Consider the following 67,634-nt stretch of genomic DNA (forward strand, 5'->3'; position numbering starts at 1 on the left):
CTCCCTTCCTGAGTTCTGTTACCCATATCAGACAATATCCAGGATACTCGGATGTAGTACAGTGGTAGCAAGGGTACAGTCACAGGAAAAGACTACAAGAGAAACAAAACTAGACAAACCACTCAGTCAAACAAACAGACAAGGAAAAAGAGAAAAAAAGTAGTCTGAGTTCACATAGTATATACAACAGTGGTATAACTCTTGTTTCCATAACGTGGAGTTCATTTCACTTGGCATCATCTTATGTGATCATATGGGTGTAGCTATTGGGGTATTTTGATCTTCTATCCATTTATGACATAGAGGAATTGAAGTCTCTTAACTGTAATGCTGGGTTTGTCTATTTCTCTTTGCAGTAATGTCGTTGGTTAATATACTCTGATATTCTGTTGCTTTTGCATATATATTGAGTCGTTTGGTCTTTGTTATATAATAACTTTATCCCTGACATTTTCCCTATTGAAATATTCTCAATCGAATTAATATACAATTATTAGAGCTACTTCTACTTACTTTAGGACAATTTTAGCATCGTGTATCTTTCTCCATGCAATTAATTTTTACTTCCATGACTACATACATGTCTTCATATTTAAAGTGATTTTCTTGTAGACAGTATAGTAAAGTTCTATTTTTATCTACTTTGACAATTTCTGTCTTTTAATTAGTACATATAGATTATTGAAGTTCAAAATAATTACAGATCTAGTTGGACTGATAATTACATTATTATTGCTTTTTATTTATTGTTCCTATTTTTGTCTTCCACTTTTTCCCCATGCTTTGTGCACTGTCCCAATGGGCCATGGTACAACTTCAGAGGACAGTTTATATGAGGCTCCTTTTTATGGACAATCAATCCTGCTTGTCTTAACAATCTAGGACCCTTGTTAGCCTATTAATTCTGCTAATATCTGTCCCCTGTGTTCCCTTTTTTTTTTTTTTTGCCTTTTGTGGTTTGAACCGAGAATTTTATAATGTTCTATTATCTTTGTTTTCTTAGAATATCTGTTGGGTTACCTTGTAAAAAACAAACCATTATTTTGAGTGGCTACCCTACTATTTACATACATATTTACAATTACTTTAAGTCCACTTAAAAAAAAAAGCACTACACCATTCCATCAGTAGTGTGGGGATACAGAATTTTAGTTGGATTTTTTTCTATTATTTTTTAAAATATTTCATTCCACTTTCTTCCTACTTGTACGACTTTTGTAAAGAAGATAAGAGTTTATGCTTATTTTTGCTTCTACATAGGCAGTATTTAATTCCTTCAACTTCTTTTGGGATATTTTTCCCTTTATCTTTGATTTTTTATCTCTGATTTTTTTTTTTTTTTTTTTTTTTTGGCCAGTCCTGGGCCTTGGACTCAGGGCCTGAGCACTGTCCCTGGCTTCTTCCCGCTCAAGGCTAGCACTCTGCCACTTGAGCCACAGCGCCGCTTCTGGCCGTTTTCTGTATATGTGGTGCTGGGGAATCGAACCTAGGGCCTCGTGTATCCGAGGCAGGCACTCTTGCCACTAGGCTATATCCCCAGCCCTATCTCTGATTTTTTTAATAATTTAAAAGTCATATGTCTAGCTATTTGGTATATGTCTAAGTTTTGGATATCTATCTAGTTATTGTCCTGAGACCTCTAAAGCCACGCATAGATGAGAGGAGATCGAGTCCAGATGCTTTTCTTTGCCTCTCTTCTCTGTCTCTGCCTGTCTGTCTATCTGTCTGTCTCTGTCTATCTCTGTCTCTCACGTTGGAGTTTGAACTCAGAACCTTACACTTGCTAAGCAGGTGTTCTACCTCTGAGCTAAGCTCCCAGCCCCCAATCCTGCTCTTGAGGCAGCCTTCAGGGTGAGAGCACAGCCTCTCCATGCAACAGTGCTTATTGCACCTCCAGAGATCTGCAGTGAAATAATGGGCAACTCCGCTGTACTTCCAATTTCCTCACCTGAATGATTCTGGATGGCCACTGGAAAAAGGTGAGGAAATTGAGACTAAAATATCTCCCCACATGACAGAATTTGCAGTATATAAAGGTGAAATAATCAGTTTAGGGTCACCCAACCAGTAGGTTGGTAAATCTGGAATGATATAAAAGAACGTATCTGATAGAGTGATTCTTTCTATCTCCTTTACATGGGATAAGTTTGCTTTGCTCTAGGGTAAAAAAGAGGCTAAAATATTGGTGCTGAGAAACGGAAAGACAGGGAATCCTATGACACCATGTGTCCATGGATCCATTCCTTCCCAAGGCCAGCTGTACCTCTCTTCTCTCCACAGTTAGGACCAGCAAGCTTCCCCTCTGCCCATTTTATTTTTCTTGAAGTGGTTTGAGAACAGTTGTTGAAAGTTGCAGCCACAGTGTTTTGGCTTTTTAGAAAAAGTGTTCTGCAAATACTAAGACCTGATAGACTAATAAATATACTGACATAAAAAGGTCTGTGGCTCATGCCTATAACCTTAGCTACTTGGGAAGTTGCGACCTGGAGAGTGGAGGTTTGAAGGTAGCCTACAAAGAAAAACTTGCAAGATTCTATCTCCAACTAATTAACAAGAAACTAGGGTGAAGGCATGACTCAAACGGTAGAGTGTTGGCCATGAATAAAAAAAAACCAAACAAGAGAGGGAAACCTTGAATTTAAACCCTGGAATGGCAACAGACACACACAGTGAGCAAGAGAGAGAAAGAAAGTCAAAATATCCATTAAAATGAAAAAAGAGGGCTGGAAATGTGGCTTAGTGGTAAAGCGCTTACCTAGCATGCATGAAGCCCTGGGTCTGATTCCTCAGTATCACATAAACAGAAAAGCCCAGAAGTAGTGCTGTGGCTCAAAAGGTAAAGGGCTAGCCTCGAGCAAAAAGAAGCCAGGGACAGTGCTCACTAAGTCCCTTAGCTATAGAAAGTTCCTAAAGTTTCCACAACCTCTCAAAATAATGGCAACTGCTGAGATCAAGCCTTCAGTACATGAGCCATTTTTTTTGGTGAGATGGGGCAGGGCAAGAAGGGGGGTGTTTGAGTTTATATTCAACTCATAACTAAGAACTAAATTCCCAGAATATAATCAATTGATGAGTGTATAAAACAAGAAAAAAAAATCCAGATAGCAGTCATGAGTGTGGGAGTCCTCAGTATGGGAGTGGTTAGATGAGAGGGTGAGGATTGTACACAGGGTTTCTATGTAGAATGGATGTGTGGAATCAACAACCTAACATGCAGAGGGGACTTTACAGGTGCTCAGAATTTACATGGGCTCAGCATTGCCACTTCTGGTTATAGAAGGAACAGAGAAGCTCCACAAACCAGTCAGTAAAAAGAACAGTATTAAAGGAGAAGGGCTTCTGGAGAGGGAGCAAAAAAGGGCTCAGAGAGTCAGGCAGGGCTAGTTAAAAATTAACCCAGAAGCAAACTGCTCACCAGTTGAAACAGAATAGACTCTAAGGAGACACACAAACACACACACACACACACACAGACACACACACACACACACACATACATATATATGTATGTATAGGTATATGTTTGTATATGTATAGATAGATATAGATACACACATATGCAGAGAGAGAGAGATATATACGTGTATATTGTAAGTAGGACAGCAACTTCCAGAAATCAACAACAGAAAATTTCAATGTTTTGGTAATAATGCACATTTCAAAACTTTGCAAAACCAATGGCATATAACCAGCAATTAGAGATCCTTTTAGAGCTAATGTACCAGACAGAACAAGAGGTGAAAATGGACTGAATCAGAGGCAGTCTGAGGTTCTATTTTCAGAAACCAGGAGCCTTCGACACAGCACGCAGGCCAAACCCACATCAGTCTCAGTGGTCACGGCTGCACACCGAGATAACAAATCACTATCTTCCCATCTGAGGAACTAAGCTAAATATTGCATCACAACAGAATTCTTCTGCAAAGCAAACTTGCACCAGCAGGCACCTTGCCTCTGAGTTGGGACTCTCTTTCCAGCCTCCCTATTGATCTGCAGCCTCAAGCACCTGTCTTCCCCGGCCTCAGGAAGTGCACTTGCCATAGTAATCACCTTCAGATATGCTTAGCTATTTAGGAACTCAAGCTTCAGTCTGCCTGATAGGATTTCTAAAAGTAGCTTTCTTTTCCTTCTCAACTTCAAAGCATTTCAAGCTAGGTTATCAATTGATTCATATATACATAACTAGTGTTTGGTACTGGGCCAGATGTTGAACAAACCAAGGCAATAAGATATTACAGAATCAGATATGAGTGTGATGTTGCCTTTATCACACTATCACCATGGTCTCATTATCTTACTTCATACCCCCAACTTTAAAATATTTCTAAAGACGGATACTTTGGGGAGTTGTATGAGGAATTCCAAATAATGAATAAACATTACACAACATCGTTGAACACTAACTGCTGTTATTAAAGATTATTGGAAGAAAAGTCACTTGAGAACACTGAAGTACAACCAGTGTCATGATATAAGAAAGCATGGGGTATTATAGGAGAGAAGGTTAATAAATCAATATAGGGGAAAGGTGTAAAATAAAGTTCCAGGATTTTGAAGACTGGGTAGAAGGTACTTGAGTGAAGAAGATAAGCAGAGCAATGCTACATAAGAGAAAGTGCCTGGAGATGTGTAGAACCAGCATACATGACCTTTGAAGAAGGTCTTCATGGCTGGAAGTAAAAATGGTGAATGGTTCTGGATGAATTTAACAGTAAAGTCTAGATCATGAAAAATCTGTGTGTTCACTTAACAAGGTAAACTTGAGTCTTAATATGTAGAAAATATGAAAGAATTGGAAGTACATGAAAGGTATTGTAAGATTTATGTGTGGTGGTGGACAGGAGAAGTATAAATTGAATAGCCTCATATAAATGATATTCTAATATGTGTTTTCTACTTGCTTTTTCACTCCATGTCAACACAATGCACCTATGCCTTGCTCATGTGTCTGTATATGCTATTCCATTGCATCGCTACTCTACTATACTCATGGTTTCACATTGTTAACCATGAAATTCTGGGCAATTTTCAGTTTGTATGTAGATCTGCATCTCTCTCCTGTTGGCTTTGTGAAAAAGTTTCTCTAGTATATTCATTTAGCATTTTAGTGCTGTTGTAACAAATTTCTACAAATTTAGTTGATTAGTGACTCAAAGCAACGCTAATTTAATTTTCTCTTTTACATATAGATCAAAAGTCACAAACCTGAGTCAGATTTTATTGGGCTAAACTCAAGGTGTAAGGCTAGGATTCTTTCTAGAGACTCTTTTTCAACTATGATAGATTTTCTATTTATTTAATGGTAGTGGAGTTTGAAGTTAGGGCCTTACACTTGCTAGGCAGATACTCTACCACTTAAGACATTTCCCCACCCAGATACCAGTAGCTCACACCTGTAACCTTAGCTACCCAGGAGGCTGAGATATGAAGATTAAGGTCCAAAGCCAGCTCGGGTGGGCAGGAAAGTTTTTGAGACTCTTGCCTCCAATTAATCACTAGAAAACTTTGAGCTGTGGCTCAAAGTGGTAGAGTGCTAGCCTTGGGCAAAAGAGTTCACAGACAGCACTCAGGCCCTGAGTTCAAGGCCCATGACTGACCAAAAGAAAAGAAGACATTTCCCAGCCTCTTTTGCTTCAGTTATTTTTTCAGATAAGAACTCACATTTTTATCTAGGCAGATCTGGACTGCAATCTTTCTATGTACACTCTCTGTGTAGCTGAGGTAAAAGGACCACATCACCATACTTATGAGTGGAGATGGGGTTCTTTCTTTTTGCCTGGGTTGGCCTTGAACTAGAATCCTCCCAAATCTTGACCTTCAGAATAGCTGGAATTACAGGACTCTTCCACTTGTCTGGCCTGCCCCTGTTTTATTATATTTTAATTTGTTTTTCATATACATAAACATAAAAATTATACATAGTAGCAGGATACACATAAGGATTCAATACATTGTATAATGCTAATTCAATTAATCATTTCTATTTCCTCAAACAAGTAGCACTTCTCTGTGGGGAAAAACAAAATCAAATCATTTCTTGGAGCTTTCTGAAGTATAAAAAGTATTACTGGTATTTCTAGTCACCGGACCATGAAAGAGCAGATCCAAACTTCCTGCTACTATCCAACTTTAACTCTTACTCATTGATCGGCTAGTACCCATCCCTTCACATACTCCTCAGTCTCTGGTAACCACCATTCCAGTCTCTCAACTTCTGTGACATCAACTTGTGTTGATTTTGCTTATGGGTGGTGTCATACAGTACTTGTCTTTTTATGTCTGGCTTATTTCATGTAATGCAATTAAATTGGATATATTATGGGTTTTTCTCCTCAATATTTAAAATTTTCATTACAATTTAATGTATTAATCAGATACATTTCAGTTTTAGGTATTTGAAAGATATTTTTATTACTTTACTGTAGAAGTCCTCTCTACATAGCTTGTATTGTATTTTTACTATTTCAAGCTGCTTATACTTTAAGTTATAAACTTCTTGTCCCTGGGTTCTTCCTTACCCCAGAACATCTGGGACATCAAGTAAACCGGTCTCACTCTGTATCTGCTGGGTAGTATGTCTTTCTCCTGTCACTGAGCTATCTCCAGTTATGGACAGACAAACTTCTACTGCAAACGTTATGATTTTTAAATTATAGAGTTTTTTCTAACTCTCAGAGACCTGCCCCTCCTTCCATATCACTAGACTGCTGCTGTGTTTTGGAGAATGTCCAAAAGTTTGACCTTTGCGTTGGGGATAAGGCTATACAAACTTTTGCTTCTTAATACCATCTGCCCGGGAATAAACATCTCCAGATGGGAAGAAATAAAGAAGGAAGGAAAACAATTTTTGGAAATTCTGTGTTCACATACTCCTACTATCAAGAATATGAGGGGAAGCATCCGATACTGCACTGGTGAGTTCTCTGTCACTGGAAATAGTGCTGACAGATAATTGTTTGTTATACTTTCAATGTGTAAATTCTGGCTTATCAGCCACCTACATTTCTCATTGGTTTATGGCAAACAGTTATATATCACTCCTTTTTCTTCCTTTCTTTTCTCTTACTTTCTTCCCTTTTTTTTTTTTTTTTTTTTTTTTTTGCTAGTACTGAGGAGTGAACTAAAGTCCTCACACACACTTGCTAGACTTTCTCTACTACTAAGCGATGCCTCCGGTTACTAAGCCATACCTCCAGTCTCTTTCTATAAGGGTGATTTTTTTTTTTAGATAAGGTCTCAAGTTCTGTCTGGGTATCCACCTGACTGAAGTCCACCAATTTAGGCATCCCCCCTTACCTGAGATGACAGGTGCACACCACCACATCCAGTTTCTTTTCCACTGAGATGGCATTTAACAAACTTCATTGCTTGGGCTGCCCTGAAACTATAATCTTCTCAACCTCATCCTCCCAAATAGCTGAGATTACAGGTGTAAGGAGCTGGCAATTATGTTATCATTCCAATCCTTATAGCTTAGGCATCTAACTTATCTTGTAAATTTTCTAGACGAAATCATTTCAACAATGTTCATGTTCTTCATGTGATAAAACAGATTCCACACAGTTAAGAAAGAACACTAGAATTAGTCCTGAGATTACAGATGTCTACCATGTCCTACTGAAAGCCATTTTATAATGGCAAAGGATGCAGTTCACAATAGCATTATAACTAATATGAATATTCCTGAACAAAATAATGTGACATTGATCAAGGTGCCTTGTACTCATAATTTGCCATGTTCAATTGAAACCCCTCTTACAACTATTTAAGGATAATTTTAAAAGATAAAAAGATAATTTTTTAAAGATTTAAAGGATGAAAGTCACTCTTAAATAAAATAAAATATTTGAAGCAAACTTCAAACTAAAAAAAAAGAAACATTAGAAGGCTTTGTAAGTTTTTTGTGACCTTTACCAAGTCAAGAAGAGAGCTGGAGGCATGATTCAATGGTATTGCTTTAGCCAACAAGAGTGAAACTCTGAGTTTAAATTGCTAATACTGCCAAACAAACAAACAATAAAGAAAAGAAAAAATAGATGTAGGGAATATGAATAACACAATTAAAATATTGAAGATATAAATAATATACTTTATTTATTGAATCCAAGAGCTTATAAAGAATAATACTAATAATTTATGTACCCATGTAAATTTTACAAAAAGAAATCCTCCCTTGTGTAACTACTATAAGCCAATAAAATAAAGAAGAAAAAAATACTTTAGCATGTTATTTTTCTGTTCAAAACTGTCCATTTTATTAAGAGTGAAAGCCAAAGTCCTTGCAATTACCTACAACCCCAACATTACCTGCCCTCCATACAGGGGTTACTCTCAGTCCTCCTACTCAAACTCCAGTCTCTCTAATCCAGCCACACTGGCAACCTTGCTGTTCCCCCACTGGTTACTAGAGTCTGGAGAGAGAAGAAGGTGTAGAGGGATGAAGTTTGATCAATGGCTGCTATGTAACTATTAGGGAGGAATAATAAATACCAGTGGAATACTCAGATATGAAGGGCCAACTGTAGACTCACCATGCAAAGGACAACCAACAAGTGAGCTGTACTGACGATTCAAATTCCACAAATGATATTGTTGTTCACTTTACTGCATTTGAAGAGAATTCAAACCATTTGGAAAACACTTTGTATTTAAATGCAAAATGGATTCTAGTCTCAGTGAATTAGAAATAGGTTTCCTCTGACATGCATAGAAAAAACAGCATATGTATTGTGCAGGATTGTCCCAGGCAGTGGGAGGAGCCTAGCATTGTTGCCCACCAGTAGCATCCCTCCCAATTACTAGGAAAAGCAAAACCACTCTGGTAAATTTCCAAAACAGCTCCTAGGAGCATTTCTACATCTAGAGTCCTCTTTTCTGTTGTCCCTGTGGTTGACTGTGTTGGCAAGCTCCTCCTCACCACTTCCTCCTTCCTTAGTTCTCCTGTCACTCAACCTTGCAAGATTTGCTTTTTGCCTTTCACCAAGATCTATCTGCAGATAATAATAGTAGCTAAAATGATTTGAGAGCTTATCATGTGCCACACACTATTCTAAGCACTTCCTGTCTATTTTAATCTGCCCTGCCACATCACAACTATTATACATAATTATTATATTTTAAAGAGGCAAAGAGATTTGGGAAGATTAAATAACCTACCCAAGGTCACAGAGCTAACTCAAAAGTGACAACACCAGGATCCCAGGTCACTAAAATCTGTTTTTGCTTTCTCCTTGCTTTAGATTTTTCATATTATCTCTGGTCTTCTCAAAATCTGTTGAATCTCCGACTCTATGCCACTGCCCATTGTTTTCCCTTGTACTCTTGCAATGCACAGGTGCTTTATTCTTTATTCTTCATTTTCTTTATATACTGTAGACTTCTTCACCAGCTATTTCAAGAAAATTCTACACAGCAATCACTTCTTCTTTCACTGTCTGACCTCAGCCCTCCTTCTCCTGGCTATCTTTTCACAGTTGCTAAGAAAAGGGCTGGAGAAAGCAGTGGCTCCAACTTCCACGGGTGCATCTTCAGCTTTCTTTCCGCCGAAATCCCCTGGTGGCTTTATGGTTCTAATGGAATGAATCAACTAAGTAAAAAGTGCTTTGCAAGACATGCCGTCGGTAGAGCATTCTACAAATGTAAGATGTAATTATGCATCCTCCCTTGGCAGGCCAAGGGCTTCCAGAGTTGTTCAGTGAGCAACAGAGCAGGTGTTGCAAGCAGAGAAGGCTACGTGTGAGTTTCAGAGTGAAGGAAGAACAACCCTCAATCCTATGAACTCAATACGGCGAATCTTTTATCATTACCAACCAAAGTCCAGCTTAAAACTACAGCAGGGTGACTAGGAGCCGGTAAGACAGGAGAGAAGGGCTCTTAACCTGACAATCGCCAACTTGAAAACATCTTTTTAGGGATGAATGGTCCGCTTCACCCTCCAGCTCCCTGCAAGTTTCAAGTTTGTGCAAACATCCTCTCTCAGGTTGCCGAGGTTCCAGAGCAGGTCCCTTCCCTTCCCGTCCCTACTTCAGAAGTTCCTGAGGCCCCTCCCCCATCCGCCCTCCGGGTACCTGACACCCGACCTCCCCACCCCCGCCAGGATCGCGGTGGACTACAACTCCCGGCATCCCACGCGACGCCCGTCGTTGTCTGGGGGCTCCGCGCGTGGTGGGCGCCCCTCCCTGCGCTGCGCGGGGCACACCTCCCGGCGCGGCCATGCGGGAGGTAAGTGATGGGCGAGGGTGAGTGGCTAGGGTCTGCAAACGCGCCTGCCCCATCCGTCTTTCCGGGATGAGAGGAGGTGATGAACCCCACCGTAAGGGGGGGGCGGGGGGAAAGAAAATAACCACATGCCCCGCCTCCCCCCCCCCCCCGTCGACTCTGCGGTGTCCGCTGCTCGCGGCACCCCCGAGCGTGGACGGTCACCCGGGGCGGAACGCGTCCAGCCCCGCACGGAGCCCGGCCAACAGGGGCCACGGGGCAGAGCGCGCGGGACCGGCGGAGGGGCGCGCCACACCCCCACATGCCCTCTTCCTATCTCGGCTTCCCTAGGAGCCCCAGAGCCAAAGACCGAACCGACAGTGTCTCCAAGAAAGTCTTAGCTCCAACTTTTCCCTTCTTCGTGTCCGGTGCCCAGACCTCTAGGTGGGCGCTCTGGTCCAGAAGACTAAGTAGCGGTCTCTGCCTGGCTTCACAGCCCCTGGCCCCTTCCAGGAGGAGGGGGCACCGCTCGTCCGCCCCTCCCCCCTTCCCCCCTCCCCACGCCTTGGCCCTGCCCTGAGTGACTTGGAGCTAGAGGTGCCTGGTGGCTCACCTCAGGGGACTGAGGCGCAGGCTTGGCCGGCTGGTGTGGTTCCTTTGCATCCTGTCTGGGAGGAGTGTGGTCGTCAATAAAATCAACCAGTCAAGTCACCATTTTCCTCGCTCTTCCTGACCTGTCTCCTTTCCCCCATCACTGCACTTCCAAGTCACCCCTCACCAAAAAAAAAAAAAAAAAAAAAAAAAAAAAAAGGTTTTCCCCAGAACTCTGAAGGCAAGTTCTCCAAAGTTACCCTAACACTCCCATCCTATAAGGTGCTGGATCAGAAAACTCTTGGTTGGCTCCCTGCCCCCCTTCTATCACACACAAACTTCCAACTACAGTTCTACAATATTTTGATAGCTCACCACATCCAATTACCACGCAGCACTCTCCACGTAGTACACTCGGCATATACCTATCATTTTACTACTAAAAAGGGTAGGCATCTCTTTGTTGGATAGTGAGAGGAGGGAGTGGGTGAGTACTGGCATATACTACATATTTAGAGTCATAAATGTCAGTTTATTACTTCACTAGCTGGTAAGTGAAACCTCTTGTATTTTAGAATGTCTTCATGGGTTCAACTTATAAGATATGGGACCGATTTCCTATAACACTTTCTGAAACCCCCATTCTTGTGTAAAAGGAAGACTTTTGATCACAGCAGGGAAGACAGAAGAGGATATCCCTTTCAATAATCTAGGAAGAATTGTCTGGAGAAACTTCACAGAATCCCTCCTCCTGTGAGTGGTCTGAAGAAGAGGGGCGTGACTACATTCCTTTTCCTTTGGAGAGTGGTCAGCTGGACATGCTTTTGTTCTGAGCAGTGCGGTCAGGGAACTCTGCTCCTGCTGCTTCCTTGTCTACAAGACTCACAGTCCAGGCCCCTTCCATGTGGATTGGAGAATAGATTAGGAATTTCACACCAAGTCCCAAGCATTGTAGATGGATGTGTTGATGAAAGATCTTTTTATCTTTATAAAAGTCTCTCGTGTGCGCGCGCTAGTACTGCGTGTTGAACTCGGGACCTGGGCATTCTCCCTTTGCCTCTTCCCTCCAAGCTTGAGCTCTGCCCCATGAGCCACAGCACAACTTCTGGCTTTTTGCAAAGAGAGTCTCACAGTCTTTCCTGCCCATGCTGGATTTGAACTGTGATCCTCAGATCCCAGCCTCCTCAGTAGACAGGATCATAGGCATGAGCCACCAGTGCCCAGCAAAAAGTCTCATCAGTTTTGCTCAACAGTGGTGATGGATCCACATGCCAGACCCATGCTCACAACATGGTTCTCAACATTTGAATGCTTGGAGTTGGTGCTTAAGTTATGATTGCCATGGCACAGGGGTTGTAAAAATATTTGAGACGTTTCTTAGCCATGGCCTTTTTGGAAGTTGAAGATTTCTGTCACTCTTGGAATAGTAAGGGGAAAAATTGACTTAGGAATCTTGACTTTTGAATTAAGGTCCCAAATTTAGATCAGAGTTACCGATCACTTAGTAGCCTCAAGGATTATTAAGGAAAAGGGGAGGGGGTTATCTTTCTCCTCCATTCTTCCTAGTCTATACATTGCGACAGAACTGTTTCTAGGAACTTGTATTCTGCTTCCAAGTTTGAGTGCTGCTGTGACTCTCTTGACCTAAACATGTCCAAATATGTCAAAATATTAAATGAGACAAACATATGTTTTCTGGGTATTTGCAAAACTTTTATAAGAAGCGAATGATCTCTAGAAATGATTCCCAACAAAGCCAGGGAACTGTGACATTGACCAAGGTAATTTAAGTAGAAGGTATCACTTAGTCTTTGTATTTCACTACATAAATTTCTGAACTGGGGCTCAGGATAATATTGGGAAACACTGAGTTTTGAGGTTTGCAAGTATGTTCTTATGTAAATGTGACTCATCTAGTACCAGGTGTTCTGCATGTTATAAATTTTGGTCGTATTCATTGGATTATGCTTTTTATGCAAATGGGATAAACAAAATTAAACATCACAGAACTGTTCACCTTTGTAGAATAAGGCTTTGTGTGTTTCAGCCTAACTTTCTGTTTTATGGGGTAGGATGAGATAAAAAGTGTGGATGTTTTTAGAAGAATTGGTTATATATTTTACATCCTCTTTTAAAGATGCTATTTCTGGTATAATGAACTAGTGAAATTTATTACTGGGCACTGCTTTTCTTATTCATACAAAAAGATTGCCTAAAAGGCAGCTCTCAGAACTTTGTCCATGACTTTGTCAGGGAAAAGTAACACAGGTCTATATAACTTCTAAATGTTCACTGGGTAAAACCCAGAAACAACCCTGAGTTCTCTCTTACTCTTCCCACAGTGGAGAAAAGAAATAGTTTGAAATGTGACATTCATGCTCAGAGCAACAATAAAGATGCCAGCAACATGAAGGGGAAGAAGGAAATAAACTATTAAGACAGCTTGGTTTTCTTTGTACTAGACAGGTGCAGGGAGAATTCTGTGATGTTTGCACTTGGGGTTCGTTCACTTCCACTAATTGTGGTGAAGGTAGTTAGCCCAACTGAACAGGCACACTGTAGCTTTAAAAAGTCAGCCATGAACCAGAAGGCAGTTGGTGCAGCTTGTGTGTGATTCCTAACGTCATGTTGGCTGAGAGCCAGCCTGGTTTTATTTCACTGTGTCAAATTGTACCTCCTATTGAATTCCTTTGCCAGCCTACTTTGTGAAAGAAAACATTGGGGTTTCTTTGGCTGTTCTTGATAAACGTATAAAAATGATATATTGTAGTTGCTTATAGGTAGGTTTTCTTTTTACTTTTCCACAGAAAAAAGAAATATAATAGTAATAATAAGACAATGTAGTGTGATTTTGCAGAGTATCATTGTGAGTGTTTTGTTTTGGTTTGGTTTGTGAGATGCTTAGAAAATGGTGAATATGTAAACTGTTTCCAACTGAAGTGCAGTCATTCTTTTAGCACTATCTTCCTGTCTACTCTGGAAGGAACCGGGCTGTGAATGTATGCTAATATTTCTATGTATATTAAGTGTTGGGTTTCTTTAGAAATGATCTCAGTGGCTTAGTGACTGGAAGTTTGTGTGTACGTGTGTGTGTGTGTGTGTGTGTGTGTGTTTTGCAGGAGTGAGATTATCCCACACTTAGAGTATTATTTGTTAATTACTTTCTAACAGTGATAAAATCTGTGACTATACTGAACGATGCACTTGCCATGTCAGAGTAATCCTCCCCGGAGAAGGAGTGCTGAACTAGAAAGTGATTCCAGAGGAAATGTATTTAATTTATGGCTTCTGCTGAATAAGAGCAGGCATGTTTCGGGACTAGTTTTTTATTTTCTTTTTCCCTTCCTTTTTTCCTTCTGGAGGCAGTTTTGTGTGTGTGTGTGTGTGTGTGTGTGTGTGTGTGTGTGTGTATGTGTGTGTGTTTATCTTGTTAATTATATGTTAATTGTGGAGGTTTTTTATTTTTTCACAGTTCTTATCCTACAAACAAAAAGAGTAATAAGTGCTACTATATCTCCCTCAATAGTTTGATGATTTTATGTAAATCCAAAGAGCTGTCTAACACACACACACACACACACACGTACACACATGTACCACCTTTCCATGCTGAAGGCTACCTGGTGTTTTTGTGAGCTTCATACTTTACCACCCTCTGGTTATCTCCCTGATTGGTTTTGTTGAGAATTTGTGAGGTAGAGGAGCACTTGCAACAAAAGCTTTAAGTACTCTTCGGCATTGCAATGCAAGCTCGAAGCAGGAGGGGTGTGCACACACACACACACACACACACACACTCACACACTCAAAGAAAAGAAAACCACAGCCTGTGCTGGGAGGGAAAGGGAATTTTTTTTCTACTTTGACTCATTTATGAGTTGCAATGTCTTAAGTAGAGCTTGGCACCTAGAGGCAGCTGTGCCAGGTCACATAGCACTTGTTTTTGAAGACAGATTTTGTTTCATTTGCAAATGTTTATTGTGGAAACCAGGAGTGCCAGGAGGATGAAAGCACCCCAACCCATCCTCCAGCTCCTTAGGTTTAATCACATCTCTCCAATTGCTGAAGAAACTGGAGTTTTAAGCAAACATTCGTGGACTGGTGTAAAGCTGTAGAAAGGGATCATTATGTTTCCGATTCAGAATATATATTCTCCTCTCACTTTCTAACAATTAAAAACAAGCTTTTCTCCCTTATTGATTAGTTGCTGAAGTAAAGGAACCCTGCAGCCTTCCCATGCTATCTGTTGACATGGAAAACAAGGAAAATGGCTCTCTCGGTGTAAAAAAGTAAGTGAAGCTGTGGAACAAAAGGTCTCTGTTTTCATCCTTCTACCTTACCTGCCACAATACACAGGTCTGGGTTGTTTTGGTTTATCTCTACCAGTTCTCTTCCCTCCAACTCCAGTCGCCTTCTTCTATATTCTGTTTCTAAGATAGTGCTCACTCAGACATCAAAATGTTCCTCAAAGGTTAGTGTGGCAAGCAGGGGATCAAAGAGGGTTGTGGATTCCAGCCCTGAGTTTTCTGAATTGAGACAAAAACTGAGCTCACATAGACTCTGCCTTCCAAGTCCATATGCTACTAGCCAGGGAAAGCTTAGGAAATATAGCTGGAGGGGTTTATTTTGTGTTTTATATTTCAGAATCACCTCTGTCTTTCCGAACTGGGAGCTATTGTTGGGGGAGGGGGAGAAGGGACAAGTTTAAATCAGAATACTAAGTTTCACTAACTTCTCTGCACTGATTTTCTAAAATAACTGTTTCTTGAGTGTATGACAAATTCCTGATTATATTTGTTGCATAAGGGCTGTGTACTTGATTCTTCTAAATAGGGAAATTCATTATGTCTGTAGGTAATATAACGTTTTAAAACATAAACATAACAAAAGACTAACTGGCATGGTATCTGTGAGTATGGGGGGGGGTGAAAGTAAATGCTCATTTAGGAGTTCTATTGATGCTGTACCCATTTTGATTACAAGGAAAAGTTAGTTCCAACAATGTTACCTATTTCATGTCTTTCTGTGTCATTTAGTTTAAAATTATTGTTAACTTGCACTTTGGGAGGAAATAAATAAAATCTCCCTAGAAGCTATGATATCCAAACGAAGCAGGAACATCTTCATGTTTATAAATAGAAAGTAAGTACACTGTGCATCATAGAAAAGTTACATTGAAAGTTAATGAAATCTGCTTTTAAAAAGCCTCAGTAATTTTTACATCAAGGTCATACATCCATGCTTATTCCCATTCTGAAACTTCAGGCTAGGTAGATATAAGACAAATGAAAGAAAATGATGTTTCCTCATGATATGAGCAGGTACTACTTGTAGTCCTTGCAGCCATGATGGAAATGCTTCGTATTTGTGCCGTACAGAACAGTAGTTACTTACTCCATGTGGCTGTTAAAATATTTGAAATGTGGTCAGTGCAACTGATGAACTGAGCTTAAAAATGAACTTAGTTGAAATATAATGTACATATAGCAAGTGACATATATTTAAGGGATAAATTAGTAATAGTAAGTTTTGTCAGGAGCTAGAGACTGATGCCTGGCTATTTGAGAGGTGGCAACCTTTGGAGAATCATGGTTCCTAGCCAGTTATGGGGGAAAACTTTGAGACATTATCATCTCAGCTAGTATAGTGACATGTGCCTATTATCCAAGTGACAAGGAAGGTTGAAAACAGGAGAATCACAATTCCAGGCCAGTTGTGGCCAAAAAGTTTTTAAGACTCTATTTCAACAGAAAAAAGTCCAGCATGGTGGCATATGACTAGTATCTAGCTCTGGTGATAAGTATAAATAAAAGAATCATGTTCTAGGCTAATCTGGACAAAAGACCAAGACCTTATCCCAAAATAGCCAGTGTAAAAGGGACTAGTGACATGGCTTAACTAAAAACAACACTTGCTCCGTTCTGCCATTTGAGCAACAGCTCCTCTTGGGGCCTTTTTGTTGTACATTGAAGAGTCTCATGGACTTTTCCTGCCTGATCTGGCTTCAGCCATAATCGTCAGATCTCAGCCTCCAGAGTAAGTAGGATTACAGGTATGAGCCATTGGCTCCCAGCTTGCATATCTGACAATTCTTTTATTGAATTCTAGACTTCACCTTGCTGGGCACTGGATGTTTGTTTAAATTCCTAGAAATATGACTGGTTTTTGTCCTGGAATGCCATTAAGTCCTTTGGAAACAGTTTTATCTTCAAATCTTTTAAGTTTTGTTAAGCCACACCAAAGCTACATTAATTGAGGTAAGACCCTCCTTCATACTCTAATCAGTGGTTGTAAATTATGAGGTTTTCCTCACTAGCAGACATGCCAAGGAGGACTTTTTTTCCTCCTTGAATGATCTCCAGTAATTGTGCCCTGTATTCCCTTGGATTGTTCTTTTTCCAGCTACGTTTCTCATAGGTAGATGCTGACTGGACTCTGCTAGATAATTGAGGGAAACCCTCTGCAGTTCTTCAGACTTCTTTGATGAATCATGTTCTTTCCAGGAGTGCCCTTTCCAGATAGTAAGCAGAAAGATCTACCTTTCTTGTTTCTCATCTCTCAGGGGTCAGTATCTTTTCCTACCTATGGTCTATATTTTCTATGCCATTTAAAAGAAAAAAAAATATTGCCTGCCTTTTTCAGTTTTCTTAGGCAAAATGGTTATGGCCCTTTACTCCATCTTTTCTGAAAACTGACGTTTCCTTTACTCTGTGTACTCTGTATGGTCACAGGTGTCAGACAGGGCAGATGGAGATGGTGAGGATATATAAACTTATCTAGCAAAGAAATCACACTCTCAACACAGACTTGGAGATGATGAGAAGTAAACATAACATTGCAATGGCTTGTGCTTTTGTGTTTGAGTCAAGTCTTGGGCTCATAACACTGGCCAGATCTCTAAACACATAAAACATGAAGGCTTAAGGCTATGCAGTTTATCAGGCTGTCCTGTGTATTGCACATTATTTAGCAAGATCCTTGGTCTCTACTGACTGCCAGTGGTATTGCTTTCCAGCAGTGATTACCAAAAATTTTTCTAGCTTTGTCAAGTGTTTTTGAAGGACAAAATAATCTCCATTTGAGAACTATTACTCTAGATAACCTCCATACTAAGAATGGACAACAGGGTGGCTCGTAGGAACTTTTGCTTAAATATCTTTAAAAAGTATCATTTAAAAATATTTCAACTGAGATTTTTCTGTTTCATTTTATATTTCAGAGATGAGAAGAAAGAGGGAAAGGAATAATAAAGTAAATGTGATAACATACCAACAATTTGAGAATCTGGGTGAAGGACATATGAAAGTTTTGTACTATACTTAACTCTTGTATTAGTCTGGAATTGTTTTTGTTTAACCCTATAAGAATAAAGACAACCAATTTTCCATGCACTGCAAGCTCATGCCTGTAATCCTACCTACTCAGGAGACTGAGATTTGAGGATCATGGTTTGAAGCTAGTCTGGGCAGGAAAGTCTATGAAACTCTTATCTATAATTAAGCACCAAAAAGCCAGAAGTGGAGGTGTGGCTCAAGTTATAGAGCACTCAAGGACAGTACTCAAGCCCTGAGATCAAGCCCCAGAACCAGCACAAATAGACAATTAGTTAGGTCAAAGAGAAAATGAATTGTTCTTTAGGAAAGAAACAATACCCCTACCCCAGGGGCAAACAATCATGTCATTATAATGATTAGCACTTTCAACTTTGAATCAAGTCTTCCTGTTCAGAAGGGTTAGAATTAATCTTGCTTTTGTTTCTTAGCTGAAATATAGTGAATAATTTATTTAATTTATGTAAGTGTCTTCTCTTAATTATAAAATAGTAATGGAGAGTTGTGAGGATCAAAAGAAATCTGCCGTAAATTACATAATGAACAGTACTGATAGTCTATTTCCCAATTCAGAAAACATCAGAGTACCTAGTATGTATCAAGCTTTCTGGTCATTGTCTTTCCAGCCACTCTTAATCATTGTAACATATTTTGTACGCTTAAAAAAACTAGTTAACTAGAGCTCAGCTATTCAAAACTCACATAGGAAAATTAAAATTTTCCCAGCTTTTCTAACGCCAACATACCTCTTTTTTTTTTTTACCTTCAGTACAATTTCTGTTATAAATATGCTTTACTCCATCCCCTACACAGAAATGGGTCTGGTTTTAGACAGTCTTGGGAAACACTTATACAAAGGCTAGATCTTGGTTATTGCTGCAAGATGAGGAAAAATAATGATTACAATTTCTAATTTCAGGCTTCTGATTTGGCAAAAGCATTCACCTAAATGTCTGAACATTACCTTGGAAATTTTAAACTAACATAGTGTAAGATTTTTTTTTTCCTTTCTACTCAAGTCTCCAAGTTTGATCCAAAAAGTCTTTAGATTTCTAGAGTGAATACTTGTTAGGATCTCTTATTAATTCTGTAGGAGTCAAAATAGTGTTGACATGACAGTCAAGGCTTAAACTCATTTAAAGGCAAGATTAAGCCAATTAATATATGATGAAATGTTCATTATTGTTAATAACCAAGAAAATGAAAATCAAGATCCTACTAACAATCCCACTCAGAGTATTTTTTAAAATATGAAAATACCAATCATTAGACATTATACAGAGATAGTAGTCTCATGGACTTTGCTGCCCAGGCTGGCTTTGAATCACAGTCCTCAGATTTCAGCCTCCTGAGTAACTACATTACAGGATATACTGGGAATGTAAATTGGTAAGGTATCTTTGGAAATCAGTTTTGTGTTATTTTTTAATGTCAAATGAGATATATTGTAACTCAGCAAATCTATTTTTGGATATGTAGCAATAATGTCCAACAGAAATAAAATCTAAGCCACACAGTTTAATTTGTGTAAATTAAGACTTATATAATGTTATATAAATTAAATGAAAATAATATAAATAATGTATATAATTAATATAACCAACATATGAATATGATTATATTCATGGAATTGTATATACAATATTATTGCAACAAATCAGAATAAAATTACGTTTCTTCAACATTTTATTTAAGTTAATCAAAACTTTTATTTTAACATGTGATCACCATAATGCTATGAAATACTTGGTATACATTGTATATCCTTTTGTATGCTTATATCTCAAGCTGAGCAAGAACCTTTTATTAGAAACATCTGTATTTAGATTTCATAAAATTTGCATTCGAAAAACAATCAAATATTCATTTAATTCTAAGCATAAAAGTTTTTTTGTAACTGAAGTATTAACAAGTATTTTCTTGTAATATTTTTACTTAAAATCAAAGTTTATCTTGATCTGACTTTGGAGTAAAAGCATATTGGCTTCAAAACATAAGTTCTGTAAATTTACTAATACACATATCAATTCAACATTCTTAACATTGAATTCAAAGAGGTTTATATAAATTAATAAGTAACCATGAGTTTATCAGTGTCAGTAAGTCATTCAAAGTTTATTCATGTTAGAAAAATTTGCAAAATTATTTATTGTATTACATGCTGAAAGGTTGCGCTTTCAATATAAAATCCTTGTTCCTTGTAGTTATGTCACAAATGTGCTTTTCTTTGTCTTGGAGCTTCAAATTGAGTTCATTTATATGCAGTATGATAGCAATAAGTGAACATAAATTGTAATATTTGTCTCTAATTCTTGAGTATTTGGCAGGTGTTACTCTTATTTAATAAAATCTTGAGTTGTAACAGTAGTGTAAATATATTTATATTTACTTTTTTTTGGTACCAGTCCTGGGGCTTGAATTCATATGATCTGGGACACTGCTCCTAAGCTCAAGACTAGAGCTTTACCACTTGAGCCACAGCTCCACATCCAGCTATTTTTGGTAGTAGGTTGGGGACAGAAATCTCATGAATTTTCCTGCCAGGGCTGGCTTTAAACTGCAGTTTTCAGATCTCACCCTCCTGAGATTACAAGCAGAAGCCACCAGCACTTAGCAGTACTGTACATATCTCTCATGATTTAACCAATAAGCCCTGGCAAAAAAAGATTATTAAATTCATCATCTTCTATTTCTTTTAACATTTCCAATAACTGGCATTTATAAATACATGCTGAATGATTTAAACAATGCTATCTATGACACTTTTCAAGAATCTGTTTAAGAAAACTGGACATAAATATCAGACAGTACAATGAAATAATAAGGGAAACTTTGCCTCTTGTTTTTTTTTTGTTTTGTTTTTGCTTTGCTTTTGTTTTTACTTAATATGACTAAAACACCATTGCCTGGGATAGAATTTTTTTTTATATCTAGCTGAAGTTCTTTGATAAGGCAATTGATTTAAAAATATCTAAAACATGAATTCAGTTTCTCAGGTTATAATTTCCATTTCTTCATAAGGTTGGAAGGCTTTTGAGTAAAGCATACTTGAATTATTAATTGGGCAGCATCTTTTATGTTGCACTTTCATCTAAAGCTAAAGAAAAGTATATGTGATTTTTCAGGTTTTAATCAACTTATCTTAGGCTCTCTTAGAACCTGCTGTTCTTCATGCAGTGATCTGATAAATCAGTTGTAAAGTCTTTCACTTTTTGTGAAGTACCTTTTTCTCATAGTTTTTTTTTAAACTTCTCTACCTGAAATAATCATATGTCCATTGAAAAACTATTTCCTTTTGTGTGCAAGAATCCAAATCATATATGCTTGAACAAAGTGACCGACTCTGATTCTGTTTTAAATCTCTTTAAATCTCTTTTCTTTGGAGTTTTTTACTTCATCAATTCATTTTTTGCTTTTAATGCCATCCAATCATATGTACTTTATTATCTTAACCATTTTATATACATAAAACAACAATTTATAGCTTCTTCCACTTCCCATTTTTCTTTATTCTTCTGATACTTATTTATTCACCTCTCAGTTCTGCCTCTTTTCATTTTCTTTCAATTTGTCTGTTTATTGAATTTAATTACTGGTAGTACTGGGGTTTGAACTTAGGGCCTCAAACTTGCTAGACAGGTACTCTATTACTTTAGCCAAACCTACAACTCTGTGTGTGTGTGTGTGTGTGTGTGTGTGTGTGCATGTGCACATGCATGCGTATGTGCATGTGCACTTTAGTTATTTTTGAAATAGAGACTCCTATTTTTCACTTAAGACTGACATGATCCTTCTGTCTATTCTTTGCTGTAACAAATCACAGGAATGAACTACCACACTCAACTTGTTGGTTAGGATGGGGCCTCACACATATACATAAACATATACATATATAGAGATATAGATATATGTATTATGTATGTATTTTGTCTAGCTTGACCTCAAACTATGATCATCCATTCTCTACCTCTTAAGTAAATGGAAGTACATCCAGAGTGGCTTGGGTTATAGGAGTAAACCATTGCATTTGGCCTGCCTTTGTTTATTTTAACTAAAGATATGTATACAGTATTAAAACCACAATACAGATGCCAGTTTAACTCCAATAAAGATGTAGAAATGAATCTTTGGAATTCATACTGTCTAAATATACTCACCACAAACGTTATCTAGATGCATAAGAATATGTCATTTGAACTGAGTGAGTACATGGATATAAACTAAATAGGCAATGTGTATATCTGTATTAGTAGGGAGGACACATGAATCTTATGTGTGAACTTCAGCTCAACAATGCCCTAAGGACTGAACAGTACAATATAGTCATAGGAAAACAGTGAGATTGTATTTAATTGAGACATATTTTGCACTACTTCAAGTTTTCAAATTGATAAGAGAACTACACACATTAAAATTTGGTCCCTCAGTCAAATATCAAATGCTCAGTAGCCACATATGGACTGCCATATTGGAAAGAACAAGTGCATACCCAAGGGTAACTCTTGTACAATGAACCAGGAAGAAAGTTAAAAGGAAATGAGAGTAAGAATGAGTAGAGAGCGCATAGGCATAGGCCTGAGCCTCAGACACATGCACTTGTCAGGATTCTAGTGTTTATTTTGCCTGATGGCTTCATGGATACTTATTGTGTTAGTGAAAAAAAATTCAGTAGTCACAGTACTATAGAAAAATTGCTAAGTAAATAAAAAGGAGCCATTTTAGTAGTCTAGAATATACCCTAGAATATCCTAGAATATACCTAGAAAGATAGTTTGTTATTTTATCCATTTCCATGCATACATGTGCTCACACAAGGATATACATATATATTCATGTATAGTCAAGAATATGTGCAGGTGAGCACGTATAGAATGTGTGCAAACATTCAAACCATACTCACCTGGTAGAAGCAATATTTTGCATTGAACTCAAGGCTTTACGCTTGTCTACCAAGTTCTACAATTTGAGTCAAGTCTCATGCTTTTGCCCTAGGCAATCTTTGGACTGTAATCCTCCTACCTCTACCTCCTAAATATCCAGGATAAGGTCAAGTACCATCACACTAATTTATTTTGAGATAAACTCACTAACCTTTGCCTAGGCTAGTATTGAACTATGTTATTTCTGTTTTTGTTTACTGAATAGATGAGGTTACAGTCTTTAATCACGACACCAAACTTGTTTCTGAGATAGGGTCTTCCTAAATTCTACCAAGGCTGGCCTCAAACTATGATTCTCCTATCCTTGCTTTTCAAGTAACTGAAATTGCAAACATTCATTACCATGCCTTTCTTTGTAAGTTTTCACTGAACAAATGGAACCATACTATTCTGTTTTTATGGATTTCATATAAGACTTTAGGTAGGTATTCCACCACTCGAGCTTCATCTTCAGCCTGATATCAAGACTTAAATTAATCATAAACCTTAGGACATGACTTGCTCTTATCATTGACATATGATTAGCCATGTTAGATTAATCTAGAATTTTTACTAAATTCTAAAACGCCTAATGCTGTGCATTTTACATGTATGTAATTATCCATATATCACAAATACTCAATGTCATTTTTCTCCATTTGTGTCAGCTTAGTCCTTTTTTTAATCAGTTAGTCTTTCCCCACCTCTTATGTTTTATCCTAGGGCAAGAAGAAGAACCAGTATCCTTATAACACATATATAAGATATCCTTCCAATAGGAGGTGATTTTTTCCCCCCTCCCACCTCCATCATGCCCTTCTCTACCTCAGGGGAGAAACTTTGAGGCAGTAGAAGATCTTTGGTAGTAAAATTTATCAAGGTCTTTCCAGTAAGCTTTTCTGCATTAGTGCCACGTCCTCTCTTAGGCACATGTATCTCACCATGCTTCCATCTTTCTCTTCACTGCAGTTTATTATGAAGCAAAGGCAGTGCTTTACATTTGGGAAATATTTCCCTCAAAGTTAGTAATTTGGTAACTTTTTCTTGGCAGTGAAAGCTGTAAAGTTTCACTCACTTTAAAATAACACTAACTTTAAGAAATTATTATCTTTAAGTAGTTATACAGAGTTGCCATTCCAAAGTAATTTGTGAATACAGTCCATCTTGATCAATATTATCTCTTTCAACAGTCTCACCTACCTCTTTCAACACACCCCTTCCTTCATTTTTCTTAATTTTTAAATTATGTATTGAATTTTTTTGTATTGAATTTTTTATCGTTTAACAAAGCAGTTTGCGTACACAATGTATCTTGATCTGTGTCAATACTTCAATATCTTCACCCCCCCTTGACTCATCCCTTCCTTTACATTTCTCAGTTCTGTGGTATATACAATAAATTCTTGTCTGCATTCTCCTCCCTTCCCCCTTCATTCTTCTATCTTTCTCCCCTTGGCTCCCTCTCCTTCCCCCTCCCCCCCCAACACAAGTACCCGTTTCCTGGCACTTATTTTGTTAGGCTTTGACTTAGTCTTTTTTTTTTCTCAAATTTTTATTATCAATCTGATGTACAGAGAGGTTACAGTTTCATACATTAGGCACTGGATACATTTCTTGTACTGTTTGTTACCTCGTCCCTCATTCCCCTTTCCCTCCTCCCCCTTTCCCTTTCCCCCCCATGAGGTGTTCAGTTCACTTACAGCAAACAGTTTTCCAAGTATTGCTTTTGTAGTTGTTTGTCTTTTTTTACCCTGTGTCTCTCGATTTTGGTATTCCCTTTCAATTTCCTAGTTCTAATACTAGTATAGACGGTTTCCAATATACTCAGATAAGATTACAGAGATAGTGTAGTATCACCTTCCTGTGGGTGACTTAGTCTTTTTAAAAAAAATTGCACTACTTGAACTGTCCATATAGCCTATTATATTTTGGTTGATTCATTTGTAAGCACTTACCACCTGGTGTGTTTACTTACAGACTTATAGACACATTCTAACTACCACAAATGAGGAAAAATATGCAATCTATGTTTCTCTGGGTCTGAATTACTTCACTTAATAAAAGTTTTTCAAGTCTTTCCATTTCTTTATGAATGGTACAATATTACTCCTTGATGGATAAGTAGAATTCCGTTGTGTATTTGTATCACATTTTCTTGATCCCTTCATCCATTGAGGAACATCTAGACTGATTCCCTATCTTGGCATCAAACTCAAAAGTTTCTGAATGACAGAGGACATGGCTAACAAGTTAAATAGAAAGACCACAGAATGGGAAAAGATTTTTACTAGCTATACATCAGACAAGGACCTAATGACCAAAATATACTTAGAGCTCAAAAAATTTAACCTTCAAAGAAAAAAACCCTAATTAATAAATAGGCTAATGACTTAAGGAGAGACTTCTCAGAAGAAGTAAAAATGACCAATAGCCATATGAAGGAATCATCAACATCTCTGGCAATAATGGAAACGCAAATCAAAAAAAACACCTAGATTCCATCTCACCCCAGATAAAATGGCCATTATCAAGAAAACTAACAATAACAAATGCTGGCATGGATGTGGCCAAAAGTAACTATAACACTGCTTTTGAAATAGCCATTAGTCACAGCTGACTGTACCTGGTAATATAAGGATTAAGTAAAAGAAATTATGAAGTTTTCCCATTTCAATTTTAAGACCAGGAGGTAAATGACAGAAATAAAACATTGGGGTACATTTTGAAATTATTTTTGTTATTGCTAGAATTTAAAAACTCTAACTTCATTTTGTCATCATCAATTCACACTTAACAATGTAATAGTTTCTGTTACCTCATTAAAGCAGTTTGTGCTTCTACTGTAGACTCAACCAATCAGCCCTTTATCTCTAAGGAAAGCTATCACATCCAAGGTTGAATAAATTACCTCACAGAGAATTTGGTTGTTTGCCTAAATGCCTGCTCTGAACCCTCAGGGAAAGAGAAATGAGAAATGGATAGAAGTAATTGTGGTAAACACTATCTTCAGCTTTTGTTTACTTACTCCTAAACCTTTTTCTCCTTTAGCATCACATAAATAATCATCAGTTCTTAGTTGCATGTTCTTTGAAAGCAGTGAGAGGCTCTTATCTAGCATGACAAATAGTGGAAGAGTTTAAGAAGAGTTAGCATTAATTCTTTCTTTCTTAAAATACTGGTAAAATTCTCCAGTGAGACCATCTTGCTCCAGGGTATTTCCTTGTTAGATTTTGTTGTGTTTTGTCAGTACCAGGGTTTAAAATCAGAACCTTACTTTCTGTCAGCTAGGGCTCTAGCACTTGAGCCATGTCTCTAGACCAGCTTTTTGCTGATTAATTTGTAGATGGACTCTTATGGGCTTTTTGTCTCTCTTGGCCTTGAACCACAGTCCTCTAGATTGCAGTCTCTTGAGCAGCTAGAATTATAGGTGTGAGCCACTGGCACCTGGTTTATTGAGGGTCAGGGGTCATAAATGACTCAAATTTTCTTGCTAGTCATAGATCTATTCATATTTTATATTCATGAATCAATCTTGGTGTAGGTTCTATGATTCTAGTAATTGGTCTTTTTTTTCTACATTATCAAGTTGGTTAGCCTATAATTGTTTATAGTAATTTCTCCTGATACTTTTTAGTATCAATTGTAATATCTTTTTCATTTCTGGTTTTTACTAATTTGAGTCTTTTTTCTTATTTTCTTAGTGTAGCCATAGGTTTGCCAATTATATCTTCATGAAATCCAGCTCTTAGTTTTATTTACTATATCATATTGTTTTCTCTATTATATATTCCATTTTTATCTTTTGTATTATCTTATTTTTCCTCCCATTTATTAACTTTGGATTGTTTGTGTTCTTTGTCTGATTCCTTGCTGTATAAGATTGTACTGTTTTGAGATCTTTTGAAATACATTTATGATTATAAACTTCCATCTTTTTGCTGTATCCCCTAAGTGTTGGTGTTCCATTTTGTATTTTCACTAGTCTTTAAACATTTTAACTTGTCTTTTAATTACTTCTCTGATCCTTTAGGTATCCACAATGTATTCTTTAATTTCTACATGATGTGAACTTTCCACTACTAATTGCTATTTTCTGCTAATAATTTATTTTTTCTAGTGTGTAAAAAGTTACTTGGTTGTGATGTCAGTTTCTTAAATTTACTATGACTTTTTTCATGACATGTGATCTGTCCTGGAAAATGTTCCATGTTTGCTTAAGTAAAATGTTTATTTTAATGTTATATTCAGATGCTGAATAAAAAATAACTTAATGTCCCCATGAAAGTAGTATCCTTATTTACACTAGTTCAAAGAATTTTAAATATATTAGAAGTAAGAAAAACGGCTGCTTGTATGATCTTTTATTTTCAGAAAGACAGGATGGGGTATTGGGGAGAAGTATCCAGGAACAGAGTATAGGATGTGACCTCACTTAACTCTATCAGCCTGAGGGAAGATAGCTATTGCAAAGGACAGAAATAACAATTATCGCTGATCCTTCATTTACTCTTGCTGCTTATTCAGGTCTGCAAAACTTCTCATCTACATACCCCAAACTTCCTATCTCACATGTCTGTGTTGACTTCCTATTCCTCCTCCGTCTTACTTATGCACCCTTTTCCTTAACTGATTTTTTTAAGTAAAGCAGAGAATATGTATAACTCTCTTTATCTCCAAGAAAATTTGATATTCTTTAGTAGGCCAAGAGTTTCCAATGCTTATCAAGAATCTGGTTCATAGTAGACTGGTCAAAATTGATTAATGATTGCCATAAAATTTTAATTGGAAGCCAGCTGCTGGTAGCTTTTGGTTGTAATCCTAACTACTGAGGAAACTGAGATCTGAGGGTCAAGGGTCAAAGTAAGCAATGGCAGAAAAATTAGTCCGTATCTCTAATTAACTAGCAATAAAGCTAGGCTTGAAGTGTGGCTTAAATGGTAGAATGCCCCTGTTAAGAAAATGAATTCAAGTGCCAGTACTGGTGCACACATGCACATGCTCATGCGCACACACACACACATACACCACACCACACACACACACACACACACACACACACACACACACACACACTGGAGATACTTGAAAGGGAACACTTAGGTGATACCTTTTTAAAAATTAGCAGAACTCTAGTCCTAGAAGTTGGATGGAGAAGGTTTGAGTGGTATAAACAAAACTTTGGACATGGCCAAGTCGAGGAAGTTACCCAGTTGAATTTCACTACAAGCATGTATTTAAAAAGTTATGTTCCAATTAAGTATTCTAAATGCTCAGGTCAAGAATTTGAAATATGCAGGAGGCTTGATGAATTATTTGTATTTCTAATGCTTTTATTGCTTGAGTATGCTGAAGCCAAATGGAGTCAGCTCTTACCTGAATATTTTAAAATGAACAACAACAACAACAACAATAAGTCCTATCAAGAATCCTTAAATCATCTTTCTTGGGCCTGCCTTTTAGCCAGATCCCTACATGTTGGCATGAAGGGTAAGAGAGAGGCAACTGGAGATAAAACTTATTTAGATGCTTCATTCTTAGGTATATCATAGCCAAAGAGATCAATACCAGTTTATTAGAGTCCAAATTAAATTACTTTTAGCCAAAGCCTGTTTTAAAACATGGACAAGAAGGAGTATAATTTAATTTTAATATACATTATAAATATTAAGAAAGTACAAAAATAGAGTGCATTTCTGAGTATGAAAGTAACATTCAGAATTAGCTTTAGAAAAGGAGTAATATGACAACTACATTACCATAAAATGTTAATCAGTATCTAAAGGTATTTTTTCTCTTAACTTTGAAGTAAAAAGTCAATCAGTGAAAATAATGAAGTTGTGAAGTCACATGGATTGATTTATTGAGTTCCCTTCTTCTAGTCAGCCTTTTGGTACTGAGACAATACCTAAGAAAAACAATTTAAATTAGGGTTAATTTTGCCCAAGTTTTCAGAATTCTTGGTCTGTAGGGTGCTGGCTCCATTACTATGAGCCTGGTGTGAGGCAGTAGTATATCACAGTGGCAGGACCATGCAAGGGAGTTAAGCAAATCAACTTATGGTGGCTAGGAAACAGAGACAGGCGTGAGCCAGGGCCGTGTTTCTTTCTAGGACATACTTCCACTGGTCTACTTACTCCAGCTTGGCCTTACCTCCTCATTTCTACCACTTCCCAGTAATGGCCATTAAATTATCTATTTGTCAGTGGATTAATCCATTGAGGAAGTCAAAGCCCTCATGAACCAATCACCTCTCAATTGTGCTACCAGTTTGGTTGGGGGAGGCGATGTCTATCAAGCTTAAAATGAGCTCTGTCATTAAATGCATAACGAATAGCTTCTAATTTATTTGGGAAGGCTTTCCGACTCTACATATGTGAGAGCAACCAGTTTTACTTTGGTTTTCTTCAGGAAACCATTCCAACAGTTTCATAGTCTTTATTCTCTACTATTATAGAATAAAGGCTCAATAATACTTCAGAATTATGAAAGTGATGATGTAATAGTATCAACTGAATAAGAATTGAAAAAGCCCCATCCTAATATCACAGTGCAGCATACTTCATTATTATAAATTGATTCACTGTTCTTTAAGAAGAGAGGTAGCTAATTGACATCAACCACGAACCATAAGGAAAGTGAATTCAAATACTTGGCATCAACCATGAACCATAAGGAAAGTGAATTCAAATACTTTCCAGGCATTAAAAACTGTATCCATTGGGACTTTGCTCACTACTAGAAACAAACCAATTAGAAAACCTAAAAGATTTGTTAAAGTATTGTACTTCTGGACAAACATTCTTCAAGCCTACTTTGAACAGAAAAGAGGAAATGATGCTTTCAAGAGGATCACTAATGTCAGTTTGTGGTTATTTATTTTTAGTAGAATAATGAAAAATTCCAGCACATGGATGACTGATTTATGTTACTTTAAAAACAAACAAATAATATTTGACAATGATAGAATGAAAAGGAGGGGTATTTCTACAACATATGCTGCTGGTTAAATAGTAGGAAGTGTGTGTGTTGTGTGTGTGTGTGTGTGTATACATGTAAATGTGTACATGGACATTTAATCCTTAAAAATGTGCAGTCTAAATTTAAAAAACACTTTTGGCTCTAACACTTTTAAGTATTATTAAGAAATGAGCAATCACATATGCCATTAATCAGCAGCAGCTTTTTTTTTAACAAAACCAAAAGTAGGTTTGTTTTTTCTTAATCAAGTGTTTAGCTTCCTGTTATGAGAAAATTATTGTGCTATGAAACAGCCAGACCCTGGATTTGGAGATGCTTGAAGAACTTCAACAAGCATAGAAAAAAAAAAGCATTTCTATTAAAAGTAACATGGATTTTTCAGCTTTCACTAAATTAAATTCTAGGTCCAAGCTTAATTCTAGGCCCAGTTTCTTCCTCCTGTCCTCTCAAGATTTCAAATGCTATCTACATATCTCTGTATGCCAGATGTGTACCTCCAGCTCACTCCCAAGCCTTGAGCTCAAGACTGGGATTACACATTGTTTCCACTTGGCTGTAGCTGGAACCATCATTGTAGAATACCTCTTGACACCAGGAATTAAAAAAACAAAAAAAGAAAATGTATCTCTGGCCTACACTGCCCACTGTACTACCCAGTAAACGAGTTTAATGACATTGGGATGATGCTACAATGGGGATTTGAATGAAATACTAGAACTCTTAAGAGATTATAACTGAAACATTTCCTTTTTGGTATCAGAAAATGCTACAGGTAAGAGATGGCCTTTGAACTGATAGATACAATGGGATTTCATCAGGAAGAGAGGTAGACATCCTAAGGGGCTGGGACAATGTGAAAAAGCTCAGATCTATCAAAAGGCATGACCATTGAGGAATGGGTGTAGCTCTGGATATGTGAGGCTGGGAATGGGGGAAGGTGGCAAAAATTGGGGATAGGGAGGTGGGTTAGAATTACACTATAAAGTGACTATTCATATAAGCTATAGTATGAATCTCAAGCTGTCAGTCTCAGTGTCTCTGCTTTTAAAAAATAGTGCTTGAGAAAATAATTTATATTATAGGTCACATTTATTATGAAATCAATGACTAGGCCAGAAAGGGTAATGATTATAAGAAACCTGGAGGTAGATTCAGGAGAGAACTTGAATCATGTAATTCCTTTTAAAGGCAAAGTCAAAGCTTAACAAAATAATCCAGAAATGGAAACTTGAAAGGGGTGGGGGATGGGAACAGGGGTAGACCAATAAAGAGGAGAAAGAGGCAAGAATGCAGCATTTATACTACCAAATTAAGGAAAGTATGGGCAGGGGTGGGTAGAGAAGGGTGGGTGAGAATGTTAAAAGGGATGATACTGAGCAAGATGCACTGTATTCAGTTAAGTGGCAATTCCTTTATACAACTACTTAAATACAATTTTAATGTGATACAATTAAAACAAATAAGAAACCTGGAAACAAAATAATGATTGTGGCCCTCCTAGAGGTATACAGAGAATGGTGTCTCTGAAGGAAGAGTGGACCAGACCCTGTGAGCTAGCTCAGATGGGTACTGGGAGACAGTAGTGCGGCCAGCAACACCTGTGTCCATCCAATGCCATGACAAGTGTCTGGATTTTTGTTTTGCAGTTCCATGGAAAACGGGAGACCACCTGATCCTGCAGACTGGGCTGTGATGGATGTGGTCAATTATTTCCGAACAGCAGGATTTGAGGAGCAAGCTAGGGCTTTTCAGGAACAGGTAACTCAGTCTATAGCAACACATGATGAACATGGTGACCACCCTTTGCACAGTGGATATAAGGGAGTGGGGAGAAAGAGGACCAAAGAGCAAGGAAAGGGCAGTAAGGCTCTGAGATATCGCAGGAGAGGAAGATGAGAGTGCCAGGCTCCTGGTTCCTTTCCTCAAAGAGAAAATGCGGCTTGATAGAAATCATCCCTTTCATTATCCTCCCCCAGTCCAATCCTTCCCCTCAATATTTCTAGTTTCATAGGATATGCATTGAGTATCATGACAACATTCTCCTCCTTTCTCTTCACTCATCTGTTCCCCCTTCCCTTGACCTTCCTCCCATACCTTCCAAGACCCTGTTTTCTGGTATTTATTGTGTTGGGTTGTAGTAGTTTTTCTAAGCAATTACACCATTCCAATTCTTCCCCTTAAACTTATTTGTACAACTACTTAAAAATAATAAAAATATAATTTTAAAAATAGGTAAAATTGGTCCATACTCAGTAAATTTCTGCATCTTGATTAAATTGTTTTTGCAATCTACTTGTAATACAAATTTCACTCCAAATATTTATAAACAAAAAGAAAGAAAATTAGGCCTAAGGTGCAGTGCAGCTGCAGATGGGAGGACCAGAGCTCATTTCTACCTGCATCTTCTCCAGCACTCAACATTAAGGGGTAAAGGGAATCAACTCTACCTCTAGAACAAACACACTAGAAAACAGAAATCAGGGAAAAAGACAACAAACAGAGAAGGACAAATCTGACTGAGACTGAGAAGCAGGAACTTTTACTCCTAGCCTCAGTGCCCACTGAAATATTTAGATACCCTGCAGTTTGTTTTCCACATCTTATTGGGACAGTGGAGAAACACATGAGGTAGAGTTGAATTCTGGTTTCTCTGTATGTACATGACCCCATTCAAGCCACTAGCCCTTCAAGTCTTGGTTTCATGTCTATAACATGAGCTTATCAATACCTAACTTTATAAGGATGTTGCTGTGAAGTTTAAATGGCAAGATATGCAATTCCTTTCTCTTAGACCCAAGGTTGGTATTGCAAAGAGGGAGAGAGGAACAATTGTGTGGGGTGATTCATGACTCTGAATGCTATGAAGCCAGCTCTGCAGAGCTGGTTTTTCAGGAGGTATAACCATAAAAAGGCAGACTGGAGAAAGAAATTGTAGTCCACCCTGGATAGCTCTGGATGGAAACAGTTCTCCAGTTGTTTATCAGTGGAGGCTGCAGTTGTTTAGGCATTAACTTGACTTTCTTTGCATTACAATAATATAATTAAGAAAATTATAAACTGAAGAAATGTGTCTGGTTGTTTGTTCTAGAGCCCTCCAGCCATTACATATTCTATTCAATTTGTATCAGCCAAGATATTGGGTATATGGTCTGAATTTGGGCAAAGTAACTTTTCTAATACCAAACACTCCATTATCTTCAACCAATATATTGCCTTTAAACTTGATCACTAGATATATTGTTTTCTTTTTTGCTAGTTTGGAAGATTTGCCAGATGAATGCTTAAATCACTTTACAGCTACCAGGAGAACTAAAATTAGAAAAATTGATAGTGCCAAATGATCACAATGATGTGTAGCAACCAGAACTTTCCTACTTTGCTGGTGGGAGTGTGAAATCAACACTGCATCTCCCCCATGATCTAGCAGTTTCACTCCTGGGTGTTTACCCAAGGGAATGGAAAGCATATGTCTATAAAAAGATTTGTACAAAATTGTTCTTTTTCTTTTTTCTTTTCTTTTTGTTTTTCTTTTTCTCATTTACTTATTATTTTGGAGCTTGTCCTGGGCTTGAAATTAGGGCCTGTGTGCTGTCCCCGAGATTTTTTTTTACTCAAGGCTAGCGCTCTACTACTTGAGCCACAGCTCCATTTCTGGCTTTTTGGTGATTAATTGGAGATAAGGGTCTCACGAACTTTCCTGTCCAGGCTGGCCTCAAATCACAATTTTCTCATTTTCCTGAGTAGGATTACAGATGTCACTCATCAGTGCCTAGCTTAAAACTGTTCTTAATGGCTTTTTAAAAATGATACTTGTGAAAATTGGAAGCCTAAGGGTACATAAATAAGACAAATAAATGTGCAAAACGTGTTATATTACTATTCTGAACACTAGTCAATAATAATAAGGAATCAACTACTATACAATAGTCTGAGTGAGTCAATGACATACTAAGTGAAAGAAGCATTATATAATGAAGTTCTCGCTGAATAGGTCCATTTATTTATAATGGCTTCTTTTGATGACACTGGGGTTTGAACTCAGAGCCTTGTGCTTGGTAAGCAGGCACTTTGCCTCTTGAGCCGTGTCCCTAGCATTTGCTTTAACTATTTTTCAAATGGGGTCTTATGTTTATGCCAGGGCTAGTCTGGACCATGATCCTGTTATTTTCACTTTCCACTAACTGAGGTGGCAGACAGGTGTCACTATAGCAAGCTTTAAAAAAAAAGGCGGGGGGGGGGGGGGGGCTGAAATTGGATTTCAGCCTTGAATTGCGATCCTTCTAATTTCTTCCTCCTGAGTAGCTAAAGATACAAGTGTGAGCCCATGCACTCAGCTATTTATGGTAAGCACATATGTGTGTATTTATTTATTTAGAGACATGGTCTTAGTATATAATGCAGGCTGGCTTCAAACTCTCCATTATTGTAACATTGTCTTCCTAGCTTGAATGATTTTATTTAGATTAAGTTTCAGAACAAATGAGTAGTAGAAAAAAATGAGTTGTTGTCTCTGGATAGTAGGTGGAGAATGACTGAGCAAGGATAAGAAGGAATTTTCCAGTAATGGTGACATTTTGTGTCTCTGTAAGAATCCAGATCACTGATACTTGCATCAGCCACTGCATGTACACTGATATATTCAAATGATTCATCTTCAGCCTATTTATATTCTTTATATGACCTATAAACTTTACCTCAAAGTGGGGAAAATTATGAAAAATATTAAAATATGTCGTGAAAACAGAAATATACTGATGTATATAACACCCCTGGCAGTTAACTAGCAAGATAAACATGTGGGTAAAAAAAGTAAGTGTAGAAAAGATTAACTGTAGAATCTAGGTGGTAGAACTATGGGAGGGTGTTCATGATAGAACTCTGACAATTTTTCTTTATATCTTATTTTTTAATAACAAAATCCTTCTGGAAAAAACCATCTCCAGTTGGAAAATAGAGGCTGACCATCTGGAACATATTCCAACTTTGGTTTTTAATGGTATAATGTCCATTTGTGTCATTTCAACTGAGTAGCTCTCTTTGAAAATTAAATTAAAATAATATTGTACAATATTATTTAATTAGCTTAGCTAAAAGGTCTCTTGGCGAGGTTCCCAGATAAAGCCTTTTGGAATTGTGCTTTTGCTCTGAGGCAGACAACCGTACTGAGTGACAGTGCAGTCTCTGTGCTTTATAGATTCTGCACACGACCTTGGAAATGAGAATGCCCAGCTCTGAGCTTGGCCCAGCAGCAGGCCCTTTCTCCCAATGATGACCTCATTTTGGTACCAGGGACATTGGGATTCAAGAGAGAACATTTCCTACAGAAAAATTTTAAACTACTGTGTTAGGTCTGCCAACAAGGGAACTTGACAAATGAATTCCCAGGATACTAAACTTTTGCAAGCAGGTCTAGAAGCTCAAGTTCCTTCTTTCTCATCAGAAGGTAGTTGGGTATGCAAAGAAACTCCCTTCAATTCTTTGCAATTGATCCTCTCTTCCTTCCTGCCCTGAAATTGTTACTGCTTTCCCTCTTTCCATTAAAGGAGGCAGGGGCAAGCAGGGAACCACTGGTGGTAGTAGGTAGGGCAAGCAATTATTGTGATTTTCTTAAGGACTGAAGATCCTATTTACTACTTCATTAACCTGAATCCTCCATCACTGTCTTAGCTCCAGAGTGTTCTTGGCAGTGACCCTAAAGCAGTCAGCACTCATAAATACATCCTGATATGAAGACTATGGGCTGTCTCCAGCCTAAACTCATGACCTTTCTAGACCATAGCAGTTGAGGAACTATAACCATCATATCTTAAAAATCTCAGGAAAGGCTATCCACAGCCCTTTGACAGGACCAGGGCCAAGGACAGAAAATAGCATGTACTTTCTGTAGCTCTTTTTGGATAGCTCTGTGCTTGTGCTCCTCCATCCTCAAGTCCCATAAGGATATAACACAAAAGGAGGCTGAGTCATCTGTAAGCAGTGAAGAGTCTTCCTCAAGATGCTGACCAAGATTGAACCCTGGTACTGGATTTTCATCCTCAGAACCTGAGAACCATAAGAAATAAATTTCTGTGTTTCTTTTCTTTCTTTCTTTCTTTTCTTTTTTTTTCCTGCCAGTCTGGGACTTGAACTCTGGGCCTGGGCACTGCCCCTAGCTTCTTTTTACTCAAGGCTAACACTCTACCACTTGAGCCACAACGCCACTTCTGGCTTTTTGTTTATGTGGTGCTGAAGAATTGAACCCAGGGCTTCATACATGCGAGGCAAACACTCTACCACTAAGCCATATTCCTAGCCCCAATTTCTGTTATTCTTTTAACACTGTGCTACATAGCACATGTGGTTTGTTATAGAGTCAAGATATAGGTCAAGATAGTGACCAAATGTGCCCACCAACCTATCCACTTCCAGGAGACAATCTGTCTTCATGGTATGACTTCTAAGTACATTAATTGATACTGTGTTTATTTAGCAACAATACTTAGATGTGGCTTTTATAGTAGTATACCACTTTGGAAGTTATTAGGCCACTGAGTCAGGTTTGTCTGAAGGATACTAATGGTATCTGCCATCCCTGAATATGAGGAGGCGCCTGCTGATCTTTGCCTAGCCCCCTCTTCCCAGACACTCTGCTGCCACATGGCAATTATATCCATCCAAGTTTCCTTCTGGTGCAATTATCTCTGTCAAGTCTCTGGTAAGCTTTGAGCCTTCTGTGGTAACCAGTCATAAGCCAAAAGAGCTATCAGAAAAGAAGGCCTAAGTCCTTGCCCACTGCCTACTGTTGACCCAGTGTCTATAGGTTATGTTGTAGTCAGTTTGTTTTTATGATTAATAATATCACATTTCCTAAAGTTGTCATGTGTGATCAGGTTGTAACTGTTCACCATGTAGAGGTGGCCCACTAGTCTCTAATATGGTACCCCAGAGAATCTAATGGTTGATGAGAGCAAAAGGCAGACGTGTCCTTCCTAGATAGGGTAAGAATTCCAGCATTACTAGCCCTCTTTCCCACTGCCACTGTGGTGCAGTGGGTGTTTCCCCAAGTGACTCCTAGCAGACAGGATGTTTAGGCTATATTAAAGGGCATGAATAGCAGCAATGACTGTTGGTTTATTTTCTTCTACCTTTCTTGTAGTTACTGGATGGTCCTGGGGATTTTTGCCTTTCTACAGCTCAGATTTCCACAAAATGAAGGTTAAATAAAATATTGCTCAAGTGCCTGCTCTGAGTAAAAAAAATACCATCTTAGAACTGGTCCTCATGAAGCATACTTCCTAGGCCCAGCAGAAGGCACAAAAGCCACTTTACAATAAGATACATGATTAAAGCAATTGGCTGTTGAACATAGATATGATTTCCCTGGTTCTTAAGAATCAAAGGCATCTCAGGAATTCTTTCCTAAGAGCTTTCAGAAAGACCATTTTGGCTAAGATAGCTTCCAAGTTCCTCCACCTTCTTCAGAAAGAACATTTAGGATAATATTTACTTTGTCAAATTCTGAAGGGTAACCAAGCAACCTTTTCTGTTGTAAAACCATCCTTTAGCTGTCACTTGAGGAGTTATGTGGCATTCTAGTACAGAAACTTTACCACATAACTTGGACTCTAATTGCAAGTCACAAAACAGTCTTCGTTGCTCATAGTCACTTTATCTGTCTTCCCCGTTCTGATTCACATGCTTAGAATATGTCTGGAGAGGATGGCAGAGAGAGCTACTATTCAGTTCTTGTCAGATGGTTCAGATATCTCATATTTATGACTGAGTTACATCAGTGATTTTATTTTAGGAACAATATATCTCAGATCTTTTCCCCCTCAGGGTATCATCACAAAATAATATGGAATTCAAGGTAACAGATTAATTTTACTCTTATTACCACCTTACTTTCCCCCAGGCTCTATGAATAAGAACAGATTTTTACTCTAAATACCCAACTGGTTAAGACATTATTTGAAATACAAAGATTGGAGCATATTTTCAGCTTGCACCTTGAGGCTAACTTTGGATACACATCTGAACTCACTGGCTTAATAAAGATAAACAAAATTTTCATTGCTACCAATTGCCAGGTAGCACAGACCACCTTGGAATGGAGCAGCCACTCAGCATCCTGAGCACAGTGTCCTAAGGCATGAACTCAACTGCAGTGATTCTAGATGCGTATTTTTATTTTGACCAAGGAAAAAAATTCAGTTTTTAAAAGTCAACTTTAAGAGGATGCCTTTGAAAAATCAATTACAAAATTATGAATACAAATGTTAAAGTGAAACTTGACAGTAAACCATAAATTCAGCTCTGAACTGGACCAATTATAACCTCACATATTAGAAATAATTGTAAATATTCTAACAGTATTAATTGTACTAAAATATTCAAGGTGCATTGATGTCTAATATTTCTTAACAATTGAAGGCTACTGAAATACTTAAAATATTTTATGGTGTATTGAATAGAGGATATGACACATCAGCCAGCCAGTGTGCCAGCATCTTTTATATCAGTCCACAAACTTTTAGGAAAAAAATTACAACAAATAGGAAATGGATAATGGTAACAGGTAGAAAGAAGCCAAGGAAACTGGAAAGGAAACTGCTATGGAAAGAAACTTAATTTTTTTTAATGAAATAGGGCATATTATTGGTAAACTAAATGGTAGTTTTCTGCATAGTAGTCTAAGTCATTTGTGTGAAATTAGGACATCTATAAAACAAAGACAGTGAGGTATGAGGTACCTATTTATTTGATTAAATTAAGCACCTATGTATAATTCATCGAAGAGAATCTGTCTAGCAAATAACTAAGGGAAGAGTGAGGCCAGCCATCAGTGGGAATAAATGAGTAAATGAATAAATGAGAAAGACATCTAAAAAGGGAAGAGAAAGAGGCCAAGGCTTGTGGAATACCAAGATTCTCAGTTAGGAAAGGAAAGGTAACTTGAATATTCAACTAAGAAAGAGCCCTCTGGGAAGTAGAGGGAATTATCAGTAATGAAAGGTTTTATAGAAATCTCTGAAGGGGACAGAATGAAATAATTGACAAGTACAAAATAGCTCAAAAAGATTACATCCAGTGAGGCCTAGGATAATGGTGAAGTTTGCCAGTGGAATTTCAATGGAGTTGATGAGAGGAGTGGAGACCTGTTGGGAGGGGCAGGACATTTCCCTTCCACTGAAGAAATGGAATCAAGAAGTAAGTGGAAGTGCAGACAGGAGCTGGAGAGGCAGATACTACAGGGTCATGTAAGTGTGAAGGCCACTTTCTAAAAGACAAAACTTCTAGATTTATTTGTATGCAGGAGAGTGGCCAAAAGACCTAAACAAGTTGAAATTACAGGAAATTGAGAATAGTTAAGCAAATTCCCAGAGATTATGGGAAGAGTATGAAGGAGCAAGAATTTAGATAATTGGAACCTTTTTACATTGCTAATGGAAATATAAAGTTGTGCTGACATTGTGGAAAACAGCATGGTACTTATTCAAAAACATAGAATTAAACGTAGAATTACTGTATATACAAAGAATTACTGAAAAGAGGGGTAAAAATACTTGTACTCGTGAAAATGGACATTACAACATTGTTTGCAATAACCAAAGTTGGAAACAAGTATCCATGAACAAATAAATAGATAAACAAAACTGGTATATACATAAAGTGGAATGTTATTTATCTGTAGAAGGAAATGAAGTTCTAATATGTGCTACAATGGGAATGAACTTTGAAAGGAGCCAGACACATATGGTACAATGCCACTTATATGAAATGTATAAAGTAGACAAATTCAAAAACAGGGTAGATTAGAGGTTACCAAGAGCTGGGGAAGAATAATTAATGGGTATTCTGATAGGGTAATTGAGAGTATTTGTAAATAGTGGTGGTGATTATGCAACATGATAAACATACTTAAAGCTACTCTATACTTAGAAATTGTTAAGATGGCATGTTTCATGCTATATGCATTTTATCATCACAAAAAAGTTAAATGTAATGCCAGATATATATATATATATACATATATATATATATATATATACATGATGGTTCAATTTGGTCAAGAAAATGATCAAATACTTGCTTTTATAAAAGAATATAAAGGAGGTAGTACTAAAGAATATAAAAGAGGTAGTACTAAGAGAACAGTATCTTTCTCTGAATTAGAGTCTTGAATAAGGATATATACAGTTAAAATTAACCTTATGAGATAGTTTGTTTTTATGTGTCAACTTGACTGGACTGAGGGATGCCCAGATTGCTGGTTACAGTTTACTTCTGGATGTATTGGAAGGAATTTATTTATTTATTTATTTATTTATTTATTTATTAGAGTTTTATTTATTTTTATTTTTATTTTTTTCAAATTTTTATTATCAAACTGATGTACAGAGAGATTACAGTTTCATACGTTAGGCATTGGATACATTTCTTGTACTGTTTGTTACCTTGTCCCTCATACCCCCCTCCCCCCTCCCCCTTACCCTTTCCCCGCCTGAGGTGTTCAGTTCACTTACACCAAACAGTTTTGCAAGTATTGCTTTTGTAGTTGTTTGTCTTTTTTTACCCCGTGTCTCTCAATTTTGGTATTCCCTTTCAATTTCCTAGTTCTAATACCAGTATGCACAGTTTCCAATATACTCAGATAAGATTACAGAGATAGTGTAGGTACAACCACAGGAAGGTGATACAAGAACATCATCAATAATAGAAGCTACAGATACACATGGGACGTTGAAAGTAGTTACAACTGTGATATAACAATTGTCTCCATAACATGGAGTTCATTTCACTTAGCATCATCTTAGGTGTTCATAAGGGTATAGCTATTGGGCCTTGTGATGCTCTGCTATGACTTGCCTAAACCTGTACTAATTATTCCCAATAAGGGAGACCATAGAGTCCATGTTTCTTTGGGTCTGGCTCACTTCACTTAGTATAATTTTTTCCAAGTCCTTCCATTTCCTTACAAATGGGACAATGTCATTCTTTCTGATAGAGGCATAAAATTCCATTGTGTATATGTACCACATTTTCCTGATCCATTCTTCTACTGAGGGGCATCTGGGTTGGTTCCAGATTCTAGCTATGACAAATTGTGCTGCGATGAACATTGTTGTGCTGGTGGCATTACTGTGATTTTGTTTGTGGTCTTTTGGATAGATACCCAAAATTGGGGCTGCTGGGTCATAGGAGAGTTCTATATTTAGCCTTCTGAGGAATCTCCATACTGCTTGCCAGAGTGGCTGAATCCCACCAACAATGAAGTAGGGTTCCCTTTTGGCCACATCCCTTCCAACAATTGTTATTGTTAGTTTTCTTGATATATGACATTCTTACTGGGGTGAGATGGAATCTCAATGTTGTTTTGATTTGCATTTCTTTTATGGCCAGTGATGTAGAGCATTTTTTCATATGTCTCCTGGCCATTCTCATTTCCTCATCAGAGAAGTCTCCTTGTAAGTCTTTAGCCCACTTGATGAGGGGGCTTGGAAGGAATTTATGAGATTAGCATTTGAATCAGTAGACTGAGTAAAGAAGACTGTCTTCACCAATGTGAGTAGACACATCCAATCTGACCATGCTTCTACCAGAAAAAAGAAAAGATGGAGACAGTGTGGGTTCATTATTTCTGTTTGACCTGGGACATCCATCTTCTGCAATCAGACATTGGTGTTTCTGGTTCTGAGGCCTTCAGACTCTGTCTGGAATTTATACCATCAGCCACCTCCCCCCATTCTCTGGCCTTCAGACTTTGATTAAATTACACACCACCTTTCCTAGTTTTCCAGCTCTCAGCCTGGTTTATGCCTAACTAACCAATATTGCCTTGGTTCTGTGACTCGGGAGAATCCCAACTAATACATCCTGTTCTCAGAGACATCCCTTGAGAACTCCCTGTCAAGGGAGTTCCTGGCAGCCCTCCTTTTATGTTTTTCCTAAATAAGAAGCCCATCTTAGAGGATCACAAAAGTGCATCTGATATTTGATAAAATATTTATCAAAATGAACTCCAAAAAATGGAAACAAGAGGGTTTTTTCTCTTTGTCATTGTTTTTGTTTCTTTTTCTTCTGTTTCCTTTGGGAGGGTAAGGAGGGAGGGGCCCAGAAATGGTGGGACAAAGGGTGAACAATGCAACAGTGACACTTACTAGATACTATGTAGAAAATGAGCGATACCACTTGTGGGTGGGGGATGGAAGGAAAACCTGTGGACAGGAGGGAAAACCTAGGAGAGAGGCAAGGGAAGGGGTAACATTGTTAAAAAAGAAATGTACTCTTCATCTGATTTATATAACCATAACCTCTCTTTATGACCTTTACAATAATAATAAAGATTTTTTTTTTGGCCAGTCCTGGGCCTTGAACTCAGGGCCTGAGCACTGTCCCTGGCTTCTTTTTGCTCAAGGCTAGCACTCTGCCACTTGAACCACAGCGCCACTTCTGGCCGTTTTCTGTATATGTGGTGCTGGGGAATCGAACCCAGGGCCTCATGTATACAAGGCAAGCACTCTTGCCACTAGGCCATATCCCCAGCCCCCAAAGATTTAAAAAATAAAAAAAAAAAGAAGCTCTTCTTCGAGAGGAGAGAGTGGGTAAAGTTTTAAAAGCAATTAAACACAACAGTAAAGGTTAGGAACAGCCACCAAAAGGAATGGGACAGGAGTGACTTGGGATAAATAACAGAACTGCTGAGATCTTGCACTAAGATAGCCGAGTGAACCTGTAAACGTATGAGATTTCATTTGCATGATTTCTGGGATTTTGTTTTTGTTTGCTTGTTTTTCTGCATTTTGTTTTCTGCCACACCAAGTTTAGGAGTTAGAGAAGCTGGACTACTGGACTCCTCTGCCACAGGAGGGTTTGTGGCACAGGCACATTGGAGAGCTGATAGCTTTGGAGGACTAAATGAGGGATCTACAGAAAAAAATGGCTCCCATGGTCAACCATGTGGTCAAACAGATTGTGAAGGGGACCCCTGACCCTGGAAAGATTGGAGTTGAAATGAAAAAGTGGGGTTAATGAGAGAGAGAGAGAGGAGGAAGAGGATAGAATTTTGGACTTGCAGTGCTTCAGAGTCAAACTCTTCTGGTTGATGAAACTGTTGGAATTCGCTCTAAAAATAAAGAGAAATTGTCAGTGTGATTGTTATTACAGCAGTTGATGCCACAAGAAGAGATAGATGGTTGGTAGATAGACAGATAGACAGATAGATAGATAGATAGATAGACAGACAGACAGACAGACAGATAGATAGATAGATAGATCTTCATATAGCTTAACTGTAGTAGAAGTTTACTTTCTGTTCATATAATATTCCATAGTGGTTAGTGGGGATGTCCTACTTCACTGTATTTCAAAGCCCAGTGAGAATGGAGGCTCTATCATCTTCCTCTGGCAGCTTTCAAGATCTAGCCTATGATGTTGGTGTCAGGAAAAAGGAGAAAGGAGGCACTCATGTTTGTGACTGTGGCTCAGGTCTGAGAGAGATGCACCTTCCTTTGTTCACATTTCCTTGGCCAGAAATTAGTCATGGCCATACCACTTCACAAAGGAATCTACAACGATAATGTTGTATGTGCTACACAAAGGGCAACAAGCCAAGCCTCCATTGCTACCATTTTCTTTTTAGAAAAGAATTTGTTAGCCAGGCTCTAGTGGCTCATGCATATAATCCTTGCCTTTCAAGAGGCTGAGATCTGAGGATCCTGGTTTGAAGGCACCAGGAAAATTTATGAGATTCTTTTCTCCAATCAATCATCAAAATAAAAAGCAGGAAGTGAAGCTGTGACTCAAGTGATAGAGCACTAGCTTTGAATAAAGACGTTCAGGGGCAGCCCATAGGTTCAGAGTTCAAGCCCCAGCATTTGTTGCTGCTGCTTCTGACTTTAATTTTTGAGACTAGAGATAAATTTCAAAAAGGTTAACATCAGCAATCAACTGAAGGAGCTTAGCTGACAATACAGGGAAAGTCATCACATCTGATCCTATTTAATTCATCTACCTTAAAAAAAATCTATCTAGGTTAGTCTCTGTGACTCCGTGTCTTCATTGGATGAAATTAGTTTCTTTTCTTTTCTCCATCAGAAATGTGTATAAGATTTATAAAGAATAATATAACCCTTCATTACCTACTCTAACATAGAGCCATACCCACAAAGTCACTTAGAACATGGGCTCTGACAACAGACCAAATGGATGCCAGGTCTGATGTAAAAACAAGACTCCGAGTCTGGCTTGGTACTGTGTGGTGAAGACTTGAGCCACACAAATGGTTTCTCCCTGCTAACAAGGTATGCAGGTACTTTCTTATTTTTTGAGGCTTTATTTACTTAATAAAGTTTCCCCAACATGGGGATTCTCCCCCATTTTTCCCACCAATAGGAAAGCAAAGCAGACACAGCATCAGCAGAGAGTCACAGGATCAGAATATTGAGGTCATAATCACTTTGTCACAGTGGCTAAGAGGGAAGGGAAGGGCATGTGAAAGACTCATGCAATGAAGAGGAATTTCTCCCCTAGAAGAGACTTCATCCCAAGAGCCATGTGATAAGATTCAGAAGTGTAAAGTTGAATTGTTCACCATCTTCCTTTTCAAAGGCAATAAATCCTGTGTCTTGGTGAGGAAAGACTGTCTGAAGAATGATGAATTACTACAAAGTGCTAGGGGTGCCTCAAAATGCTTCCTCTTGTGAAATCAAGAAGGCTTATCACCAGTTGGCTCTACAAGTACACCCAGACAAGAACCCGGAGAACAAAGAGGCAGCTGAGGAGAAATTCAAACAAGTAGCAGAAGCCTATCAGGTCTTGTCAGATGCCAGCAGACGTGAGGACTATGACCGGTCCCAAGAGACCTACACCAGGAGGGAAACCAGAGGAGGTGGCAGAAGCAAAAGCCACTGGGCGGAAGAAGTGTGCTTTGAACAGCCGCACCGGGTTTATCGGTATGGCATGGAAGATGAAGACCTCTTCTCAAGAGACCGTTTTCCCACTGGCCACAGGAGTTGGCCCAGGACATTCCACTCCTCCTTCTTTGATGTCCTCTCCATATTAGATACAGGGTTTTCCACCTTTGTATCCTCAAGTTCCAGAACAACTCCCCTTACCTCAGAGACATTTGTGCCATTTGTAAGCAGAGGAATGAGAAACTTCCGACTTATGACCACTTATTGCCAGCTAATAAATGACCAAAGATTTGCTACAAAGCAAGTTCTAGAAAATGTGAGAGGAAAAACTAAAGTGGGAAAAGACAGACTGTTTCATCAGAGTCCTCCACCTTGGTGGTAAGGAGTTGCTTCAGTGTTCTTTAGCAAGGACTTTCATATGGGACTCGTGTCCTCCCTGCCCCATCAGAATTTGAACTCGGGAGTCTTGTACTTATTTGGCTTGCTTGTTTTGCTTGTGCTCTACCACCTAAGTCTCTGTCCCAACGTTTTGCTTATTATTTTGGAGCCTCCTCTGCCCATGTTGGGTTTGAACCTTTCTCCTTGATTCTCAGCCTCCTGAGCAGCTAGGCTTACAGGCATGAGCCACCAGCATCCAGCTGAGGCTCCTGGTACTGATCATAGAATTCCATTCTGAGAGTGTTGAAGTGGGATAGACAGAGGTCATCTCAATCTAAACCTCTTACTTCCACTGGGTGGGCAGAGAGTAATAATTGTCAAGTGTTCACACCATGTCTCGTCCCAGGTCTTCAGATCCCAAGTGGGCCTTCTCTTTCCTACACAGTCTTAGGATAGTTAGGACTATCAGCACTGCTGGGGCCTTTGGAGACAGTGCCAACCTTCTACCATAAACCCCACTGACTTCATTTTTTCTGCTCAATCTTGCTATGGCTAGTGGTCTCGTCCTTAATGGTGATTCTCTTCTCTCCTGAAGTCTCTTTCTGCTCTTTCTCTTCCTGCCTCATCTTTCTTCCCACGTGTTTCTCATGGCCCACATCACAAGCAGGTCTAATTAAATAGCTATTTAGGCATAGAATAATGCTGACAGAGAGAAAAACTTTTGAAAACAGCATTTGTTGAGTGTTCCAGTGATGCCTGGAATTCTGCTTGCAACATGTGTTATCTCTAAAACCCTTTCAGCAATGAAATCCAGTAGCTGCTTTCCCCCATCATCTAGATAAGGAAATGAGGCTTAGCAAGATTAAGCAACATGCCACAGGCCCCACTTAATAAGCAGTAAAATAGTGCTGTACTCTGAAGTGTGTTCTTATCCACTGAACTCTAACATCTAAAGATCCTACTCACTTATTTTTATATCTCGAGGGTCTTGCATTCATTGGAAATTTAGACCTATAATCTCTAACCCTTAATTCAATGCTTGAGTACTTGCTGGAACTTAGTAAGTCTTTCACACAGTTTTAATTTTATAGCTCAATGGGAACTTGAAGGTTACTTTTACATAAAGCTAACAAATGATTTCTGTTAGTACAGAAATTCTAAGATGTGAGTTATCTTTTGGCTTTGGCTTCAATCCTGATATACTTGCTAAATCTTAGGACATTTGTTAGTTTGGCTGAGCTAGATTTGGTCACACGTTACCCCTTGGATTTATATTAGCAAACAGACTGTGATCTAGAGTAGTTTCTGATGGAAAGTTACTGGTGAATTCTGACCTAGAGCTTTTGTCTTCCTGTTTCAATCCAAACTTATTCAAGTATATCATACTGATAAACAAAATTTGGATTTCATTTGCAATTATAATCTTCTGTAGAAGTTATATTAACAAATTATTAGCTTTCTTTACCAAAGAACTTTCCTAGGTGTGCAGTTTGAAAGGCAGCTGTTTACAGTAGTTTTTGAACATCTTGGTAAGTTTTCTGAATCTGATCAGGAATATGCCCAAGTCCCTCAGGCAAAGTGTCTGTACTAGCAGAAAGGGAACTGAGGGTGGATTTAGATTCCGAACACATCCAATTCCTTTCAAAGCCCATCAATTTTCACTTAGTAGTCACTGGGAGTCTTCTGAGTGTCAGGCTCTGTGCTTGATGCCTTTCCATCAATCATTTCTAATCTCCAGAGACCTTTGGGAGTTTGTTTATATTGTTCTATTAAGTAAACTGAGGTTTAGGGAAATTTAAGTCTCTTACCAGGGTCACACAGTAAATTGTGGAGAGAGGATTCAATCTGCAGTTTGCATGACCTGAAACTTAACATTTCCATTGTGCTGTATCCCACTCTCCCTTATGGACCCATGGTCATGATTTAAGGAGAAAATCACTATCCCAATAAATTAAGCATATTCATCTCAATATTTCTATAATGAGGACCTTCTTCTGCCCACACTGCTGTGAGGTGAACAGCAGTGTGTCTTACTGAACAAAGGGAAATCAAATCAGAACATAAAACATGATTTTCTATTTTGTCTGAAGTAACATTCACATGTCAGCATTGTTTGTGCAGACATACTTGGCTTTTGACAGAAATGCTGACTTGAAGGATGTTTTGCCAGAAAAACATAGTTGTTGTTTTCTTTGTTCACTTTCAGCTAGTAAAAGTCAAGAGAGTTTTCTCATCGAGCAATGAAAGCAGCGCTCTCATCCTGCCATCTGTTTCAGGCATGTAGAGCTAACGTGGAAGCCAACAGCACCTTGGTGCACAGGGTCCAGCATCAGATTCTTTGGCTTCCAAATGTCCTCAGCTTTGTTCACATGGTTTCCCCATGCCATAAACTCTTCTCAGTCAGATTCAGTCTCAGATTTACAGGTTTCACTAATGGGCAATTTCCTATGCTTTTCCATAATTTTCTACTCTTGCCTATCAGCCAATTGCCTTTTATGTGCTCTAGTTTTGTATAGTTGTCTCTCCACAAATTTATGTGAAACATTTTGTCTTCTAGTAGCTGTGACAAAAAAAATGTTTCCAAACCTCAAAAGCACAATACACCAGTTAAAAATAACCCTTGTTCGAATCTGATTGCTGTTAAGTAGCTGACAAGAGAGACTAGGAGCGGTCATATGGAGAATGCTGGAAGGAATCACGCTATTAGAGGTTCAGGAAGTGTGTCTGACAGTGGTTTTTCATGGAATCATTTCAGATACCCCATGTTCCCATATTACCAAGTGAGGAGAGAGGAGGAAAGGTTTTACTTGAGACCATGAAATGGGCTTTCTCTAGCTTCCTAACCTGGAGCTGTTTCTCCCACACTCTCAGGCATCCAATACACATTTTCCTCATAGCCTTGTGCAGTGAGAGAGAGAGAGAGAGAGAGAGAGAGAGAGAGAGAGAGAGAGGGAGGGAGGGAGGAATGACCTCCCTGGGGAATTTAAAGAGAGTCATAAATTTAGGTGATTGCCTCTCCCTTCTTTGTCATGCCAGTTACATGGGTAACATAATGAACAAAAATGTCAACATTGTTTGCCCATCTCTTTTTTTTATTAGACTCCAAATGAGGCTTTACTCTTTTAATAAAGAATATTGCAACCAACTATTTCCACTTACGTACATGTACAAAAACTGTCATGCTGTCACCAAGACTTTTTATTTAAAATTGTTTGCCCATCTCTTAACCCAAGTTTCCTAAGAACCATCTCAGATTCGTAGGAAACTCTAAAATAAATAACAAAAATATGCTGGGTCCTTGTGCCTGTAATCCTAGTTATTCAGGAGGGAAAAATATGAAGGATCATGGATTGAGGCCCAACAGACAGAAAAGTCCATGAGACTCCACCTCCAAAATAACTAACAAAATGTTGTGCTGAATGCATGGAGCAAACGATAGAGCATTAGCTAATAAGCAAGAAGCAGAAAAATCCAGTGTTCCAACCCCAGTACTCTAAGAATAGAACAAAATAGAATAAGATGACAGTGTTTTCACTGTCTTTGCAGAATTTTCAAATTGCATTATGTATTTGAGGCATTTATTTTGTGAGAATCTCTTTTTAGTTCACTCCTAAGCTCTGTAAGTAAAACTAGCCATGCTGTAGATATGAGGAAAGGAATCTGAGCTGAACTGGAAAGAACTTTGAAGTGCACAGGGCCTTACCACCTATTTGATTCTTGTGGGTCCATTGAGAGGGAGAGTAATAGAGACCTCAGCACAAAGATGCTGAGAAGAACTTAGAGAAGAATGCCCCAGAAGGTATGTCATTTTACTAATGCCCATTGTTACAATTGAGATTTCTAGAAATCTAAGACTCTAGACCCCAGCATACCATTTAGACAACATATATTTCTTATGTGAAGAGAAGCAGAGATTATAAAAGAAAAAAATCAAGCCAGGGTATGGCAGTGTGTATGTGTCTGTAATCCCAGCTATACTCAAGGCTCCTACCTATATAGGAGGATCACACGGTCTGAGTCTGGCCCCAGGCAAAAAATGAGACACTATCTAAAAATTAAATAAAAAGAACCCAAGGACTTGGATTAGTTGAAGGATTTTTTTTTGCCAGCAAAACATAATTGTTGTTTTCTTAAGTTTGCTTTCACTTAGTGAAAGTCAAGAAAGTTTTCTTTCATGGTGTAGCACTTGCCTAGAAAGTGCAAGCCCTTAAGTTGAAACTCTAGTACTGTCCAAAACAAAGAAGAAAAAAAGGACATTAGCTTTAACTGTAGAAAGGTGAGTTCACTCCAGACACTCTTTCCTAATGTCCTGATCTCAGGCAGGTTAACTTCTTGCTTAACTGTTAGTTTGCCTGCAGTATAATGATAATTATCTCTTTTGATCCTGATTTATAGAATTGTTATTAAATACATAGAAAGTTCTACATTAATTTTCATATGCTTTTGAAAGCAACATCTTTGATCTTTAAGGGTACATGAGGTAAACTTATCCATGTTCTTTCTTTTTAGATTTGCTCTTTTTTTTAGGTGTGTTTGCAGTACAATTTAGAAAACAAGATTATATATAGATTATGTATAGCCTAAAATGCAAGTGAAAATGGAAGCTAAAAATAGAAGATTTCATCCAGGTGTCCTGACTCAAATCTGTAATCATAGCTATTTAGGAGATAGAGATAGAGGAATCATGATTAGAGGCCAGCCTGGATAAAAAGTTTTCAGTGTTTTACCACCTCTATCAATGGTTGGGTGTGGGTGTGCCTGTGGTTGCCAGCTATATGGGATAGCCCAAGTAGGAGGGTCACTTTCCAGGCAAGCCACAGCAGAGAAAGCCAGCTTTCAAAGAGGAGGAGAGGTGACTCAAGTGATAGAGCCACTGCCTAGCTAGTCCCTGAGTTCAATTCCCAGTACTGAAAGAATAAAAACAAAAATCCATTCTGAAACTGCTAATAAAGTAACATTTTCACTTGGTTATAACTTGTATGATTATTTTTCCCTTTGAACTTCTGTTTTCTTTATTATCCATGAGCTTTTGGACTTATGTGCTGGCTTTCTCCTCTCTTTCCATTCCAGGAAATTGATGGAAAATCCCTGCTATTGATGACAAGGAATGATGTGTTAACAGGACTTCAGTTAAAATTGGGACCTGCTCTGAAAATCTACGAGTATCATGTAAAACCTCTGCAGACAAAGCATTTAAAGAACAACTCTTCATAGTACAGTCAAATTGGGGTCTCCGGCCTCAAAAAAAATACATCAATGACATAATTTAGTTTCATGTGATGAAACTTTGTAAACAGAATACATACATGTGTATATGCAAAGAATTTCAATCAAACAAAATGTTATCCTATTGGATAAACTAGGCAATCCATTGGCTGACCTGAATTCAGCCAGGAGGAACAAAGACAAAATACACAAGATAGTTTTCCTTGTGGAATTTGTCTCATAGAATCATCTTTGATGCTCTTGATGCCCCTCCCCACAAGGGCTTTGAAATCGTGAGAATTTCTTTTATTTCTTTATAGATTGCTTTCTAAAAACTTCCTTAAAAAGAGAGAGAGTTAGTGGAATAAGTATCTTTGGATTAGAGACTTAGAGTAAAACCAAGCCAACTTGGGGAGGGAGAGAGAAGAAAGGGATTTTCATCTCCTTGATTCCTCTGCTCCCTGGAGCTTGTGTTCCTTGATGGAATTGCTGACACCCTTGTTTATAGAGGGTTCTCCACTTGACCTTATTAAGGTTTTTATTGGGATATGCTGCAGCGTGGAAAACAAACATGCATTGTGGCCCCTCCAGGAGCAGAACTGTAGCTCTGGGAAGAGAAACTTCATTGTGTGCTAAGAATATTCATTCTGTATTCAGCTTACTGTCACTGGGGTAATATTTTCTGCATAGATTTGCTCTCATTGGTTCTTTGTTGCTGAAGAAAACAATTTTTACTTTATGGTTTGTATTTATAATTGTTTCAGAAGAAATTAAGAGTTATAGTCAACAAGTCTTGTTATTAGTACAGAATATTTTTATATACATTCCTTCATGATGCTGTAATATTTTTATGCATCCTATGTTTTGTTTGATTCCTGGTTTGAGTGCTTGTTTTGAAGAACAAGTGGGCTTGTTTGAAAAAGTGGGCTTGCTACATCTCTGTTCAAAGAGACATTTGTTCAATCTCTGTGAGTCAACGCCTTGTTGAATTGGTGCTTTGTGGTTGCAATAAAGCATTTCTTCAGTTTATTCCCAGTATATCTTTGATTTCTTCTGTTTGGTTGATCTTTCAAGAGTTTAAGGTCTCCTTGAAAGCACAGAAAATTCAGCCTTTAACAAAAACCTATGGACACAGGGCAATATTGGTTTATGTCTATACTACTCGTCAGTCAGGAGGCTGAGCTCTGAGAAGCTGAGTTGGAAGCTAGCCTGGGCAGACAAATCCAAGAGACCCTTATCTCTAACTAACCAGCAAAACCTATTTTTAGAAGTTGGGATATTGCTCAAGTGGTAGAACACCAGCTGTTAGCTGAAAAGGGGAGTTCAAGCCCAATAGAAAGAAACTTTGCTAGGCACTGGTCACTCATGCCTATAATCCTAGCTACTTAGAAGGGAGACTTCTTAAAGAACAGTTTGAAGCCAGCCCAAGCAAACATATCTGTGAGCTTCTTATCTCCAATTAACCAACAGAATGCTGGAAATAGATTTATGGTTCAAGTGATAGAGTGCCATCCTTGAGCAAAAAAACTAAGAGCTTAAGGCCCTAAATTCAAGCCACAGTACCTAGCCCACCCCCCAAACACACTCATACATACATTTTGGAAATTACATAGATCTATATGTGAACTAGTCTTCTTTTTTTCTTCTTTATTGTCAAAGTGAAGTACAGAGGGGTTACAGTTTCATATATAAGGCAAATACATTTCTTATCCAAATTGTTACCTCCTCCGTCATTTCTCCCCCTCCCAAATTCCCTCCCCCCCTTGAGATGTACAGTTGGATTACACCAAATGGTTTTTTAAGTATTGCTGTCGCAATGGTTTTTCTTTTTATCCTTTCTCTCTCGATTTTGGTATTCCCTTCGCCTCCCTAGTTCTAATACATGTATATACAGTATCCAGGGTTCTAAAATCAGTTACAGTGATAACAGGGTTAAAACCTTGGGAAAAGAATAGGGGGAAAAAAGGTACGGTTTCACATGGCATGTTGAAAATAACTACAACAATGATATACCACTTGTTTCCATAACTTGAGTTCATTTCACTTACCATCATCTTATGTGTTCATATGGGCATAGCTATTGAGCTATTGTGATCATCTGCTATGACTATCCTAGACATGTACTAATTATTCCTTATGAGGGAAACCATAGAGTCCATGTTACTTTAGGTCTGGCTTACTTCACTTAGTATGATTTTTTTTCCAAGTCCTTCCATTTCCTTATGAATGGGGCAGTGTCATTCTTTCTGATGGAGGCATAGAATTCCATTGTGTATATGTACCACATTTTCTTGATCCACTCATTTACTGAGCGGCATCTGGGTTGGTTCCATATTTTAGCAATGACAAATTGTGCTGCGATGAACATAGTTGTGCTAGTGGCTTTAGTGTGGTCTTGCTTGTAATGAACTAGTCTTCTTTATAAATTGGTTCATTTAAGTAGATTGTATTCCTTTTTTACCCCACCTAGAAACCAACTTTAGGTATTATTTTAGCTAAAGATATTTTAACCTGGGCTGGGGATATGGCCTAGTAGCAAGAGTGCTTGCCTCGTATACATGAGGCCCTGGGTTCAATTCCCCAGCACCACATATACAGAAAATAGCTAGAAGTGGTGCTGTAGCTCAAGTGGCAGAGTGCTAGCCTTGAGCAAAAAGAAGCCAGGGACAGTGCTCAGGCCCTGAGTCCAAGCCCCAGGACTGGCCAAAAAAAAAAAAAAGATATTTTAACCTATCAACATAATAATTTATAATTATTATTTTAAATTCTGGTGAAAGCAATGGGCTTTTCCTCCAGAGAAAAGCTTATATTCCCACATATAAAACTTTGCAAAGATAGAGCACAGGAATGCTTGTTATCCCTACACTTGGGAGGCAGAGACAGGAGGATCTCAAGTTCAAAGCCAGCCTGGACAACATAGTGAGACCCTATCAGAAACAAGAAAGAATTCAGGAAACCAGGCTCTGGTGGCTCACACCTGTAATCCTAGTTACTCAGGAGGCTGAGATCTGAGAATCCCAGTTCTAAGCCAGTGCAGGCAGGGAAGACTCTTATTTCCAGTTAACACCAGAAAACTAGAAGTAGTGCAGTGGTTCAAAGTGATAGAGCACTAGCGTTGAGCCAAAAAGGTCAGAGAGAGCACCCAGATCCTGAGTGCAAACCTTATGGTCAACAATAACAACAACAACAAGAAGAAATTAGGAGCTATAGATGTGGTCAGTAGTGGAACACTGCCCAGCAACATGTACAAAGTTCTGGGTTTAAACTGCAGCACTGAAAAAAAACAGACAGGAAGGTAAAATGAAAAAAAAATTAAAACATTGCAGACACATGATACATCCTCTGAGTTTCCCTTGTCCTCTTCAAGTCCTTGGCTTAGAAAGTGTTTAATTCATTAGCTGAAGAGATAATCTGCATAGAATAGAACATCTAATGGTGAAAGTGAGAAGACATTGGAAATGATGCAGATAACAAGGCTCAAATATGCATTCCACATTACTTCAACCAAAATGTATGTGTATGGAACTTAAGTCATTTTTTGTTTTGCAGTATAACTAGCAAAGTAGTCTGTTCTGTCCCCCTATTCCCACAGTCTTCCTGGACAGTGCTCATAACACAAAACGGAGGGCACTGTGACATGAGAAGTGGCCAAGACCAAAGGTAGGAACTCCAGATGCTGGAGGCATGGATGTGGGACCAAGAAGGAAGGTAGAATAAAGAATTCAACTTCTTTCGAAGGAGTTTGCCACCATAAAATGATGACAATGTTTGACCTTTCATTCCAATAGATAACAAGAATGCCTCAGACCTGCTTTTGCACCTCCACCAGATGCCTTCTTAATCTTAGTTTGGGATAGGTTTGGCTAGAGGGGATAGAAACTGTGTCTCTCATCCCCACTAGGTAATATAAACAAGATATACCTACTACTATGTCACATAAATGTTCAGAGAGGAGGACAAGAAATGCTGTGGCCCTCCATGATCAGACACACAGGCTCCAAAGTCCTCCTTCCCCCCTCCATGACATCTATTCCCAATGTCATTTCACAACCCAAAGAGGTTGCTTCAGCAATTGCCATTACCGTGTGAGTTCCAATGGGATAAAGAAAAGGGAAAGAGCAGACTTTAAGGAAACATCCAAGAGATTGTGCATAATACCTTTCCTCCTATATCTTGTAGGCTAAAATTCAATCTCATTGCCAGATATAAGCTTCCTGGGAAGCTTGAAATATTTCTCCTCTTACTTGGAAATCATGAACCTACCTAAAACTCCAAAATCTTATTCTGTTGTTACAATGAAACAAACTTAGCCTAAATCAACCTCAATATGTGAGCTGTATATAGTGAACTACAACCTAGCTTGATGTACAAGCAAGCTGTAAACTAACCTGAGTGTACCCTGTAACTAAGCAACAGAGCATCAACCAATCTCAGCAGCTGACCCCTCAGCTAATCCCAAAATGAAGTTTGCCAAATAATGCCCAAATAAGGCAAACACCACACTGGAACAATTGGGTGATCTCTGTTGCTGTTTCCTGTCTTTCTACTTATAAAAATAGCTCACCACATTGGAAGAGGTGCAAAACCATCTTTGATCTGCAATGTTGCTGAGTTCTAGTACCTTTTTCTTGCTCAAGTAAACTTTCTTAAATGTAACTGGTCACAGTGTTTTCTTTTAACACCATAGAAAAGGGAAAGAGGTATTTAAGGATAACTTTTAGTTGCCATTACCATAAATCACTGGATACTCCCAGTGAATGACAGCACTGACAGTTTTTACCTATGTTTTTCTCCATGTTGAACTTTGGACATACTAACTCAGGTGACTTTCAGAGATAGATATCCTTCTATATTTTTTTTCAGGGAGAGAAAAATATGGAAAACCAAAAGTACACAGGAAAGCCACAGATTTCAGGCAAAATTAATAAAGCCTTTCTTGCAGACAGATGAAAGGCAGAGCTGGCAGGCTTGAACAACCTAGCAATGACCAAAGGTACTTCCACGCCAGAAAGAGGCTTGACATTTGGCAGGTAGGTAGCCTTTGTCTCCAGATGACTGTTGAAACTCAAGATGTCTGATTCCTTTTCTGAGGACACTGGATTTCTATTCATGTGATCTTGGTCTGCAGCATGTAGCAAATACACATGCAGTATAAGGAAGCATTTCACTGGTGTGAGTGGGAAAGAGTATGCCCAAATTGTTGTCAATCTATTTTATGGTAAAGACTGATATCAGGACTGATTAATGTTAGCCTTAACTATACTCAGCCTAAAAGACAAATAGGAAATCAGAAAAGATTTGAGAAAGTACCTCCATTTAATCACTTTCTTTACCACAGTCAAACCTAAGAATCAGATCTACAAATGAGATTTCATTACTTGACTTAAAGACCAAATTACAAATGGGTACTTTTCACTGTCATCTAAATCAGTATGTTTCTATTTGGCCAGGATGTGTGTTTTCGAAATGACATTGGCATTATTTCCAATACGGTTGAAAGCACCACTTTGCAGGTGCTTACATCCAGCCTTTCACACCTACAATTTTCAGGACTCCATAGCATTTGAGTTTTAGACATCCTACCCCATAGACACTGGCAATGCAAAGCAAAAACTCATGGGAGCCTCTGTGGAGCATGGTAATTCAGGAACTGGAGATGACAAATAGATTCATTAAAGAAAAACAAGTTAGAATGTTGCATTGGAATCTGCAGCAGATTTAAGCATCATTTACTGAACACTAACATGGAGAGAGGAAGGCCAATTGCTGATGGTGTATTCATTTTGTCCCCCCCCAATATTATACATGTATATAGATTTTTTTGTCTAAGATTAGCATATGCTGTCAGTGGTGCATTATCTGTTGATCATATTAGTGAAATATATCCTTAGGAGAATTTAATTTGCAGAAGTCTGGTGACCTACAGTTGCCCAACCACTCCCACACTTGAAAGCCAAGTACAAAAAAATACTGGTGGTGATTCATCTGCCTTTGATGATCCCTGCAAATGGAATCTGCAGGGGTCAGGTCTGGGCCCAGAGCCATTAAGTGTTTTCTATAATTATTTGGAGGATGAAGTTAAATGTTCAAAGAGCTGAGTGCTGTAGGACAGATATGTCCCTTAGGAGAAAACTTGTTAATTCTGCTTCTAAACCAGGAACACAAACCATAGGAAGGTGAAGGGAGCACAATGGGTACATTAATGAACAGCTCATTAGGCTCATGTTGCAACTCCATAGGCAATTAAATAGTCTGGCTACCATTTCTAGCCAGTTGCAGCAGTGGTATATAGAAAGATTAAAATGATCGCATCCAAGTTCATTTGGTAATTGTGCCTTTTGTGTGTCTTAAAATCACTTGGAGAGCTATGTATATTTTAGCACTCAAGCCCAAAGATGGAGGTCCCTGCAAGTATAGCTAGAAGAGTCTTTGGCTACCCCCAGAGTATCTCTGTCTACACTTTTACTTAAGGAGTTATTAGGAAAGCTAGGAACTAGCTCATCTCCAAAGATAAAATATCCCCATCTTCCACAGAATAAGAACATGGGCTTACCTACCACCTTTATGATAGCAGAGGTGGGGGTAAGGTCAGTGAGTAAAGGTGTAAACAACACTGAACTCATTAACTGTGCAAGATGCTTCACTTGGTAGCCAGAACTATAAGCAACCAGAAATGTGAAGAAAGATGTTTTCTGTTATCATCAAACCACCTCCCTAGGGTATCCTTGGTCACAGAGTTAGAGACCTTTAAACTTTCAGAAAATCTAGTAAGGCAAGTTTTGCCCTAGGTCCTCTGGTTCTGATATCTTTGGGATATAGATATTGCAAAGGGTCCTGTTAAACATCTGCTTTCTGGATCAAAGTTGGTAGAGTCATACATTGTGTTTCATTTTTTTTTTCAATGGACTGCACTCTCTATCCTGGGGAATAATTGACTTGAAAAAATAATACTATAGAATTTGTTAGATTATAAGATCTTTTGAGGAAAAGCCAGGGGAACTCTATATAGCCTAAAGTTTCTGCCCCTAAGAATTAGGGATGGTGTTTGTGGTGGTATTTGGTCTGGTCCATCTGAATCCAGTGTCTCCAGGTGAGATACTCAGATCATATATACGAGGGTTATGATAGGTAGATGTGACCTTCAATTTATTTACTTGACATGGGACCTGGGTAAGTTGTATGGCTCCTCTATCCTTAAGGTCCTTCTTTGATTCTCTAAGCAAGGCAGCTCTAGCCTAATACTGTTTAAAAAAGAAAAAAAAAGGTGGAAAGCCACACATATAATTTCAAAATCTCTAGTAGTTGCATACAAAAAAAATAGAAGACTGGGAAAGATCCTTTTAATATAATGATTTCATGCATGTCTATCCAAAGTATCATTTTAAATATATAACCAGTATAGAAATTATTGGTTGTTATGGTTTGAATATGAAATATCCCCTCTAAGCTTGTGCTGAATGCTTGGTCCCCAGATAGTGATACTATTTAGAGAGGTTCTGAAAAATATCTTAAAGAGGCCTAGATAAAGGAAGTAGGTTATTGGGGAAATGCTTCTGAAGGTGATACCTGGGCCCCAGTCCTTTCTCTCTCTGCTTCCTGTCTACCATGAGGTAAACAGCATCCTCTTCCACATGTTCCAGCCAACTTTACACTCAGCTTCACTTTAAGCCCAAGGTAATGGAACCAGCCAACGACAGACTAAATCCTCTGAAACCGTGAGCCAAAATAAATCTTACCTTTGAAAAGTTGTTTTCTTGGGTATTTTGGTCACTGCAATGGAAAAACTAATTAAAGATGTACTTCACAATCTATTTTTGTGTGTTTTTCACTTTCAGCAAATCTCAGTTAGGAAACTGTAGCTGAGTTGCCTCATTTAGGATTGATTTTAGTTGACAAGGAAAGTAACAGTAATATACACAGTTTCCTTATTGAAGAAAGGGGACTGAAGGCAGGCAATCTTACATCAGTACCATTGCTACATAACAGTTATAATGGTCCAAGTTTTACCTCACAAGTTGCTCCATTATCCTTACCACATAGCTCCCTTTGTGGCCCAAGATGACTGCTTGAGCTTTGTCATCAGTTTTATTATGCCCCCACCCCAAAAAAAGAACAGGTAAAGAAAGCACTTGTTATCAGAAATTGCAGTACCTCAACTGACATCCTCTAACAGGGCCTAGTTGCTGGGAAATATCTGCAAGAATGGTTGAGAACTTGTAGGATGTTTGGAAGTAGTCATTGAGCTAAACAAGAACAGGAGGATGGGTGTTATGGGAAATGCCACTTATGAGCCTGATGAGGAATTGGAGGAGAGTACACTGAATGGTGCACCAAAATACTAAATAGTAATAAACTATGATCTCACCCTATCTCAAGCCTAGTACAGTCACAGAATTAACAAATGTAGACACAGCCCAGATATTGCTTATTTAATACTGCTTAAAATTGTGACACTTTCCTAGGCCTTTGGCTTTTGGATAGTTCTAGATATTTTAACTCCATAGAATATATAAACAAATAGGGAAACTTTCACTGTTTAAGTTCCTTAAAAAAAATCATACTGAGGGCAACATGCTGAGAAAAATGCTTATGCTTCTATTGGTCCCCAAAGACCTACAGAAATTCATTACAGGCATTGATTAATTCTGCATGCCCATTAAAAAATGAGCAGTCAATGGCATTCAAAATATTGTGGGAGACTAATGAAAGGGAAACTTGTGATACTTCCCTGCTTTAATGAAGAAGAGTGTGGGTCAGTAACAGCAAATAGTAGAAAATAAAGTAAAAAAATCTGAGGCTGCATTCATTAATTTGATCCAATTAGGTTGACACCAATCTGCTTAATTATCTATTTGGGTGAATTTCCATAATGAATTTTTAATGCTGAAGTGACTTCCTCCACCCTCCAAAATTCGTGTAGATGTCTCATCAGTATTTTATATGGTGTGAGCACAAAATGCAGAGTGAATTAACACAAGCTTACTCAACACATAGTTACAAAGGACAACTTTGGAGTTCTGAATCCACAGTGGATAAGGAAGGAATATTGGTGTGGAAGTGATCAGAAGACCTGGATTCTGAAAGACTTGTGCAAATTTCTTAATGTCTCCTGCTTCCACTGATGCCCACCTACTACAAGTAGAAATTTATTTCAGCCAGCAATTTCTATGATTTCCTAAGAATGAAGTAATTTGGGCTACTGGTTGAATGATTTGAGCTATTTAAATATCTACAACATCATTTCCCCTTCATGATTGTCCTAAGATTTTGCTCTGATTATGGTTCTCCTTGCACTATACTATGAGAAGTTGTTTTTCTTGAGACTTCTCAAGTCTGGACATTATATAAGCCTAGCACTCTAAGTTTAAACTACTCCCACTGTGTCCCTGGTAGAAGTGTTTCCTAAGGACAGGACCTTCAAGTAGATAGAAACTTAGAGGCATACAATTCCAGGTCACTGAGAATGGGACCATTCCTGTTTCTTTAGTTACCAGATGAATGTATCTATCCACTTGTGACATATCCTCATAAGAGAAGTATTTAGATCTCTTTTTTTCCATTCCTGGGGCTTGGACTCAGGGCCTGAGCACTGTCCCTGGCTTCTTTTTGCTCAAGGCTAGCACTCTGCCACTTGAGCCACAGCGCCATTTCCGGCCTTTTCTGTTTATGTGGTACTGAGGAATCGAACCCAGGGCTTCATGCATGCAAGGCGAGCATTCTACCACTAAGCCATATTCCCAGCCACATGAGAAGTATTTAGAGCATTGCTCCTGGGAATGGTACCCCCAGCACTCCTTTGAGTTAGCAGCTTTGAGATGGTTCAGTGTCAGGACAACTAGATGATATATATACTTCCTCATAGATTGCCACATCTGTTGCTTTAAAACAACACTGCTTTCTCTGAGTTTTATGGAATGCTATTTGTGGTGCTGGCTGAGTCCCTGTGGGAAAGAATGGCAAACTCATACCCAGAATTTGTACTCATTTTAGTCAAGATGAATTATTGTCCCTTTCAAAGGGGGGAACAGGTGACTCAAGTGGCAGAACACTTGCCTAGAAAGTGGGATGCCCTAAGTTCAATCCCCAGGACGGAAAAGTAGTGGATAAGGTGGGGAGAGGAAGTGGCACTGTGGCTCAAAGTGGGTGTTAAAGCAAGGCTAGCCTTGAGCTCAGGGACAGTGCCTAGGCCCTTAGGTCAAGTCCCACAACCACCAACAAAAAAACATAGTAGGGAGAGACAAGATTTTCAGCGTACTGTCAAATAACTCGTTAGTCTTCTCAAAGATCATTGCCATATAAAGGCCCCACCCAGAATTGTCTGGAAGCTTGAGTACTCTTAACAATAATTGTTGGTAGTGAGAAGCCAGATCCTGTACTTCTGGGCTAATGCTTGGCCTCTATTCCTGTTACTGTGGCTATTTCATTACTGAGTTCAAAGTACCAGCACTGAGATTGCCAGTGACAAAGGCTTTGGTGTATTTTATGAAGTTTTAGTCATTGGAAGTATTTCTCCTTTACCACCATCCTAACAGCCACCCTTCCCTTACAGCCATAAGTGTGAGAGGTGCTAGAGAAACACTGGCAGATGGCATGAGCATTTGAGTCATTTGAGTCACCTGCTCATGTGCCTTCATTGGGTCCTGTAGCCTTTCCTGTGCCTATCCCTTGTCTGTTCTTTCCATTTTACAAGGGATTGCTGCTGGAACCACCAGATCCTAATACTTGGTATATTTGATAAAACCTACATCCCAATAATCAGCTCAGGCCAAGGAATATGTTGATATCTCATGGCCAAACACTTGTCTTTACTGAGTCCCAGTAATACACAGGAGCTCTTTCTCTAAATGGCAAATAATTCTCTGCTACAGAGAGAAACAATTAGGAAAATTAGAACTAGATATCTAGTATGTCTTGTCCTGTTGAGTCTTGCCATAAGCCTTGTACACCATATCCTCTATTCAGAGACATTTCTAATTACACCAAGTCTGCTGATTGTATATCTCAGGCAAAAAGAATGTTTGCACTCACTCTACATCTACTGTAGAGACTTTTACTGTTCTAGGTCAACTATAAAGCTGAAAGCCTTCCTTGTCACCCAGTAAATAGGTTGTAGTAATATTTCCTAGTATTGAATATGATTCTTCTACAACCTGAGTAAAATGACAAGGTATTTCATTTGAGAGGCAATATGTGTTCTTTATTTTGAAGGAGATATCTGTAATGTTCTAGACCAAGGGTCAGGAAAATAAAGAGCAGGAAAGTAAGTATTTTACACTTTGTGAACCTAATAATCTCTGTTGCAACTACTCAACTCTGCTAACAGCAACCATAGTAAGTACATAAGCAGATGGACTAGACTACATATCAATCAAACCTTATTTACAAAAACCAAATAGAGTGGCTCAAGAGGCAGAGTGCTAGCCTTGAGCAAAAAGAAGCCAAGGACAGTGCTCAGGCCCTGAGTTCAAGCCCCATGACTACCAAAAACAAAGACAGAATAGATTTTTTCAATCTCTTTCTTAGACCATTGGTTTCCTAAGTTTCACCAATAGGGTAAATCTTTTGTGGGTACACGTCACTTCTTTGTCATCTAGTCCAGTTCACATGTTATTACAAATGGAACAGAGCAACGTAATGGGATGTCTATATGATGCAGGTCCTACACACAAAGGCCAAGAGAGTTGATGCATTTCTGGAGCAAGACCATAAATGTACACACTGCCTATCCCATCTGAATGGAAGCTACTCTTCTTCCTCTTTAATTTGAAAATGTCATGGCTACTATTCAGCACTGTTGCATAGTCTTTCAGATAAAATATGTAGTCCCTGGACCTTTTGGCCTATGGTTTCTTTCCTTCTTTAACAAGCCCAGTAGGTTTCTAGCTGGTCTACAATGTAACTTTAACTTATTTATGTGTTTCGTGACTAGGAAGTTGAGATAAATCACAAGCATATGTTTCACTGTAGGCAGAAAGCTATGTATAAGCAAGGGGTGTGTTCACTTTTACCAGAGAAGAATAGACCAGATCTGCAAGCCCAGAGAACTCAGGAAGAGCTGAGGATATCTGACTCCAAGTGCATTACTCTGGACTTTGACCTTAGTGTGAAATGCCTGTCAGAGTTGAGAATTTAATTTTCCTTGGTACTATGTTCTTCTATAATTAAATTCTGGTCTCAGTCATAAACCTTTTCTGTCATGTAGATGTAATATCTGTTTATATGCTTCCGAAGAGGCCCTCTTGCTTTCATGCTTTGTTTCATAATGGTAATAAATCACTCTCAGCTTCTCATTGTCCTTTTTTTGTAGTTCCATTATTTATTTTTTAAATTTATTTATTTATTTTTTTTGCCAGTCCCGAGCCTTGAACTCAAGGCCTGAGCACTGTCCCTGGCTTCTTTTTGCTCAAGGCTAGCACTCTACCACTTGAGCCACAGCGCCACTTCTGGCCGTTTTCTATATATGTGGTGCTGGGGAATCGAACCCAGGACTTCACATATACGAGGCAAGCACTGTTGCCACTAGGCCATATTCCCAGCCCCTATTTTTTTAATTTTATTGTTAAAGTGAAGTACAAAGGGACTTCACTTTCATCCGTAATACAGTGAGTACATTTCTTATCCAACTTGTTACCTCCTCCCCCGTTTCCCCCTCCCCCTCCCCATCTCCCTCTCCCCCCATGAGTTGTACAGTTGGTTAACACCATAAGGTTTTATAAGTATTGCTGTTGCATTGGTTTGCCTTTTTATCCCTTGTCTCTCGATTTTGGTGTTCTCTTTCCCCTTCCTAGTTCCAATACATGTATATACATTAGTGGTCCCCAGCACCATGCATCCAAATGTCATGGTACTAATAATAGCTAGTTCTCTTAGGTCTCTCAAGTATATGAGATATTGCCCTGCTGGAATGTTCTTTCTGTTCTGAATCCCATCCCAATGCTATAGCACTATAGCATTCCAGGAGCTCATTGTAAGCTTTCCAGAGATGATCTGGTTCTGAGACCCTTCTTTGAATCTCCTTCCTAGAGCCAAACCTAGAATCACAGGTCAGTTTCCCAGGAAAAATACAGTGAGCTCCTAAAAATTTTCACATAAGAAAGTCACCAAGAAGCAGTCTCTGAAGCACTGTGGGGAGCACTGTGGGAGTGAGAGAATGAGATTTGGGCAGAGGGAGTAGCTGAACAGTTGAGGTAGGGCCTCAGCCAATCAGAAGTCCTTTGACAGGATTAGCTACAGAGTTGTTCCAATGATGGCAAGGAAGTTAGAATTTTGCATCTCTCACATGGATTAGACCCTGAATGTGAGCTGCACTGGGGAGCAGCTATGAACTTGGGAGAGATAGCTTCCTTCAGTTAAAGACAATTCCTGCACAGGGACTCATCTATAATGCACTTGGAGGCCAACACTTCCATCATAGGAGGGCAAGAATGCTCTGGGTCTCAAGAACCAACACAAATGTCCATTTCTTGTCTGCAGGAACCTGCAATGGTGACTTTGTGAGGGGAAAAGGACTATTTTTTTTAATTGCATATGTCATTAAGTATCCTAAGATAAAAAGATTCTGAGTATCCAGATGGACTCTTAATCTAATGGCAAGTGATCTTGTGAGAGTCATGTGGGAAGAGAAGAGAGAAATGTGACCACAGAGGCAGACATAAGGATGTTGCAGCAATAAGCCGTAAAGGACACCAGAACAAAATCTCCCCTACAGAGTCGGTAGGAAGCATGACCCTGCCAACCATGGCCTCAGTTTTGGACTTGTGGCCTCAGTTTTGGACTTGTGGCCTCTAGTACATGTATTTATGTTGTTTTATGCCACCAAGTTTACAATAATTTGTTATGGCAACCTCAAGAAAATAATACACCTGAGATTCTTGTGTCCTAAAAATTCTCATATCACTTTGTCATCACAGGTAAGCAGTGTATTTATCCTTTTTTACTGCATTTTTGGCATAGTACATTTCTACTTGGATTCTTTGGACTCTAAAGATAAGGGGTAAACATATTCTTTAGTAGAAGGTGAGGGACCTGGACAGTCATGAATACATATTTTTCGGAGAAGGTTCATAGCCATTTATCCCCAACAAAACCTTAACAAGCTTCAAAACCCTCCAAGAAATTCTGAGCGTAAGTTTGGACAAATGAGACACACTGAGATCTAAGAGAAAAGAGAACAAAGACTGAAACATACAAAGAGTTTGTTTTTAAGCTTTGGAAGCAGGAGTATGTCAAATTAGGAAGCTTGAAATGTGTGTTTTAGAATCCAGTCTGGCATTCTCTCAAGCGCAGGTGAGGAGGCAGAGGTCAGCAAGACTGTACAAAGGCTCCCTCCCACAAAGGCAAACTCTACCCAGCACAGTCTGAAGGGCAGGAAATTCTTTCTGGACAAAGCATAACATTTTTAAAAGGATTTTAAGAAAGTTAAATTTTCTTCTGGTAAAACTTGCAGATGAAGCCAGGCATCAATGGCTCATGCCTGTAATCCTAACTACTCAGGGGGCTGCGATCTCAGGATTGCAGTTCAAAGCCAGCCCAGGCAGACAAACCCAAAAGAATGCTTTCTCTTATTAACTATCAAAAAATAGCAAGATGGCTGGGAATGTGGCTCAGTGGTAGAGTGCTTGGCTAGCATGCATGAAGGCCTGGGTTCGATTCCTCAGTACCACAAAAATAGAAAAAGCCTAAAGTGGTGATGTGGCTCAAGTGATAGAATGCTAGCCTTGAGCAAACAAAACTCAGGGACAGTGCCCAGGCCCTGAGTTCAAGCACAAGGATTGGAAAAAACAAAACAAAACAAAACAGCAGGAATAATCTAGCTGGGTGCTGGTGGCTCACACCCATAATCCTGGCTACTCTGGGGGCTGAGATCTGATGATGGCAGTTTGAAGCCAGCCTGGGGAGAAGAGTCCTTGTGAGACTCCTATCTCCAATTATCCACCCAAAACCTGGAAGTGGCGCTGTGATGTGGTAGAGCCACTATCCTTATACATAAAGAGGGTCAGGAGCAGCACCCAGGCCCCAAGTTCAAGCCCTACAATGGACAAAATAATAATAATAATAATCCAGAAGTGGAGCTATTGCTCCATGGTAGCTTTAAGTGAAAAAGCTAAGGAACAATATTCAGGTCCTGAGCTCAAGTCTTAATACTGGTGCACATGCGTGTGCACGCACGCATACAAAGATAAATTCTCTCTCAGCGACAAACAAATAGCTGTCTCAAATATTTACTTCTTTTGTAAGAAGGGAAGGAAAAAAAAGAGAAAAATCAGTTTACAAAGTAAGAGGTGGTGCTGGGCACTGGTGGCTCACGCCTGAATCCTAGCTACTCAGGAGGCTGAGATCTGAGGACCGAGGTTCAAAGCCAGGGCAGGAAAGTCCCTCCAATAAACTACTGAGAAAAGGCCACAGGTGGTGCTGTGGCTCAAGTGGTAGAGTGCTAGCCTTGAGTAAAAAGAGGCTGAGGGACAGTGCCCAGGCTTTGAGTTCAAGCCCCAGAACTGGCAATAAAATAAGATAAAATAAAATGAATAAGGAATGGTATAAACACAAATATGATTTAGAAAAAGGAATTAGATATATTTTCAGAATATATCTCTTGCTCTGAATTTATGGGATGACAGATAGAGAGTGATGTGGGGAGAGAGTATGATTAGAATAACTGCTTCCCCAGAAAATGGAAGGGAACAACCCCAATAGCCTTCTAAAGCAAAATTCTCCAGTGTTTGATACAAATAACCTCACAGAGGTTTATAGCTCAGGCCAGACAGGATGTGAGAGCCAAGATAGCAGGTAAAACTCAAAGCCAGTTTTCAGCAGTTTTTAACTCTATGAGAAACCATCTCTTAAAGCACAGGAGCTGGTCCTTGACAATTTGCCAGATTAAAGGCTTCCCTGCTGCACTCCTGGGGTGTAACATCCACTGACTCATTGGTAATTCATTACAGCCAATGTGCTATGAGTTCAGGAGAAGCAAAATGCCTATGTGTGTGGAGTGGGCCAGGTTGTAAGGTCTCTGTTCTAACCTGGGTTTCTCTTCTGGAAAAAAAAAAAATGCTTCAAAACCTTTCCTGAACAAGAGCACCTCAAATAGGAAAGGCCCAATGAGGTAGGGTGTGTGTGTGTGTGTGTGTGTGTGTGTGTGTGTATTCTAGGTTTTCTTAGAACCGTTATTATTTAGAAGAATAAAATGTACCAGCCACTTGGCTATGCAAATTGTATGATGTAGCACATTTTGTGAGACAAATATTCAGTGTGAAACTAAATTATCCAACTATTTCATCTTTCTTGTCCTGTGTACTTTGTAAGCAGTCATTAACTAACTCTAGCATCTTGTGAGGTTTGCTACTCCAAGATCTTCATCCATCACTAAACCTACAGCAGCCAATTTTGACTTTCTACTTGGGCCTAGTTAAAATGAAAAGAAGGCAGAATTTTTATTATATTCAAAAAACACTTCTGTGGAAATTTCCATGTGTTGTCACTAATATTGTCATAACTCTACAAACAACCTATTTAAGACTAGATGTGGGGGGTGGGTGTCTGTAATCCCAGCTACTAGGGAAGTGGAGATAGCAGGATGGAGCCTTCAGAGCAGGCTGAGCAAATGTTCGCAAGTCAGATGTGATGGTGTATGCTTGCAATGCTAGTGGTGGAGGTAGGAGGACTATAGCCTGACCAAAAGCATAAAACCCTTAAGAACAGTAGGTAAAAAGAGCTAGAGATGTGGCTCTAGTGGTAGAGCCACAAAGCCTTGAGTTCAAGGTTAAAGTGTATATGTGTGTGTAAAATATAAAGTACATATAACATATGTTATGTGTATATATATAAAACCTTAGCAAGTTGATATAAAGACAATAAATTCTCAAATCTGTATATATATTTATTTAAATCTATTACATTTGTTTATCTGATTATGGACACCATAAATGCCAAATATTTGAAAGATTCATAAAAGTACATGGTAAAAATAAAAATCAGTCATACTCCTGTAATCCAGAAATTATTATTGCTAAAGTTTTCATATATGTATGTTCTAGTCTTTCTACATGTATGTTCACCCACTTTTCTATTCACATAACATTGGTTCTTGCACCAAAGAAAATGCATTATTTAAATGAAGAAAATTTGTTTTAAATCTCAACATG

At 38.6% G+C, this 67,634-nt stretch overlaps 2 protein-coding genes across 4 annotated transcripts; both read left to right on the plus strand.

Annotated features, from left to right (window-relative positions):
- The first annotated feature begins 10,111 nt into the window (after positions 1 to 10,111).
- Samd13 (sterile alpha motif domain containing 13) lies at positions 10,112 to 51,522 on the plus strand. 3 transcript variants are annotated; one of them, XM_048351664.1, is made up of 4 exons: positions 10,112 to 10,221; positions 14,993 to 15,077; positions 31,663 to 31,774; positions 50,359 to 51,522. In XM_048351664.1, exons 2-4 carry the CDS (start codon positions 15,025 to 15,027, stop codon positions 50,500 to 50,502), a joined length of 309 nt encoding a protein of 102 aa, XP_048207621.1. In that variant the 5' UTR covers positions 10,112 to 10,221; positions 14,993 to 15,024; the 3' UTR covers positions 50,503 to 51,522. The 3 variants fall into 3 exon arrangements, with proteins under 3 accessions (XP_048207621.1, XP_048207624.1, XP_048207623.1); XM_048351667.1 differs by lacking the exon at positions 10,112 to 10,221 and adding an exon at positions 11,064 to 11,275; XM_048351666.1 differs by lacking the exon at positions 10,112 to 10,221 and adding an exon at positions 13,431 to 13,568.
- On the plus strand, positions 44,590 to 45,506 carry LOC125355341 (dnaJ homolog subfamily B member 3-like). The gene has a single exon (XM_048351663.1). It carries the CDS (start codon positions 44,648 to 44,650, stop codon positions 45,290 to 45,292), a length of 645 nt encoding a protein of 214 aa, XP_048207620.1. The 5' UTR covers positions 44,590 to 44,647; the 3' UTR covers positions 45,293 to 45,506.
- Positions 51,523 to 67,634: the final 16,112 nt, after the last annotated feature.

The sequence above is a fragment of the Perognathus longimembris genome, chromosome 7 (assembly GCF_023159225.1).
Source record: "Perognathus longimembris pacificus isolate PPM17 chromosome 7, ASM2315922v1, whole genome shotgun sequence".
Classification (NCBI taxonomy): domain Eukaryota; kingdom Metazoa; phylum Chordata; class Mammalia; order Rodentia; family Heteromyidae; genus Perognathus; species Perognathus longimembris.

Bases quoted from the DNA above. Each gene is read 5' to 3' on its own strand.
- Samd13 (XM_048351664.1), top strand. From the start codon at position 15,025: ATGCTATCTGTTGACATGGAAAACAAGGAAAATGGCTCTCTCGGTGTA. The intron at 15,078-31,662 runs GTAAGTGAAGCT...TTTGTTTTGCAG, and splicing joins GGCTCTCTCGGTGTAAAAAA to TTCCATGGAAAACGGGAGAC. The intron at 31,775-50,358 runs GTAACTCAGTCT...TTTCCATTCCAG, and splicing joins CTAGGGCTTTTCAGGAACAG to GAAATTGATGGAAAATCCCT.
- LOC125355341 (XM_048351663.1), top strand. From the start codon at position 44,648: ATGATGAATTACTACAAAGTGCTAGGGGTGCCTCAAAATGCTTCCTCT.